Here is a 70,219-nt window from a genome sequence, read left to right on the forward strand (position 1 = left end):
GGCTGAGATGACAGAGAGTTGTTTATATGTGAATCAGCGACTGAAAACAGAATGATTTTCATTTCGGTTCGTTCTGAGCAAAAAACATTATATTTCCGTTCCCCTTCCAGTGTTCCAAGGCCTCTCCCCTCTACATGGGAACCAGTTAGAACGTTAGAGAAAAATGGTTAATAACGTTCCTTGTCTTTTACATGTTGATTTATGTCAGGTGGCACAATGGCATAAGCCCGTTTCTGCACAACAGCTGCTTAAATCAAAATACATTAGATATCAAGGCTAAATGTTAAAAACACTGTGCCTGAATTCAGGTGTGGGGCGAGATCTGAAAGTACAGTAGGCAATTAGCCTAGCCTATATTTGATCAAAAACGTTTTTGCTTTCCAATCACACAAAGTATCACACTGTTTGCTGTTAACACAAAAAGATAAGTATATGTTTTGCCTTTTTTCTGACAGGACAGTGAAGAGAGAGGCAGGAAGCGGGTGGGAGAGAGATAGGGAGGGATCGGGAAATTACCCGGGTGGGACTCGAACCCAGGTCCCTGTGAGCACTTGGACCCAGATGTGATGGGCGCTGTAGCCAGTTGCACCAGAGCAACACCCAAAAATGATTATCTTAAAGCATAAAATAAATACTTTGAAAGTTATGGCAATGCCGTTTATCACAGATAAGAACAAAAACCTGACACTATTATTCATATTAGTTATTTCATAATTCATTTCATAATTCATTAAGAGCCTTTCAATTGGATCATTAGGCCTATAAACACAATGACCCAACTGGATCAGAACTTTTCGATACGCTGAATATTAGTACATTTTTACATTGGGTTTGTTAAAAATGAATATCGTCTGATGATTTATTGTATATCGATGTTTGAAATCCTCAAATATCGAATTCAGTATCGGCCTTTAAAATCCCATATTGGTTTGGTTCTACTCACAAGCATGATTAAAAGATGTAATTCTAATAGATGTAAAATGTTTCAGCTCCAGTCCGATTTGATTGAATATTTGGCATGGTAGATTTTTTTGCCGGTTTGGTTGTGCTCAAAGGCAATAATCCCTAATTATGCAAATTTGGAAATCGACAGATTGAGATGTACAAATATATAAGTACAAAGTGTGATTATCACACAGACTGTTATTTCACTGAGATTTAGATAAGGGTGAATAATATAACCCATGGTATATGATTGAGGGGCCCTGTAGGGGTTAAGCGAAATGTCAGAAGACTACACTGCAAAACAGGCTTAATCACATCCACTTATCGAGTGATACCACTGATTCTGACAGCAATTAAGCTATCGTCAACTAAAATACTGTTAACCTGCATTTTAAATCTGTTTTCATCATTTTATGCTATATTAAAAGCATGCAAAGATGAAAGAAAATCAACCAGCAACACTGATTTGAGTATAGAACAAAATCTGTGGTCCAAACATAAAATAATGTTTTAAATATGACCGATAGACCGACACATTCTTATTTATCATTATTTTTACTGTAATTAATCAACGTTATTGCTCGACAAGCAGATGTGAAGAGGTCTGTTTTCCGGTGTAGCCTTCTGACGTTCTGCATAACCCCTATTAAGACATATCGCATAACATAACACAGGCCCTTTCCGTAATCCATTCCTGCTCACAAGTTTGCCTGTTTAGAACTTTAAACCATTTTTGAATTTCTGGTGAGTGATTCCATATGTAGCCTTATTAGGGTTTTAATGGGCTAAATGTTTGGAATAAACATCATTTACAGAGGAATTCCATGCTCCCTTGAAAAAAAAGCGTTTTGAGTAGTCAAAACACAAAAATACAGTAATTTATTTTGATACATAAAATGGCTACAGTATGTTGTAACTTATTTTGACACATTTCAAATTAATGTGTTTGTTTTTTTTGTTTTTTTTTTAAACAAAAAAACATTCTGATGTATTTTTGCCCATCCCTGACGAGACCTCCATATTTGTATAGTGTCTTTCACACAACGTTTCAGTAAATTAGGCTTGGAAAAGTTGAGAAGATAGTGTTGGACATGAAAATCCATTTCATAAACTCACAGTAGGCCTTGCCTATTACACAGTAGAGACTCTTGATTCATAAAATCTGACTAATTTCATCCTATAAGGGGTCTGGGAAACACTATGTGGGCAGACGACTTTCCAGCCTATGGATTTTTGAATAATATTCAAATAAAGGTTAATTGGAGCAATAAATATCCAATAAAATTGAAAATGGCATATTCACTTCAGAACAAATGAAATATAATCCGTTAAAAATGTTGTTTATTTTCAACTATAATCACTGGTGAGAATGCACTTCACCAATTATTATTGTGGAAGTAAACTACCCAAGTTTCCATGATTACAGTGCATGCGGCACGTAGCTCACTTTATCCCCCCCACTACTTGACCTCTCCAGCTGATACACATGCAGAATCCCTCTTCAGTAAGCAGCTGCCCATTCTCACCAAACTCTTATCAACAAATTCAACTATGTTTATGACACATTCACATGTATGCCTATTTACCTTACGAATGCCACCACTGACGTAGTTTTCTGCTCCTATCCCTATACTACATACCTTATGGGTACGCTGTACACACACTAAGCCGCTCTACAACCAAAAGTTTGAATGCCATTTCCATTTTTATTTACTATTAATTTGTATGTACCATGTACAGTACCATCTTTTTATGTGTCAGGGAATTATATGATGTCACTATGCCACATGTATGCTAAACATGTGTTGTTCTTGTAGGTGTAAATGAACTCCACCGGCTGCTCCCTATTCTCTCTTCTCCATCGTTCCCCTTATTCCCACTGCCCTCTCCCCCTCTCCCTCTCTACCTCCCTCAGCCCCAAGATGGATCCTCCCTGGATAGAGGATGTGCTCAAAGTTTCCTCCTGTTAAAGACAGATTTTCCTTGGCACTGTCACCTTAGAGCTCTCTCTTGTGAGTCGAGGCTCTGAGCTCTGTGAAGCGCCTTGAGAGAATGTCAACGGTCGCTGTCATCGTAACAATAAAATTGATTTGCGTTGACTAAAGTGGCAGGTATGCCTCAGTCAGGACGGCTGCTTGTGACGTGACGTGTCTCTACTGCAGGGATCAGCTGCGAGCTGGTATGCCCACCACCAGTCTCCTCAGAGACCCAAAGATCCATGCCAAGAAACACAACACAGAGAAGATCAGCTTCCATCCCACCACACTTTAGTCATGTTTATCCTCCAGTCAAGAGCAATATTCCTCCCATTCACATTTGTTTATTTTCCCCCCACCTTTTCTATAGGCAGTGCATTACCTCCTAATAAGCATGTAATGAGTTACACCTTGGGTATTACTCTGACCTTAGACAACCCTATCTACGCACAGATAGCGAAGTGATCAAATAGCCTTTAAGAGCTAAGGGAATCTCACCATAAGTCTATAATGCATGAAACTCCTTAGCCTGTTTGTATTGACTTTATTGGAAGCTCAGCCGCAATATTACTTTAACTTAATTTAATCTGAGCCACTTCTACATATTTAATGAGGACCAACTCGTAGGCCAAAATCCTTTGAAATATTGTACACGATCCCAGAAGAAATAGCCATCAGCATGCAATAATAAAGCAAAAAAAGGTACACAATGTGCGCAGGCTGCAATTTGTTTTCACCGTCCTTCACAGTACAGATTCAAAAGGACACTTGGCGTGCAGTCCTTCATATGCATACATGGAAAAAGCGTTGGCGCTAAGAGCCAGTAGACGTGTTATTTTAACCTTGGAGAAACATGAGCATGAATAAATGTAAACAGGATGTAAAGGAGCTTATGGAGAAGGGAGTGATGACGAGCCCAGTGCGAGCGCCGTCCCAGTTTATTTGTTCATACCACTCCCGCTCGCTAATCCACTTATCACCCAGCCAAGACTACAGCCCCAGCCTCTCGCCTTACACTGCTCTTGGAAGTTTAAGACGTCTTCCAGAGATACAAGATAAAGAGAAAAGCGTGGGGGGGGGGGCGGTCATACGTGGTGGTCAGACATGAGAGAGGTGGATGTGGGATGGATGTGTGTACCATGAGACTATTGTGTAGATGGAACGTTTTGAGAACATTGCTGAAATCTGAGAGGCTACTTTTCTTTAGGTTGGAGCGCCAGATCAAGGGTGTCAAACTCATGTTCACTCGGGGCCTATCAGCGTTGATGTTACTCTCAAAGGGCCAGTTGTAACTGAAGGACTATGTAAACGTAACAAAATATCATTATTGAACAATTGCCTCTGCATTCTATTATTATTGATTGCGAACAAAATAACTGGCTTTGAAAGTAGAATTACCTGTTGTCCAGTTTATTAATTATCATTATAATTATCATTATTTTTAAAGAGTTTGGTTTCAAAATATATCATCAATGTGTATGCATTTTCATAAATGTGAAATATACTGTACGCGTACCCACTCATACTGCTCTGTGTTATTATAACATGCTATTAATTAATCTGATAAAAAAAATCCTCATTGCTGATGTCAATGAAGCGTTTTGAAGCGTTTTCATTTTTTCCGTCAAATACACCAATGTTTAAGTGAATATCAAAGTGTAGGCTTCTCTGAATAACTCTTGCGGGCCACATGAAATGACGTGGCCTTGAGTTTGACACATGTGCCCTAGATCATCTTCCAGGAGAGAGGCTGTTGGAGAACAGTCTGGGGAGGGTGGGGGGGAGAGGCAGTGGAGTGGGCTTGAGTCTTATTAGTCACTAGCTGAAGGACCCATTCATGCTCTTATAGAAGAAGTATGTATGTTTGAACTGAACTCTTGCTTGAAGTGGAGAGCAACTCAATTTGTGAGCCGGCTCTAAGTGAGGTGATAAATCTTAAACACACATACAAACCGATGTCTTACACTATCAGGATGAACGAGGAATCCGAATTGCAAACGCTGTAGGAAGATACATAGAAATCATAAATATGTATCTACACTGCCCCTGTGTGTTCATGTGGGGGAACTACATTGTCTTTTGGGCTCAGTGTGGAACTATAGGTTGAAACTCTGTCCTTTCTTCATTGGGGTCAGGATCTGTAAATGCTTGAGTCTTCACTGAACTGCCAATGACTACACTTAGGGAATACTTTTGCTGACGCGTTTTCATTTAAGTGACTAAGACAATGTGGCTGTTGTTGGCTGCAGCTCTGGATTTCTATCAGTTCAGTGAGAGGCAAGTCGAAAGTAGTAATGGAAAACTGAGCACAGATGTGCATGACGTTTACAGGGAGAGGATCGTATGGCTCTAATTTCGCAAGGCTTAATGTTTTTAATTCAGCCTTACACCACCCTGAGCTGTTCATGATGTGAACTATGAGCTAACCCAATCATTTTCAATTAGGCTGATTAGATGCTGTTCTGGTCTAATAGCAAGCGCTACAAAACAGTAGTGAATGCAAGTAGATGGGAGCATGCTAAGCAAACAACAACATACAGAAACGGTACTGTTATTAACAGAGAATGGAGGCGCAATATGTTTGGGAATGACAGCATATTAGCCTTGGCTAACCGAGCCTAATTACAGCCAGTAGCCTCACTCAGAAAGTCTTAAATCCACTTTGATTAGTCTGTCCAGGCTTGAAAGGGGAGTGACAGACGGATATCAGTATTTCTCGCAAATTCTAATTGCAGGCTTCCCTACCCTATTGTAGTGTGCATACTGTGCTATTTCCTGTGTCATACTTGTCTTTTTCTTCTGGAGGAAGTTAATTATGCAAATAAGGATGTTGTGAACTTTCTTTTCCCAAGACAAAGTAAAAAAAACCCCGAAAAACTCATCATCGACTCGATTGTCGCAAGCACTGACCTTCCCTGACAGCTGACCGGTCAGTGAGGTCAAGATCCACTTGAGTCACACTTGCATGTATGACTGTGCAGTTACACATTTTCTGTGAGTCAGAAGAAACAGCGGTTTGTTTTTAGAGAAGTCCCAAGAGGGCTGCATGCAAATATAAATACTCCCAATTTATTTCAAAACTTTCCTTTTTACAGACTGGTACAACCAATTCCAATCCACATCATTTAATTTTTCCAGAAAAATACAGTATTGCATTGGATCCAGCACATGGCACTGGGAGTTATAAATCTCAACTGAGTATTCATGAAGTGGTGTCGTAAAAAAAAACAAAAAAAAAGACTACAGAGATGATCTGACTGCTCTGAGGTCATCCAAGTGTCACAGACAGGAGTCAAAGCCACCAAACCACTGCGTGCTCAATATAGCCTCCATTACATTGAGGGCCTAGGTCTACACCACACAACAGGCGCTTGACATAACCCTCATCACAATGGGGTGGTTTGGAGCATCTGATAGGGTTGCAACCAGCATAACGGTCTTATGGACGTGCCTGTGAATGCAGGAGACAGTTCTCCAGCTGATTAAGTTGCCTGAGCCAGTGACTAGACTAATTCTCTACGGTCTTTGCATTTTCAGTACACAGAGACGACCACTGGGTGTCACTCAAGGGACGGGGGTCCACTCCCATTCCCCTTCACACAGATCTACTGCGCACGAAAAAAGAAACACTTCCAGTTCAGGCCGGTCGGTACTGCTGAACAAATGAAACAGTCACACTCTTGCATGTCGGTTCAGTTTCTAAAAAAGCTGACCTTTGTTACCAAGTTCCCTTTTCTTGGTGCATGCGAAATGTGCGCTCCTCTTTTCTGTCGGCTAGCTTTAGTGGCTCCCCTCCACAGCGGCCTTCCTCTGGTGAGTTGGAGCGAGGGGGGGCTATCTGTGCTGCTGATCTCGCCCTTTCCGCCCGAAGCCCGTCCTCTTCTGAGGGGTCTGCGAATTGGAGACGGGGGGATCGATGATGGGATGCCGGGACAGGAGCTCGTGGAAGACATTGTTCATCTGCTGACACACCTCCTGTGCGTGCGTGCGTGTGTGTGTGTGTGTGTGTGTAGAGGGGAAGAGACAGAGGGGGGGGGGGGGGGGGGTGTTGGAGGATGAGAGTGAGTGAAAAAGAGAAAGAAAGAGAGGGTAAGAGGGGAAAAACGTGATAATCCATAACTGGCAATTATGTCTTTGAAATATTACTGTGTTTTTCCAAAACACACGTATGCAAAACAAAACTCTTACTTTGTCCACCTTAATGACTGTGTTGTCGAGACTGCCTGGCAGCTCCTCTCCAGAGGACTTTCGGCCCTGTGCTCTTAAGGCGAGAGACAAAGAGACCAATGTCACACACAAGACCGTGACCATACAAGATCAGGGGCCTCGCCCTGTCCCCACAACCCACAACAGCTTCACACAAACACAAATGAAAGACCAGCTTGTTTCAGCACAGAGGAACAGAGTGAGCCACATCATGTGACAAAAAATGCTTAAACCGCGCTCTCTCTCTCTCTCTCTCTCTCTCTCTCTCTCTCTCTCTCTCTCTCTCTCTCTCTCTCTCTCTCTCTCTCTCTCTCTCTCTCTCTCTCTCTCTCTCTCTCTCTCTCTCTCTCTCTCTCTCTCTCTCTCTCTCTCTCTCTCTCTCTCTCTCTCTCTCTCTCTCTCTCTCTCTCTCTCTCTTTTTTTTTGAAAGTTTTCAACTGCAGTGGTTGCAAAAAATGCAACAGGCGCTGAAAAAATAATGTCCGAGGCCGAGATAAGTGGCCATGTTTACAAACACGTACTGTAAATGCTTCCGAAAGGCATCTGGGGACTTGGCTGGCCGGACGATGATGTGGGACTTTGGCAGCGGCAGGGAGGCCTTTCCGTGGGCGCCACTGACCCCGAGTGACCCGGCTCGCTCGCGGCTGGCCTTGAGTCTGCACGGAGAGCAGAGGGGGGGTTGGGGGGACAAGAGGGAGGGACAGTGAGGTGGGAAGCACACACACACACACAGTGTGGAACAGACGACTGGCACTGTGAGGAGTTGTGCAGTGCAGTGCATTACCGTGGGCTCTGGTCCACATCGTCAAGGTCTCCAGTGCTGTTTCTCTTATCAGATGCTCTTTTAGTAGCCTCCAGACTGCTACTTAGATAGATGGGGGAGGGGGGGAGGAGATACAGAGAGAGAGAGAAACTGTTGAGTAAGACAGTCAAGAGTTTGATAAGGATAAGGATATGACATACAAATCCACTCAAAAAATTGACCTGAGACTCAAGTAAAAGGTAGTTTGAGAGAGGGAGAGAGAGAGAGGGAAAGAAAGAAAGAAAGAAAAAAAAGAAAGAAAGAGAGAGAGAAAGAGAGAGAAAGAAAGAGAGAGAGAGCAGATCTGAAGAGGAAGTTCCTGTGTTACCTTGTGACACTGATGTACTTGTGTGGTATGAGCCCCTTGATGCCGTTGGACTCTCCCTTCCACCACTCGTCTGAGGGCTTGCTGTGGAGGACGAGGTGCTCTCCCTTTCTGAAGGACAGCTCCGTGGGGGAGCGGGCAGTGTAGTCGAAAAGTGCAACCGCCTCCAGCTCTAACAAACAAACAAACAGTCAGTGAATAGAGTGTGTGGATATCTTCCCACAGAGCAGAACCGAAGGACAATCTCTTATTATTTAAGACTAAAGGGCCGTTCACACCAAGAACGATAACTATAACGATAACGATAACTATAACCATATCGATAAAAGCGTCCACACTGGCCAACGATAAGAAAAGTCTCTCCTCATGTTAATGAATGTGATGGCTAAAATATTTTGGGTTCTGATTGGCTGTTAGCTTTTTATCGATCTCAAAATCGCTCTGAAAATGATCAGCAACGATATCGTTCTTCATGTCGTTATCGTTATAGTTTATGTGTGAACGTTGTCATTCATATTAACGAGAGTGCTATTTGTTTATAGTTATCGTTGTTGTTGTGAACGGCCCTTAAGTGTGCTCCGCCTTACCCTCTTTCATTGAGGAGGTGTCGAGGTCTCCTTCTGCCTCGTCAACAATTGGTTCACTAAGAGGAGGACACACACACACACACACACACACACACACACTTTACTGCATACCATTTGTCACTTATCTTCTCCTTACAGATAATTTCTTGATGACAAACCCTCCATCATCTTACTAGCATGTTACTGTTATGTTTGTTCACTCGGGTCAGTGATTATTCATAACTTCTTTCCATAAAGCGTGGGATGCTAACAGGAGGTTAACAGGAACACACAGAGACATACGCAGTGTTTTGAGGTGTGAACTGTGCCTACACATGAGCTCAGTGTTTATGGGATGTGGGTGGATGGTGGTGTTGCTAGTGGAGATAGATGGAGATAGACGGGAGAGAGATGTCCCACCAGTCGTCCTGTTCCAGGGTCATGCACTTCTCGTAGGCCGGGCCCGTGAGCTCGGCCGGCCCGGGGAAGATGCTCTCGTGCTGGACGACGATGCTCTTGACCAGCGCGTTGATCTGCTGCAGGGCCGAGGCGTCGCCGGCCTCCGGGCCGCGGATCAGGCTGGGCCCGAAGCACACGGCCAGGTTGTAGGGCTGCATCATGTTCTCGTCGCTGTACTGGGACACACTGCAGGGGGAGGCAGGAGCACGCGCACACACACACACACACACACTTGAGACTGAGACACGGAGCAGGCTGCCGATGGCCCCATCCTCCCCCATCATGAACAAGTGTCTGAGTGTTACCATGCCAGCAATACAGTTTTTTCCCACACCACAAAAGGAGAACTACAGGGTCAAACCATCTGACTCATCAGAGAAGACAGAGCCAAGGCCTGGCAGAGCCTTCACACTTAAACCTTTAAATGACACCTGTTGGAAAGAGACAGCTATGGGACCTACTGTACGCTATAGAACCTACAGCCTGAGCTTGGCTCAGATGCTTGTGTAACACATCGTCTATTTTTACAGCGTGTGTACATCGAGTGTTTAACCACAAGTTGAGGGGTGTGGTGCAGGCATGTATTTGATGCTCACTGAGTGACACGTACAGAAACAGAGTGAAAGACAGGAAGTGCTGGCATACTACTCACTGATTGAGGAATGCAAAGAGGTATCTCATGACGACGATGACAGGCTCGGGGTAGGAAGATATGACCGCCTTGATCTGCTCACATTTCTCCGACTCATTCTCAATTACTTCATAGAGGAGGAGAGATCAAACAGTGATTTAGCACGCCACATCAAAACGACACCGACATTATCCATCAAACAGAATTTGAAAGAATTCTGAGAAAAAAAACTGACAAGATTAAGGAATAGTGAAAGAGCTATTCTTCTTGAAAGCAGCACTGACATGTGAATTTAGCTCTGTTGTTTTTTAATGTCTCAACTAAAATGAAAACCTTTAGCTAATCCATAGGAATGAAACCGAGAGAGTCAAGTGACAGATGAACCAGTAAGGCCTTATACGGAGGTGAAGAGTAAAGGTGTGTGTGTGTGTCTGAGAGAAAGAGAAACAGAGAGAGAGAGAGAGAGAGAGAGAGAGAGAGAGAGAGAGAGTGTGCGTGTCTGTGTGTCTGTGTGTGTGTGTTGGACGAGCCTTACAGCCACACTCCATCAGCTGGCTAAAGCTCTCCTCAGGGAACAGAGGCTGCTCCAGAGTTCTGAAGTACAGCTTCAACACGCCGGCCACAGAGTCGATGTCTGATACGCCATCTGCCAGCGGGTCATCACCTACACACACACACGCACACCCACACACGCACACACACACACAGGCACACCCACACAGGCACACCCACACCCACACACACAGTCACACTCATACACATACACACACGCACAGGCACACCCATACACGCACACGCAGTTAAACACACACACACACACGCACACACACACACACACACACACACACACACACACACACACACACACACACACACACACACACACACACACACACACACACACACACACACACACACACACACACACACACAGCAGAGAAAGAGGTAAGGAGTGTGAATAAACACTAACAAGATAACTGCACTGACAATGAGATAGAGTGATGAAGACTTAATGTCCATACCATTCTCAAAGGCATCTCTCAACGAGTTGATCTCCAGCTGCAGACCAGGCACACGGAATATGCCCTCGTGATGTAAACCTGACACAGGACGTGGGGGGGGGGGGGGGGGGGGGGCAGGAGGGGGTAGTGGTGGTGGAGTGTGGATGTATACAGGGGGAGACAGACAAGGTAAAAAGCAGAAGCACAGGCACTGAGATTAGCCAGACACATGACACAACAGAGGAGAGGAAGAGATCAGAGGAGCGAGCTAAAGGACAAACAAACAAAACGTCGAGAGGAAGTACAAGCAGGAAGGAGAGGCAAAAAGATGCAGAGAACTATCTAGCAGGATAAGTGGCACAGGGGCACTTCCTTTTTCTGACTAAAACGTTTTGTTTTTTTTTCCGGGGGGGTTGTCATGGTTGATTTACCGTTCAGGTTGATGAAACGAATGCAGCTCTTCACCACAATAGGGATGTCCTGCTTGGAGGCCTAGGGTACAGATGCAAAATAGCAAGCCGCAATTATGTTAGGACACATACAGTAGGACTAAGACAGACCAATGCTGGATGTGTTCCTGAGAAGCTTTCACACATGTCTGTGTGATACAAACATTACATATGTTATACTAAATCTTCCAACCACTAAAGATGATTCTCCAAAGATATTTCCACTCATTTGGTCTGCTGCATGGCATGCAATGGTGTACCTGGATGAAGGTGAGCAGGTTTCCGGTGAAGAGCTTCTGGTCCACCTGAGCTCCTGAATGACTCCTTCGATTGCTTCGCTGGTTTCTCAGAGACCTTCTAGTGCGTATGCTGACAGATAAAACACAGACACAGGTGTGACTGACATGAGGAAATGGCTCAACTGTGGTCCAACAGTGCTAACTTTACCCGCCACCTGCTTGTCAAAATGGTTTAACTCCTCCCCCCGTGTTAAATATTGGAACCATCTGAAATACCTAATTGGGCAGTGAATCTTAAATGTTGTTGCTTTGGGACCCACAACTCCCCATGTTCATTAAGGCGTGACCGATATATTATTTTTTAGAGTTCAAGCCAACGAATACGATGAGCTATGGTGAAGTGCATGTTAAAACGTGCAAAGTGCCTCAAGGTCTACATGATTGGAACATGCTCATGTTCGCTCACCATTACATTTGTGAAGTCTTCAACTCCTGAGTCACCTTTCAAAGTACTGGACAGGTTTGCCTTTGACAGGGGTGCTTTGTTTCCATGTGGCATTTTCTCTCATGTGTCAGAAATTCAGGGAACGCTGCACACTAGGGTTTCTGTCCCATTTTGTCTCAATGTAAGTGAATCCATATCCTACTTCAAATATTCAGGGTTGTAGCCTACTTCCATTTACCGCTAAAATTATGTCTAAAATGACCAGTCACATACACACGGCCTATATCCATGGCAATGACTGATATAGAAATAAAGTCTATGAAAATATTTTAGATCTGATAAGGTAGCATTTTTTTTTTAACCCACCCAGAACAGTTAAAACCGCCAGCTAAAAACACTGTAATAAGGAAATGACATTACTTGAGCAAGCAAAAAATCTAATATTTTGTATATTATTGTTTTGGATTAGTACTACAAATACAAAAACAAAATGAGTTTGTCTTTTGCTAACAAACCTGGCATCGTTCCCACCATTAGCCTTGGCTGTTGAAAGAGAGAGAGGAAACAGTGGGAAGAGAAATGATTAGTTTGGCATAAACAGTAACAGAAACTTTAACAGTGAGGTCCAAAAAGCGGAACTGTGGTTTAAAGCTACTGGATACTCAAAAATAGGGTTCCAGGAGTTCTTAGTGATTTGTGAAATGAGAAATGCTGTGGTGCAGTACGACAGAGCTAGGTCTCGGTACAGTGCCCCAGAGAGCCAGACAAATGGACAGGGTCAGTGAAGTAGTGTGCTAGGATCACCGCTGTGATGGTACCTTTCTGTAAGGCCTCCTGTAGAAGGTCATGCTTGGCTTGGAGTTTGGAGATCATGGAGGTGAAATGGAGTTGGTCCTTCACTTTCTAAAACAGGAGATGCATTTTTACCATTAGGCTGTCTCTTGAATTCACAGTTAACTTCTTCAATCAACCAGATACATCTGTTCATATCGGCATGAATGTCCAAGGTGAAAGTGAAACGAAAGTGTGAAAGTGAGAAATAGTCCTACTCTTGTCTCAGTCCAATTTAAGATCTCAGATCTCAAAATACTGTGCTTTTCTACTCAACCTATTATAATCTTGGCTTATTTTCTCGTACTTTGAGAGAGACAAGCGAGATCGCAATAAGAGCTGGTTTCTATTTCTTGTGAGACAAAGAAACAATATTTGAGACAAGACATTTGCCCTTGGGATGTACTGTGTGTTACTAACAGCTAGAATAGGAGGGTGAGTCATGTAGGAGGCCTTCATTTGGGTGAAGTGTGTGGGCGGTACCTGATTGTTACAGCTGATTTTCAAAAGTTATGAATGTTCTTGATCTCAGCTACTTTGTGATCACTGATCAGAGAAGAATACTTTGTTTATCACTTCCCTTGCAATTTAGGAGAACTAGGCTAAGATAAACCGCTTAAATTATGAATGGTAAGGTCAGTGTCCCTGTTTTAAGATTACAAAGATAAAAACATGACATATTTTGGAGGCATTTACGCATCTGAACTGAAAATTTGGTCACCTTAAGCTATAATCAGTTCAGTTTAGCCAGGAAGCAGGAAATGACATTCAACAAACAAACACAAACTGTGGACCAGCTGCCAGCATCTACACTCTGCACAGTCTGATCTAAAAGATCTAGAGCAGGTAGCTGTGAAACATTTCATGCGCTTCACCTTCATCCATCTCCTCCAGAGCATTTCCTGCTTAGACCTGTTGCAAATTTACAGCAATATCTATCTATCTATTTTTGTTTCCTCTGAACAACAGAGGCATGTTCACTGGTAATAAATCAGTCAATGAGTGCCTGAACCTCGTCCTCATCCTTGTCTCAGCAGCATGCATACAGATCCCATATGCATGTATCACAGCAGATTTCATTTGGCAAGACCAAACATAAACTACTTAAAATTTCGGTGGTGTCCCAATTAGAAGTATAACAAGAGATGTCTTATCATTTCTATGACTGACACATTCAATTATCATTCTGAAGCACAGTGCATTAGAGGTAAAGAACAGCGCATTTATTGAAGGAACAGTCATCTATACAGAAGAAAACTTCGTCCACTCACTGCGAAGTAGGCACCCTCGGTTTCCTGCAGACTCGCTCTGCGTTTGGCTAAACTGGGCTCCTGACTCTGGTCCTGGGCAGCACCCAAGTCCTCGTCACCAATAAAGGTGAGCATGATCGAGCGAGCGTCCTGTAGTGTCTTGCTGATCTGGCCAACACAGAGAAAGGGGAAAATGTAAAAAAAAAAAAAACCCAAACACAAAACAAAACCAAAAAAACATGTATGTTGTGGTTACATAAAACTGAAAGACAATAGGTTACGTGCACGAGAGGCTTTCTGTGGGTTTGTTTGTTTCCGGTAGCCTACTGTATAGTGTATATACAGTATATGATGAGTTCAAATTGTGTCATCTTAAAAGTAGATGATGTCAGAGAAAACAGTAAGAGATTCACTGTTGAATCTGCATTGTAGTAGTATTTATTGTTAGCCCAAAATCTCCTTTGCAATGTAGACGTCTTGAATGTTATTGCTCATTTTGTAAGTGTCTTTGGATAAACACATGTGTTGTATGAATAAATGCAAATATAAATGTAAATGTGAGGGACGGTGCATGTAGTTTGCATGCGAGTACCCCTTCTGTGTCCTTGAAAGTGTCCAGTCTGGACTCCAGCTGTCTCCAACGAGTTTCCAGCTCATCCTGCATGTCACAATCTGCACAGACGTCACACACCTGGACAGAGGAACACAAAGTCAAATCAGCTACACACACACACTGTGAGTGTGAGTGTGTGTTGTGTGCGGGAATGAGAGATTGAGGTGTAGTACTGTAGGGGGTTGAACTTTTGTATGTCTGTATGTTTTATATTACTTTTATTATGTCCTGCCAGGGACTGCAGATGTAAATTAGCCCTAGGCTAACTCTGGTACAATGCATGAAATGGCAACATTTATGTTTGAAATTGTACATGGTCCCTAATAAAAACTAAATAAAAAAAACACACACACACACACACACACACACACACACACACACACACACACACACACACACACACACACACACACACACACACACACACACACACACACACACACACACACACACACACACACACACACACACACACACACACACACACACACACACACACACACACAGACAGACAGACAGACAGACAGACAGACAGACAGAAAATACAAACACAGATATCAGCCATAACATCCACTTGCAGCTCAGCCACAACAAAACACAAGCAGACTAAAGACAGGTGTGAAGACAGCAGGACAAAAGAGATGGTTAAAGATGGTTAAAAAAAAAAATCCCCAAGAGAAAGCGAAATCCAAACTGCACGAGAACACAAGAACACTGTGTGAGACAGAGACAGAGACAGAGACAGAGACAGAGACAGAGACAGAAACAGAGGTAGACACAGATAGGACAGAGGCAGTCTCACCGGGTCTCCCTCATGGGGCAGGTACTTGAAGCTGAGGGGCAGGCAGAAGGTGCTGTCGTGGGCCTGCAGCAGCATGTCCCGGTCCTTGACCTGGTCCAGGGTGGCCACCGCGCCACTCAGCTGCTGCAGCTGGCTGCCCAGGCTCTGCTGCACGCGGGTCTGGCCCGACACGAAGCTCCGCAGCACCCGCGCCACCCATGGGTGGTAACCCACATCGCTCGACTGACAACACACACACACACACACACACACACACACACACACACACACACACACACACACACAGCACACACACAGCACACACACAGCACACACAGCACACACAGCACACTTCAGCATTTCTTTTTTTTTTTTCCAACTGTCAACGGACCAAACTGATGGAGCACGACGTAAAAATGGGGCACGTACTGTACCTTTTATGGTAAGGTATGAACTGAAATTGTATGTGCGTTTTAATAGTACAAAGTGAACAGATGGAGAAAAGGCATCGTTTTGTACTGTAGGCCCTACTTCTACAGGAAAGCAGGGTATCAGTCGAGGGGCACTCACATCGATGAGATTAGAGATGTCTTGGAGGTAATAATTGTTCATTGAGGAGTTGGCAGCAGCGAGATTCAGCAGGTAGTCATTGCGGGCTTTAGTGCACTTGAACTGTATTTCCTGAACTTTCCCCTGTCTCTGCACACAAAGCACACAAACACACACACATCAGGATTTGTACAGTCATACCATTCTGTGGCATTCTGTAAAACACCCACGCAAACGTATTGGTACAATGTCACATGCTGAGCTGAAAGAGGTGGTTGCAGCACTCTCAGTTGGAAAAAAAAAAAAAAAACGAAAACAATTCACACACCCTGCAACCTTATCGCCCACTGAAAAGTTACATCCAAAAAGCTACTATCTAGTCTTCTCTAGGCCATGTGTGTCTCAACAGGCCCCTGTGTGACAAAGATAGGAGCCAGGATAAGTGATGTGGTGCTGTACTTTCTCAATCAGCTTCTCCACTTTTCTGGCAACCCCCTTCTGCTTCTCCTCCAGCTTCTCTGCCTCCTTCAGTTTCCCCTCTGCAGACAGAAACTCTGTGTGGTACTGGTGGTAGGTCTTCAACGTCTGCAATTCAACCAACACAACAAAAGCAGAAATAGCGTTATGTGCGCTGCGAGTTGACACGTAGGCCGGCCAGGCGGCCGGCCGGCCGTCGCACGACGCAGCGGAAAGCGGGATCTTACGGTCTGCATCTCCGTGGTGACCTTGAGGAGTTCCTCTTGCACCATACTGCAGGCCTCTCTCGTCTGGAGACAAAATACCAGAAAAAGAGAAAATAAGAGACGATTTTGAGGGACTAATGAGAGATTAGGAGAGAAATACACGTTGAACTCTGAAGCGTCGCCTTGGGGGGAGTACACAGGGAACACCAGGAACCCAAAATGGCACCCTACTGAGTGCTGACTGTAGGGCGGAGTTGAGTTGCTGTTTGTGGTTGTGGTGGTGGTGGTTGTGGTGGAGGTGGAGGTGGGGGAGGCGTGCGTGTCCGTACCCGTTTGGCTAAGCGCTGCGTGTGCTCCAGGCACAGGGACAGGTTCTGGGGCAGACTGGTGCTGCACATGTCGCCAATGATGCTGTGGTCACGGCTCTCCTGCCGGGTCTGACCGAGGAGCACCAGCCAACACTGCAGAACCGACTGACCACTCTGCTCCTTCCTGAGAGCGAGAGAGAGAGAGAGAGAGAGAGAGAGAGAGAGAGAGAGAGAGAGAGAGAGAGAGAGCGAGAGTAGAGGGGGGGGAGAGCAAGACAAAGTGAAACGAGCAGAAGTAAGAGAAAGAGAGCAAGAGAGTGTGAGAGAGAGAGAGAAAACAGAGAGAGAAAAAATAGGTAGTAGGTAAGTAACGTGAGCAGAAGTTGGAGAACAACCAGTTAACAGAAATAGAGAAAACAGAAACCGCGAGAGAAGTAGAGCAACTCTCAAGGTCTCACAGCTCACTTAGCAGATAAATATAGAGGCCAAGCCGCGCACAAAGGGCCCAATTCACAGCAAACTAATTCAACTAGCCATTTTGATAACGGACGCCTTGAACTGCACGCTCTGCGCTGTACCTCTTTATCCTGGAGCTGTAGCGGTCGGCCAGCTTGTCCAGGGAGCGCGCGTACTCGGCCTCGATCTCACCCCGCCGACGCAGGTAGTCGCTCAGGTCCTGCAGCACCTGAGTCTTCTGCTCCAGCTGCTGGTCAAATACCCTCAGCTGCTCCACCAGCTGAGAACGCACCTCTGAGAAAGAGAGAGGGAGAGAGAGAGAGAGAGACAGAGAGAAGAGGGAGAGAGAGAGGGAGAGAGAGAGCGCGAGAGGGACAGAGAGAGAGAGGGAGAGTGCGAGAGGGAGAGAGGGAGAGAGGGAGAGAGAGAGAGACATAACAAAATAGAGGGGGAGAAAGAGACTGATCCAGATAAAGGTTCATTTTCTTTCACATTTACTATAAGTTGAATTTTTGTGGTAATGCTTGGAGTGGTGGAAGTCACGGGGATGACCAATAGCTACTTAGAAAGCTGATGAAAGCAAAGTTTCCATTTTGGAAAGGAAAATGAAAGTAGATCATGGAACTAAAATGACTTAAAATCACAGCAAAAGCTACTATAGTGTTTGTGTTCCAAATGATAACACTCATGGACACGTCCCAGAGAAACCACTCCAGTCCACAACCAGAAACAGAAATTCATTCTTTAGAGTGATTTATCTGTATGGGCTTTGGAGTTAGAATAGTTGACAGCGCAGCAGTGAACGAAAGTGATTTGAAGTCAGAGATCACGTTTTAAGATGAGAGCTCTATTAATACAAGATGACAAGATCAACTGTAAATCACGTGGCAGAAGCCTTTCTGTTGACAAGGGGAGCCGAGTATATTTAAAGAGACGGAGGGGTGTTACATTCTATTTTAGTTTACATCGTGGAGACACATTAAACAACCAAATGAATGAGACCAGAGCACAGATGAATGAGAGAGGAGACCCCATGAAAAGCGTGACAGACACAGACACCGTACCTTTGATTTGGGCGTCGTAGTCCTGTGCGCCCACTTTGTCTCTCTTCAGTTTCACGTGCGAAGCCATGGGTCCAGTGACGGGCTCGAACTCTGGTTTGAAGAGGTGACAGTTCAGAGATATACACTCAGCCATTCCTCCGAGCGTCTGCAGCTCAGACCCACTTCCTATGCCTTCTTGTGAATGGGCATATACGACAACATGCATAACCGGGCTATTGTCCTGCACCAACTCCAGACTGGGGCTTCATTCCTGGGGTCTATTTATGTAGGTATTGCCCCTGCACGCTGCACTCTAGTTGCAAAAGCTGCCGCTGGAACAACCTCGAGCAGACTGGAGGAATTTGCAGCATGCCAACTGTGTTTTACTGGCTCTAAATTTAACTCCACACTCAGGGATCACACAACTCAAACCCCCAATTTGAAGCCATCAAGTATCTTCTTAAAATCAGGGGAGGTTTTCCCGTCAACAGCGGAAGCAGGGAGGGAGGGGGGTGTTTGAGTGTGAAGTCGGGCTCGTTCGCGCAGGGTGCAGTGTACCATGTCAGCCACGATGAGCAAAGCTGCAGAATTTCAGCGTGCCAGGCTAATTATAGCGCCCGCGCATGCATGGGTAGAAACAACAGAAGTGTGTGTGTGTGTGTGGGGGGGGGGGGGTTGTCCTCAGAACTGCAGGTGCTGCAGACGGGCACGGCTGCAGGAGGCCTCCGCACACTTCCAGTGAAAGTCAAAGTCAAAGCCAAAGCCAGGTCACTAGGGCTGAGGCCTAGCCAGCCTACTGTACACTGTATGCGCACAGTGGGTTATTAAGGCAAAAACCACAGCACAAGGGGAGCGCTGTGGCGCAGCAGGCTACAGCGCTCATACCACATACGGGTCCGAGTGCCCACGGGGACCCAGGTTTGAGTCCGGCCTGCGGTCATTTCCCAGTCCCACCCCATCTCTCTCTCCCACTTACTTCCTGTCTCACCCTTCACTGTCCTCTACAAATAAAGGCAAAAAAGCCCAAAAAAATATACTTAAAAAAAAAAAACACAGCACAAGCGGTGGCTCTGTGTACAGCCTTGGACTCTCTCGCAGTGACCTTCTACTCAAAACCCCGATGAGATCAATATTGAATGAGGCCTGCTGTCAGCGCGGCAGTGTCTTAGCCATCAGCAGTATTTTTGGCTTCTGCATGATGTCCTCTCTGGCTCAGCACCTCAAGGCGAGGAGCGCTACACTTTTAAAGTGAAAAGGGAAGGTGACCAAGCTTCCGGCGCTCGGAGGCAGGGTGGGGTGCAACCGTGAACAAATCAGGACCTGGCCGGCGTGTACACACACACACACAAACTCATACTCATACTTGTGGTGTGTCAGCTTTACTGCCCTTTCGCTCAGTCATCCCCCCGGCCCTTCTCTCCACTACTTCCCCTTTTGACAACCAAGTGCAAAAAAGACCCATTTGATGAACAAAAAAGAAAGTATGAGAGTAGAACAATACGCCACACTATTGTGGCTTCAAATAAAGAGGTTCTGAGATGAATGCTGAGGCCAGCCTGCGGGCAGCATCTCTGCCTATAATCCCCCCCCCTCACCCCCTGCCCACTTCATGCCAGCTCTGTGATTCCTGCCAGCCAGCCAGCAGCAGCACAGCCTTCCTGCTGATGTGCGTTATCTCCCTCACGACTGGGTCACCATAGCATCAGTGTACCATAAAAGCACATCATAACTCATCCAGGCTTTAAGTGGGATTTTACTGCCATCTGGACAGAATGGTTTAATAGGCACACAGTCTCGTGGGGCACATACAGTACTGTACGCTCTCCATAGCATACATGTCTAAATGCCAAATAAAAAATTCTATGAGGTGACTACTACTACTCATCTCAATACCACTGAAATAAAATAATCCTTTTACAGTAGGCTACAGTTAAATACACCCCCCCACCACCCAGACAGTAGTGTACATCCACTGTATACTGTATATCTCCACAGAAACATCAATATGGAGCATAAATGAACTGACAAATGATACATTAAAACTTACCAGTACTAAGATGTCAAAACTTCCTCTTGTCTCTCAATGGTAATCCCTCAGGTAAGGCCTACTCATCCCGGACGACACAGTCGATGCTCAAAGAATGCCAAAACACATGTGCACGCCAGGAGAAAGGGCTTTCCTGCTCTATTTTTGCCTGCTTCGCCCTCTGATCGTTGCGCTCAGCTACTGCCGGCTCCTGAGAGAACCGAGAGTGTTAGGTCACACCTCCCCTCCCTCTCTTACTCCCTCCCTCCCTCCCTCTCTCGATCTCTCTCTCTCTATCTCTCGACTGTCCCTGCAGCATGAGACTGCCAGAGACAGGCAGCACTACACTAATATCTGGTTCTCCTCCACTCTACTTGGCCGGTGTGCCGCTACACGGCTAATCTCCTTCTAAAGCCACATCACTGATATAGTATCTCATACACATTCGCACAACATGTAGTCACTAAGCAGATCTTGTCAGGGGAAATGACATCATGCTAAAAGTATGTAGTTTTACACTCACTGAGGTCCCTGGGAATTGAGTCCATAAAACATTATGACTAATAGCAAAGTGCCCCATCATGTCATGGCACACACCCCCTCACTAATATCTCCTCTAATGTGTATTCTGCATAGCATTAACATTATACATCATAATTGCTGTTTCGTTGCCAGGACCAGCCGCGCCACACATATCATATGGGAGTCTCTCACTTATACATTGTAGCAGACTGTAGCCAAAGACATCAGGATACTTAACACATAACGCACAAGGTATGGTGTAATGATGAGTCATGTGCTTAGTCACTGTCTATCAGAGTGTAGCCGGTGGAACTAGTAAGTGCAGGCCTTCTTTCGTTTTTTCTCTCTCTCTCTATTTCATCACCAATTAGACCAGGAATAGGGATCCAATGAGCCAGCTGAGTTACAGGATGCATAGACACCTGGCTCTTCTTTTTCTTCTACGACTATTTTCCCCCCTCTTCTTGAGGTCAGCCTCGCTATTGGTTGAGACAGGGTAGTTTGCGAGACTACTCAAAAGTGGGTTTCCTTGAACCATGCACTCCAGACTGACACCGGTTTGCATTGCTGTCATAGACCAACCAAATCAACACAACTTAAAACTTCATTAAAGATTGCAATTAAAACGTTTTCTAAACCTGTGTGTTTGAGCCTTTCTGAAGAGAGAGAGAGAGCTCTCCTTGCTCCAAATTAAAGTAGTACTCAATCTAACTTAGGGGGGGTTACGACACACCACGGTACAATTCAAGTGTGTCATTGTCTACGCCACTTTTTGAATTGGTGTAGCAGCTGACATTTCAGGGAGATGAGATTAAACATCTTCCAAACTCCCCCGTGTCATTCTCCGTGACGGTGCGAGACGACTACTCCGTGCTGCGCGCAGCTGGTGGCGAAAGGGGAAGTGTGGAGCTACAGCGAGAGCGCCGTGCAACGCAGAAAAAGCACACCAGCAACGTGCTGCACAGCAGCCTGCACGGCCAAATGTGTGACAACAACTGAGCTCTGACTAATCTATAGGCCAACAAGCACCACACCAATGGAAACAATACACATTTAAAAAAAAAAAAAAAAAAAAGCTACAGTAGGCGTCATTTTGTTCACATATGAAGGAATGCGAAGACTTGGGAAAAAAAGCTGCAATAGTTGGACTGCGATTGAAGCAGCAAAGGTTTACCATTGATTGTGAAAACAGTAAGAGCCTAAGCATTCTACTGTATGGTGGCTCTTGTCCTGTTGAGGCACTTCTGTGACACTCACCCCTCACCCGTCTCAACCTCCCTCCTTCCTGTGCTGACTTCCTTCCTGCGCAAGACCACTTGAGATTACTGCCATTCAAGGTGAAAAGACATGTAAATTAATGCTACACCATTGTTGTCAGCTTCAGTCTCTGAAATATGCAATTATTACAGGTATACTGGACATGGCTAAGTTCTAAGCCCCTGAGTTTTGTTTATGATCTTCTCCCTTCCCCTTTCGTTGACAGATTTCAGAATCAATCCATTTGTATTGTTTTTTTTTTTACTTTTAGAGGGATATATATTCATCTTCTTCTACATTAACTAACTTGCCTAAATCTTCAGGAAGAGGCTATGTACATATCAAACATATTTTCTTAGGAGATGCCCCCTAGGCCATACACTGTATAGAAAGTCATCATACCCTTTTCAAAAAGTTACTTTTTTTGTCTTACAGCCTGAAATCAAAACCCATCTTAAAAACAATATTTTCCAGTTTTATTTACAAATTTAGCTGTACAACATCAAAACAATGAAAAAAAAAGTCAACAGTTCTGAAAATTAATAAAAAATTAAAAAGTAGAATAACAGGGTTGGAAGTCATCTTACCCCCGATGTAATACTTTGTAGAGCTTCATTTTGCTTTCATTACAGCCATCAATCTGTTCGGATATGTCTCTATTATAGCTTTGCACACCTAGATTGGGGAATATTTGCCCCATCATCCATGCAGAATTGTTAGAATTCAGTCAAATTCTGTAGGGAATGGTGATGGACTGCTCTCTTCAAGTCAATCCACAGATTTTCTATAGGATTTAAGTCAGGGAAAAACATCCCCACAACATAATGTTGCCCCCACCATGCTTTACACTATAGGTATGGTGTGTTTGGGTGTGCATACTGTGTTTGGTAAGTGCCTGGAGCTCAGTCCAATAAGTTCAATCTTAAGGCGTATTCACACCTGCCTTGTTCAGTTTGATTAAAACAAACTCAAGTTTGTTGCTTGGTTCGGACCTGTTTGACTGAAAAAGTTCAATCTTAGTCTCATCTGACCAAAAAACATTTTCCACATGGTAGCAGAATATTCCAGATGTGTTTTTGCACTGAACTCCAACCGCTATGTTTGGCGAAAACCAAACACAGTACACCACCCAAAACACACCATACTGGGCAATTGGTCAGGATAGAAGGGAAAATGGATGCTGCCAAGTACACCCAAATTCTTGAGGAAAACCTGTGTCCCTCTGTTAGACAGCTGAAGATGGGCAGGCCATTCACCTTCCAACAAGACAATGATCCTAAACATACTGCCAAAAGAACAAAGCAGTGGCTTAAGGATAGGACGGAGAATATCCTTGAGTCAGAGCCCTGACTTAAATCCTATAGAATCTGTGGATTGACTTGAAGAGAGCAGTCCATCGCCGTTCCTTACAGAATTCGACTGCATTTTAACAATTCTGCACGGAAGATAGGGCAAATATTCCCCAATCTAGGTGTGCAAAGCTACAATAGACATATCCTTTAATATTCTTGAATTTCCCCTTGGGGATCAATAAAGTATCTATCTACTGTATCTATCTATCTATCTATCTATCTATCTATCTATCCAAACAGATTGATGGCTGTAATGAAAGCAAAAGGAAGCTCTACAAAGTATTAAGTCAGGGGTATGATGACTTTTCCAACCCTGTTATTCTAGTTTTTATTTTTTCTAATTAATTTTCAGAACTGTTTACTCTTTTCATTATTTTTATGTTGTACAGCTAAATTTGTAAATAAAACTGAAAAAAGTTTTTTTTTTAAAAAAATGGGTTTTGATTTCAGGCTGTAAGACAAAAAAGCAACTATTTTTTATATTAAAAGGGTATGATGACTCTCTATAGGCACTGTATAAAGAATAGGTTGCATGCACTAAAAGCTTACACATGTACTACTTTTTCTTGCACATGAAATGCTGGAGCACACACTATTTTGCACATAAACCATTCTGCCTAGCACATCCCCATCGAAAGCTCTCTCTCTCTCTCTCTCTTTGCACATCCACCACTTTTGATTTGCACATCCACGTAAAATGCACACACACACACACACACACACACACACACACACACACACACACCTTATACTTTGCATATACACCACTTCCACGTAAAATGTATTGCATGAAAATGTATACATTGCATGAAATGTATACAAAACTATGAATTAAGAGACGTGGAATAAGGGTACTGGGAATTAAAAAAAGTAAAGCTGTTTGCTTACATGTGTTATATTTTAGGCTCTGTATTTTGTCAGCTTTTGCCATGATGACAGCAATTACAATCTTGGCATTCCATCAACCACCTTAACATTAGACTCTGGGAATGGTTTCAGACAGTGCTGAAGTGGTACGGAAACATTTTTTGTTTACTAAACAACACCTAGAAGAGAAGGTGTTTCAAAACTTTTGACCAGTAGTATGAGGGTAGACCTACTTAACTAGGGACGGGCAGAAAGTGTGTTTAGACATGACATAACAAACCTTGCCATGGATTGTGACACAGAACATGGCAAATAGGAGCCCAACAGTGCAACCTTGTGGTGAAGAAATGAGGTGATCGAGAAAGGTCCAGCCTGAGGTAAGTATGCAATGTCATCATCTACTGCAGGTGGTATGGCAAAGAATTAAAAATACCTGTATTGACATCAAATAATGTAGGCCTACTCTGCAACACTACACTAAAAGCTCTCCTTAATCTCAGAAGATGTTAACAAGACCAGCCATGGTTCAAGAGGTTACAACATGATCCACCTGCAAACCAGTTTAATTTTAATCTTGAATGCAAACTGATTGCAAGATTAAGTTAGCCTATACGCACTAATAGGCCTACCTCCATATGGTCAATTGTGATCACACAGATTATTACTGCTAGCTGTATTCATTTGGAGCAATTTATGTAATGCACATGGACTTGGCAGGCGGATTTGTCATTTGCCATACACTGCTGGTTAAGACCACTAAATTTAATCTTGCACATTTTATTAGTAGGCTACTAGCCTACCTGTGTGGTCATGTTTTCCACTCGGTGAGGAGTGGTGAACCCAGACAGGTTTGAAACGAGGCCCGGGCCGGGCCGTGCTCACAAGACAAAACTGCAAAACAAACTCAACAAGATACAAAATTGCCACTGTGGAAATATGTGCTTGTATGCCTTACCTGTCACGTTTATGGTCAAATCTAATGGCACTTGCGTGCCTGTGGAAAAACCAACTCAGCATGTTATTCCAGTCAACCTGCCTCTGCCATCTGAAATGACTTTGTTGACACTACAACAACCTCCTTGCCCCTGAAACTCACCTTTTACAAAAGGAGTCACTGAATAATGACAACTAAGTATTGTTCTTCTGGATTTTTGCTTAACACATCATCGTGACCATTTGACCCTCAAACATTGACGTCTGAGGTCCCAAAGACATGCTCTTGGATAGACCATGATTGATTGATGGTGGTGAAGTAGGCCTATAGTTAGAAAATATTTCTGTAGGATATTTCATCAACGCTATTTCCTGCAGGTATAGGCAGGCATAGCCTACATTTAACGTACTTGAACTCTGGTCAGTCAGGTTAGTTAGGCCTTATGAACATTAATTGAAAAACGAAAATCGTCTGCTTCCACGTGACACGATCCAGCCTGGTGTTGTTTAGCCTGTAAAATTGCAGACCGCGTCTATCCAATCACATTACCGTATGTTAATTTCGTGGACAGGTGCGAAACCTGACTAGGAAATGCAAAGCTCTCGTTTTTCACTTCTATCTCATAACAAAAGAAGTTAGAAGCAGGACATGGTTACAGTGATTGGAAAGACTAAAATCTAGTCGGGTAGAAAAACCGTCAATGTTGTTATAAAAGCACAGAGCATAGGGATAGGCTGTCTTATTTACTGGGCATGCTGATACCTATCCTACCGGCTGACTACAGGAAGTGTACAGTAAGTTATCTTTTGTAGACGAGAGAACTTGGATTGTCGTTTGGGTCCCCCAATTACACGTAAGATCTAGAGTAACGCTGACTTATTGATATATCGGTAGTTTTTTTGGAGAACGATATGGTTACAAGTTGTTGTGCCAGCCAGAACGCAGCGGTGGCATATGGAATAAAGGCAACGATGTAGATGTTAGATAACACAAGTTAAGAGTTCTTTGTCCTCGCAATGGAAATAAATACATTGAGAGTAGAGTCAAGTCTGTGGATAGGAGATAAGCGATACCGGGCAGCTCTCAGTGGCTGGTACTTCAGCTGGACTGAGCTGGACAAGAAGAACAGGGAAAAGAAAACAGGTAAGCCTTTCATTACATTACTGACACCATCTTACATTGGAGAGCTGGCCAAGCTACCTCGTCTAAATTGTAGGCTACAGTAGGCAACATTGGCAATCTTCTTAGAGACAGTTGTAGCCTATTGGCCTACATGTATTTGTCCATTTGTGTTTTATTATTTTATCTGTGCATTATTTATGACAATTATTTATTTCTTTATGTTTATCTTGGAAGAGATCCTACAAACATGCACAGCTGTGTTTACCCTCTGACTTTTGTGATCAGATTATTAGGCTGCTAAAAACTATCCATAGGTCTAGAAAAAGTATGATTTTGTGTGGATGTGGTTCTTCAGTTTCAGTGCGAGTGGCAGAGGTGATTGGAGTTGAAGATGGGCGAGTGGAGATTCAGCCCCAGAAGAAAGTGGAAGACACGGAGCGGGACTTCACCTGTAAGACGTGAAATAGACTCTTCACATGTAACCAGTTCTCATGTTAAATTTCTAATTTGGGGAATAATAAAGCTATGTTTATTCACAGTGTATTTTTAAGTAGGCCTTACAAATCCACATTACAAATCCAAGTGCTTTGGTCACATATCATCCTCTTCTGTGTCCTCAGTATTTTATGTGAAGCGCAGCGGTCGTGGAAGCGGACAGGGAGTGCTGTGGAGTTTGGGCAGGACCCAGTTCAGCTGTCCCAGCCGAGACCTCCGAGACCAGTGGGTCACACAAGTTCGGACGGCCCTCAAAACCCACAGTAAGCAATAGTGTCCAATCCAGTAGCACCTACCTGTCCATCTGTTTATCCGTGTGCGTGTGTGTGCGTGTGTACATGCAAGCAGAATATTGACAGTTTAATAATTGTTTACATTGTAGTGTATGTTGTGTATGGTGTCTTAAGCTGCTGGGACCTTGAATTTCCCCTCCCATCTATCTGTCTAATAATAACCAATGTGTCTGCTGTTGTGTGTCCTTTTTCTAGGTCCCTCTCGCCCTCACAGACTGCTGGTGTTCATTAATCCATTTGGAGGGAAGAAGAGAGGGAAACAGATCTACCACTCCTTGGTGGCTCCCCTCTTCGAGCTGGCTGGCATCAGCTCTCATGTTGTGGGTGAGGTGTAGGATCAGTCACTCCTGTCACGATGCCTCTCTTATCATCTTACAGAGCTTTCCCTCGTCACTGCCCTCTGGTCCAAAACTCTCAGACCGTTCACCCAATACCCCGCCTTTGTGTTTGCATAACCTTGTGAGACCTGAGAACTCCATGCCATGGAGCAGTGGGACATTTAATTGAATCAATTCAGGGAAACATCAACTTAGAAAATGCAAGTGTAGTCATGAACTCTAGCCTACAGTAGTTTCCCGCATATAAGCCGCATTGTGTATAAGCCGCAGGACAGTGTTTTATGCATTTTCAAATAAACAAAACCATATTGATACCATATTAACTGTCCCCGTGTATTAACCTCATAGCTGAAGAAATTTTGCAAAATCCATGTATAAGCCGCGGCTAATAGTCGGGAAATTACGGTACTGATGTGGTTTATTGTTATATGATGTTGAGATGGAAACTTACTGTTGAGTAATTTCAGGGATACATCAATTTTGAGAGTGAAGGTGTACAGTTGACATGAACTCTAGCCTGCTGTTATAGTTTATTGTTATATGATGTTGATATGTAATAGAAACTTTATTGAATAATTTCAGGGATACATCAACTTAGAGAATGAATGTGGACAGTAGTCATGAACTCTAGCCTATTGTTACAGTTTATTGTTATATGATGTTGAGATGGAGGAGTATGATCTGTTTGTTGTTGTGTAAAAGAAGCCCTTCTCTGTGTGTTGCTGTGCAGTTACAGAACGGGCCAACCAGGCGAGAGACCATATCCTGAAGAAAGACCTCACAGGCTTTGATGGGTGAGTCGTACAGTGATCACTTTGCTGGAGAGAAAAACCAGAGGCAGCCCAGTGACAACCTCAACAATAGTATCGGTGTCCTGACCACGGTCACCGGAGATGTGGCCGCCGGGTTATTGTCTGACTTGACCAGTTTAAAGTTTGCCGAACCGTAACCGTAGCAATGCCTCTAAATACCCAGCAATTAGCGTCATCTCAAAATCAGAAGCCCCTCTGAATTCAGCCGAGTGAAAGCCGTGTAAGGAGATCTGGACTCGGCCCACCTTTGTTGCCCGCGCAGCGTATGCGTTGTGTGAATGCCCTGTGATCCGTTTGCGCTGACTCTGAGTCCGCCTTTGTTTTCCTCAGGGTGGTGTGTGTGGGCGGAGATGGAATGTTCAGCGAGCTGCTGCATGGCGTGATTGGGCGAACTCAGCAGGAGGCGGGCCTCTCTGAGCATGACCCCAGCGGAGTCCTTCAGCCTTGTGACCTGCACATCGGGATCATTCCAGCAGGTCAGACCATCTCCTTAATGCTGCTCTTGAAAAAGAAACCATGATTTTCTTAATGAGTCACAGGGGACTTACAAGCTAACTACACAAGGGAAAGTGCAAGGGTCTAGTGTTCAGAAGGTGTGACTGCACAATCTTTTGTGTACCTCGGTTTACTTCCTTTAGGCAAATGTTGTCCAAACAAGTGGCTATTACATTACATGAAAAGCTTTGCCTGTATCGCAGCTGAAAGTGCATTTATCTCTTGGAAACATGTCAAGACATCATCTGCAGAGCCGCAAACCATAGTAATTACCTCTGACAGTATCTGTTCCCATTCCGCTCCAGGTTCCACAGACTGTGTGTGTTTCGCCACAGTTGGCGTGAATGACCCTGTTACCTCGGCTCTCCATATCATCATTGGTAAAAAGAAATCCTTTATCTATTACCTTTGTAATCTACAGAATGCAGTTTGTTTTCAAGTTAAAAAACATTGTTTCGTACTGTACGACCTGTTTGTCGTACGAAACAATGTTTTTAAACTTGAAAACGAGTGTTTTTACACAACAACAAACCATGATGAATGGCCAGGCTCTGTTGCTGACGCAATCTGTGTTGTGTGTGTCGGTGTTCAGGAGACTCTCAGCCCCTGGATGTGTGTGCTGTGCATCACAAGGCCTCCCTGGTGCGCTACTCCGTGTCCCTGGTGGGCTACGGCTTTTACGGGGACGTGCTAGCGGAGAGCGAGAGACATCGTTGGATGGGCCCGCTTCGATACGACTACTCAGGTGAGGAGGAAATGAGCGAGAGGGAGGCACACCTGTGGCATAGCGAGTGTAGGTTCCTCTGATACGGCTGCCCAGCCTGAGTCATAAATGGGTTCAGCCAGACCGAACGTGATCAGGATCGGATGATAAGGGCACAATGAGTAGACGTGGCCTACATGCACATTAACCCACATTGGCTGCCGACCATAGAATCTTGTGTTGTCGAAGTTTATTCAAAAGCAGTGCTGAATAACACAAAGGGCTTGGGATAAAGCGTCATCTTGACCTATTACTGTGGATAAGGGGCCATTGGAAGATAACCGATACCTCTTCTTTCCTCCTCTTGTGTGCTTTATCCCATTTTGGGTCACATCTCTCCCTCTATCCCTCCCTCTCTCTCTCCCTCTATCCCTCCCTCTCTCTCTCTCTCTCTCTCTCTCTCTCTCTCTGCCCACAGGGGCCATGGTGTACCTGTGTAACCGGAGCTATCAGGGCACTGTGCAGTTCCTGCTTGCTGATCCTGGCCTCTCCAGCCCAAGGGACAAAACCCGCTGTCTCTCCGGGTAAAGACTCCGCTCAGCTTCTCTCTTTGACTTAGTCACCCAATGCTGCAGTTTTGAAAAATCAGCTTTTGAAATATATATTTTTATGTGATAAAGAATGTACAGCTATTTATCCCTTATACATAAAGCCTCTTGACCTACGTCTCTATTCATATGACTTTAAAATGATTTTCAAGGCAGCGCTCTAAAAATCCTGCAATATAGAGGGCATAACTTCAGGCATACAGTTAGAGCCATTTTTCTGTCGGCCTCTTCCTCGTGTTTGTCTGTAATGGCCTGACATGGCACTGGTGGGAGCACGGAGAGAGAGAGAGAGGGAAATGCTCCAGATCTGAAAGTTCCCGATTGGACTTCCCCTGTTAGCCGCGTCCCGAAGGAGCTCGGGGGTTGTTAGCTGGCATCATTAGTGTGCCAGCGCTGTGGCATAGCTTGCCCCCTGGAGTCGCCTTACTTTCCCTCCATTGGCCTCTCCTCTAACGCGAGATGCTCATGTTGCCGGGGGCCTTGAGGAGAGCTATCGCCATCGCCATGCCCCGCAAGGCCACCCGATAGCGAAGAAACGAGAGCAGCTCAGCTCGCTGGCGTCTGTTGTGCCGATGTAATCCACACACGCCGAGTGAGCAGGTGAACGCGATAGCTTACAGTGAGGCCTTGTCGGTGCGGTGTACCTTACGGCCTTACGGGGACGGGTTTGGCCCACTCTCCGCCTTCTGTCAGTTTCAGACTGTACACGACATCCATCCAGTCCCATTTCAAAGCTACAGTACTGTATTCCAAACGGCATAATGCAAAATGCATCCATCTCTGCTAGTACCTGCCATTCCAAAAGGCCAATTGATCAAGTTTCTAAGCGTGATTCATGAAGTGTGTCCGTGTGGATGTCTGAAGTCTCGGGCGGGAGGATGACGTGTGTGTGTGTTTGTGTGTGTGTGGTGTGTGTTTCAGGTGCCGTGTGTGTTCAGAGAGCACAGAGAGGCTCTTCCCGCTCTCAGACAGCTGCTCCCTGTACAGTGACAAGCTCAGCCAGTACAGTGACCAATCAGAAGGTAGGATGGGCTCCTGCGCCGCCTCCCATGCATCCCATGTTCAAGCGTACACTACAGCACGGGCGGACTGGGACAAAAAATCGGCCCTGGCATTTTGGACCAGACCGGCCCACCTTATTCGCTATAACGCAAACATTTTCAGTCTTTTGAATGTGTACAACTGTGGGTTGGTGCTCTACGATGTGCTTGGGCCAGCCCAATGTCAATCGGGCCATCAACTGATCAACTGTCTGGCTTATGGGCCGGTCAGAAACAATAACATATAGATTTAAAAAAAAAAAAAAAAAAGTGTTGGACTCGGGACTATCGGCCCAAATAGCACCGCGGCCCACCGGGAAAGTGCCCAGTATGCCAGATGGCCAGTCCACCCCTGCACTACACTATATAGGCGCTTGGCTTGTTCCCATTGAAAACACTGAGGGGTGCTTTTCTCCTTTGCATCAGCAGTGTTGTACAGTAGATATCAGCTTTAATCAATCCTCTTCAGTCCCAAAAAACTGTCCACGGCAGTTTGTACATTCTTTAAGAGTGAAAATGTACTTGGAGAACAGTTTGTGCACAGATATCTGATTTACGTACCTGATATCTGATTTGCCCGTCCTGGTTTACGTCTGCAGGTGAGTGGATGACCGTGTCCGGCCGCTTCAAGTGCATCTCCCTCACGTGCATGTCCAGCTCCTGTCCCAAGAGTCCTCTGGGCCTCTCGCCGTCAGCACACCTGGCTGACGGGACAGGTGACCTTATCCTGGTGCGGGACACGCACGCTCTGGGCTTCCTCACCTATCTACACCGCCACACCACCTCACAGGACCAGGTAGAGCAATTATGCTTGCATAATACAATACAGTACAGTACATTCAAAAGCTTCTCAATATACAGTTGTGATGCATATAGGAATCCAGCTAGTTAACTAGTTAAATTACAAAGACACTCTAAATTCCAACACTCTAATTTAACTCTTCTAATCATTGTTATGTTTTGCAAAAACAAATACAGTATATTAAGCTACTAAGTATTTAAGGTGATCCAGACCAGTTTTTTGTATTATTGTGATCGATGAATGGACAGCTAACACTGGAGTTTGTTCTTAGTTTGACCTGCCTTTCGTGGAAGTGCACCGGGTCAAGGCCGTGAAGTTCACTCTCCCCCTGGATGAAGACTCTGAAGAGGCCGAAGAGTACGAGAAGCCGGAGCAGAGCGCGGAGGTGGAGCTGGAGCATCCGGACACGCCGTGTGTGCACGAGTCCAGCAAGAGCGGCTCCCAGCAGCACCTGGCCTGCACCGCCAAGGAGCGCGGGTCGCCGGGCAAGGGGAAGAAGAGCGACTTCCTCTGCGGCCTCTGCTGCAGCAGCAAGCCTCGGGCCGTGTCGGTGTGGAACTGCGACGGAGAGATTCTGCCGCACACGGAGATCTCATGCAGGTAAGAGAAATGAGACATCTGGTGCCGTTACGTCACACCATCCAACAAATATTTGGAGCTTCCTGGTCTCACCCAAGCACCACAAACACACATCTTTGTTTGGTGTGCACTGCGGTGTACAGTATATACCCTCTCCTGTGTTCCTACTAAAACATCTCAAATTCTCATGTTTGGCAAAGCTTCAGTTCACAAGAGTATCAGGAAATGGCTACGTGGCTCAGATTCACTGTGCTAACAGAGCTTTGTGCTTTTTTTTTTTTTTGTTATCAACTGTTTATTGAGTTTCATAAACAGGGCAGGGGGGGGGGCTTTGTGCTTTGATGGAAACACGTGAAAATGGAGCTCATTATTGTGTCGTTTATTGGTTCCTTCCCGTGTGCGCAGGGTGCACGGGCAGCTGGTGAGACTGTATGCGCGGGGCATCGAGGACGAGGCCAGGGCAATGGGCCTGTGCGAAGACAGCAGAGACTGCAAGGGCAAATGTATGCTACACAGTCGATGACGTTCCCCGTTTCTGTGACCTACATGGGCCAATCCACTGATGAACCAGGCTGAATATGTGATGGTGAAGGTACAACAGATGGCCAATTCACTCCTTCAATTTCAGAGTGTTTCTCTCCCGTCACAGTAATGGCACCAGATTTCTGTTAGCATCTTAAAATGTTACATTTTTACAGACTGCATTAATCTTATACTGTATGTGTTGCTACATTCTTCAATGTTGTGTAGATATTCTATTTAGCTGTGTCATGGTTTGATCCACTGGTAGGTCTAATGCACATTGTACCCTTACCAGTACCACAGCGTTATTGTGTGTCAATAGAACTTTTACATGGCTTATATATTAAAGTGTCTTTCTTATCTTGTTTTAAATTATACACCACAAGTTGGTATGAGGTAGCAAAAGCTTTTTTTATTTTTAATTCAGCAGAAAGTATATAGGAAAAAATGTACATGGTTTTGACAGTGCAGCATGAAAGAAAATAATAAAAACTGTCAAACTGCACTCAGTGCAATTACGCTCAACAAGGCCTTATTGCATGTTCACCGATGTCATTACCTGATTGTATTCATGCACACACACACACACACACACACGCACATTCACACCTACACCACAACTTCTCTACAACCAACAATGGCGCCGCCCGTGGACCCAAAGTTGCAGGGCGAGGCGCCTCCGGGGGGTGAGGTGGAGAGGAGAGAGGCGAGGCCCAAAGCTAGCCCTCATACCTGGGAGGTGAGAGTGGTAACAGACAGATCACTGACCCAGCCTAGAACCGGACGGTCGAGCACGCCACATTCCCCCCCCTCCTCCAAGACTGAGCGAGTCTATGGAATGTGCTTCAACCACATTGCTATTGGTTTGAACGCCATGTAAAAGAAAACATGCATTCTAAATGTAAACATGCATTCTACATAGTGATTGGTTTGAATTCATATTTTGGTCTAGACAGGAGATTTTTTGATGAAAGACTGGAATAAGAGTGAAAGGGCTTAGCAAGAGAGATAGTTGGTCTTACCTTGTTTGTTCCTGGCTACCTATTGTTTGACCTGGGTTTACCGGTCTCATTTCCTGTGAGGTGAGTGCGTGTGTGTATTTGGCCACCTCAGCTTTACTCTCACGCATGTGCAAACATCCACCCATAACGTACTGTAAATGGACTTGCACACCGCGTCACAAAACACGTCTTAGGGAGCTAAAACTCAAACACACCTTGATAACAATGAGCCAAACGCATTCCACATAATGCTCTCTATTATGACGTAAACAAATGCTGTATGGTGTAAACAAAAGCAACGCCCTTTCTCTATAAAGAAAAAGGGAAGTTAAGTCACCTTTTCTCTTACAGCTTTTGACTTACTGGGATGTAACCACAGTTCAAGCAGACTACAGAAACAATTCGTAGTGGACCACAAAAAAACACCCCCTAATGCATATGAACAAAAATGAGAGAATTTTAAGTCCTGTTTTGTTTTGCTTGACTACACCCATCAAAAATAAAAGAAGGCAAGTGCAAGTAACTTGAGCTCCAATACAGTCAATCGTGTAATGAACATCATTTTAAAAAAGATGGACAAAAAACGAATGGGAGAATGTAACATCAAATGTAACATCAAATGTAACAAAATATTGAAATAAATACCTGTATGACCAGCTCCCTTCGGAGCAACAGTATGAAAGTAAGAGGACAGGACTTAATGCTTAAAAGAGAAACAGCAATTAAGAACATTGGTAAAGTGCCCAAAATCACTTTGGTTACATCATCAAAGCTTGGCTGAATTAAACAATTAAGCAAACAAAAGCATTACAAAATGATCTTTGACCATGCCAATTAAGACTATTACCATGGCAGATACCATTATCAAAAATATTTCTCCTCTTGCATGCAAATGTAAGTAATTATTGAAAAAATAGTTGGATGTCAGAGTCTACAATTCTACATTCATTTCACTGGTGTACTCCGCGGTCATGACTATATAAAAATGTATTGTTTTCTGGCACTATGACTGAAGGCGACAGCACATGGCGAGTCTACATTCTGTGCTGCTATGGTTCTACTGGCACTACTGAATGAGAAGCGCACTACTGAATGGTAATGGCACTACTGAATAATAATAATAATAATAATAATAATAATAATGGCACTACTGCATGATAATGGCACTAAAGCAAGAGAATGCCGCCACTGAATGTAGAAGTGTAGAGGTGGCTCTGGCCCCTTAAGTTCAATTGGAATGAGATTTTGCAGATTGATTTCAGTCCTTGGCCAGGAGGCCGTCATACAGCATGGGGGTTGACCCACTTGTAAGTTCCTTCGTAGCGGAATCCCACTCGCTTCATCAAATCGTCTGCTTCTGTGGGCCCCCGACTAAAAGAGAGGGGGAATATGAGAGAAAGACAGAGAGGGGAGAGGGGGGTGGGCGTGGGGGGAGAGCGAGAGGGAGAGAGAGAGAGAGACATCAAAAGGAGAGACAAAAATATCACCAGAGTGAAGCAACCTCCCACACACTTCCTCTCGAATACTTATCATGTTTTCAAAACACACCAAAAACTCAGTTATGAGCAGGACTATCTCCATCCCCAGACAGCCTACCCTCCACCCCTTCAGACAGCTGTGGGAGTGAGATGTGGTTCTGAGTGATGGCTGGTGAGGTGACTCCTACCTTCCGTAGGTGTATGGTATGGGCGGCGTCTTCTCTTTGCTGATGTGGTGGAGCAGAGGAGTGAAGATTCTCCAGGCCTCCCGCAGCTCATCACTGGAACACAACACATGATGCTCTTACACTCCAACACTGAGCCAACCCCACAGGACCAGTCACACCACACACATGCTCTCTCTCTCTTACTCACACTCACACACTCACAATTGAAATACAAGCACACACACAGACCTGCGCACAAAATGCATCTGACTCCCGCAGAAGACATCCAGGATGAGCCGCTCATACGCATCGGGAAGCTTCACATCCTGCAGAGGGAGAGATCCAACCAGAAGCCCATAGTCCATATGCTGCACATTACCCTGCAGGCCACTGTATTTACTCTGAGATCAGGTCAAATCTCTCTCCATTAAAGCAACACTAACGCACTACTTATCCTCTGTCGCAGCAAATAACGACAAGGTAAAGTATGTTGCATGATTTTAAGAAAGTATGATGGTTTGCGACGTCGAAGCAAGTCAAATTTGTAGATTCTCAGTAGTTTCTCATTTCACCGAACTACAGATACGCTACCCAATCTGGTAAAGTCACATAGTGCGGTCATAGCTGATAGAGGGCCGCAAAGTGAAAGCAGAAGTGCCGTTCACCCTGTTACGAGTTGATGAACCGCTGAAATGATTTTGGAAACATTATTTTAAGGTACAAACAACTCTTTAGTGCTGCTTTAAACAGAGCCCCTTAATCCAATTATGTAATGCTACCCTCTGCCTTTTAACCTTTCCTATAGAATTTGTGCCCATCATGAGCGTGTTGCTATGGCAGTGGAGCATATACTCAGAGAAAGTGAATGTTTAGAGATGCAGTGAAATCTTGGTGAAATTGGCAGGAGTGGAATGTAGAAAACTTGACTTTCCAACATGGTCATTATCCTGCTACAGTAATTATATATTCACAAATATACAGACAACTTATGATGTCCACCAAACTCTAAGATTCACGCTCTCTTGTGGCCATAATCACCAGAGTGTCTGTATAAACTGGTGGAGTAATAACTGCATGGCTGGGTTTCCACTCGGCCCATTCCCATATTCTAAGTGCAACTCAGTGCCTCCGGTCGGGATTTCTTATTTCAACAGTTGAAATATGCATTAAAAAGTTGGATGTTCCAGAGATCTGCCAAGAGGATAACACACACACACACACACACACACACACAGTCAATCAGGCCCATCAACCACCTCTCCATAAGGACCAGGTGCGTGTGGTGGTTATTCACTGTGTAGTGCACTATATATAGCATAGTGAATGAATGGATGCTCTAAACACAGGGAGAGTTTGTGAATCACACCTTGCAATCTATTGCACAACCCAAGATATGGCCTAGCTTATGTCAACCCTCGATATAGATTTATGCTTATAGTATGTCATCGCGCTCAGCTACAGACAACGAGTGGCAGACAGAGTGCAATGTCACTTATTATAAGCTACTAGAGATAGCGGAGTCATATCGTGGCAGATTTCATAAGATGATGAATCATTCCACAAAATGGTTTGTCTTCTCTATCAGGAAGTATTTAGGCTGATGTGATTTTAATCTGTAAAAATGTGCAGCCATGCTTAAATTCTGCTTGCTGCACATGAATCATACTCTAATAAATACTATAATATCATATAAAGTATTCATTATTATTGAATGCTTACCTGGAATTATGTTTTTCCCTATCATCGTATCCGACAGATCAGATCATTAAATCAGACATACTGTACCTAAGGGCACGCAATTGGGCAACAAGGTTTTCTACAGAAATGGCATGTTTGGACGGGCACTGCACCATTTCCTTTAACCACACTACAGTACAGTATGTGTCACTCAGGTGGCTCCTTTCTCTTTCCCTCTCTGTTTATGTTGATAGCCAACATGAAAATCCTCTGAGGGCAAGTCAAATCAGTTTTGCTGTAATAGGCCAGTAGGACTTATACACAGTCAGCATGTTTTTGGCCCGTATTAGGTTCTTGTTTCTTGAAAGAGTGTTCTGCAAACAGGCATAACTCCTCATGTGCTGTTGAGATTCATTCTCACGAATCAGTGTACACTTTCTTTGGGATTTGGTAGCCTTGTAGCCTATGTGCAGACAAAGCATCTTTGTTCTGTCTTTGACACAATTACATTAAGTGTTTCGTATATTTATACATAAATCCATCCTCACTGTAATGTAGGCTCTGGGTTGCTGTTGAATGTGTCTTATAAGTTCACATGGCCTTGCATAACTGTTTCATTCACTGCAAATAAAATATCATACAATGTTGATATAATCCAAAGTGTTCAAAATACGTTATTCACTTTGAGTAATCTATTAGCCTGGGTGTTCCCATGCTGCCTTGCACGCAATTTCATTCACGCTGCTAAGGCAGTCTGGAAACTACCGCTCCAATTTTTGCCTGAGATAGGGGACCATTCATAGAACAGGGGGGAAAGCGAGACGATGGTGAGCTATGCACAGACGCATTTGATAGACATCCGTGGCACCCAATGAACGGATCTGGGCATTTTTTCAAATACGAGAAAATGAACGTTTGGTTGCCAGACCACGTCTCATTTGAGAAGTGGTAGGCGCTAGCCAGGCTAGTAATCTATTGGAATACGTTACAAAATAGGTAATGTATTCTGTAACCTGTAGTGAAATACATTTTAAAAGTAACCGTAACAACGCTGACTATTCCATTGGGTGGCCTTTAGGGCCCGGCTGAGCCACTCACCCTGTATCTGCTGCGGTAGGTGAGGTCCAGCTCAGTCTCCTCGGGGCTGAAGTAGACGCCGGGCTTCTTGCTCATCATCTTGGCGTAGATGGCCTCGTCGGGCTGCACGCGCACCACCAGCTCATTGCGCTGGCACTGGGCGTTGAAGATGTCGCCGGGCACATCGGTGAACTGCAGCCGTACCTCTGCCTTGCGCTCGTTCAGGGCCTTGCCACAGCGCAGCACGAATGGGACCCCTGTGGAGATCCAGGGGAGTATCGTTAATTCTATCTGAATACGTTCTGTCCTAAGGGCTCCACATGGCCTGGTGCTATGAACAATACGTGTACATTTGTCAATCTAATCTAAATCACACAGAGTTTCAAAAAGACGTTTTTGACCAGTCTTGCTTTTAGAAGAAAACAGGCTGTAACAGTTAAGGTCACCATCACAGCAGAACATGTGGTCACACCATGGCAGCAGGAGGGGATAAAACATAGTGCGCCGCGCCATGTTGTTTAGTCTTGTTTTGCTGGCAATGCAAATGCATTCTTTGGTTTTAGCTGCAGCAAGAACGAGGAAAAGCAACCAGGGGAGAGAGTTAGCACAGAAGTGCTCTTTGTTAAGAACGGACAGTGTGAGAATTCATGTGGAAAACAGCCTGGGCTGCATGCATATCTGTCTATCTAGGTGAAATGTCAAACACTCCATTCAAACAATGACAATAAATAGTGGACTTGCAGGTTGTCATGATGTTGCAAGCCGAGCGGATTCACCTTTTTCAGAATTGACTTTTCAACCCTGCAGGGAGATGAATGTGTCACCAACAGAGACCCCGGGGGCGAGATTGGGTTTTGAGGAGAGAAAAAGGCTAGTTACCGTCCCAACGCTCGTTGTGGACATACAGCACCGCTGTTGCAAAGGTGGGTGTGCAGGAGCCTTTTGGAACAGTTGGGTCGTCGAAGTAGCCCAGTTTGGCATCACCCGTCCCCTCTGGGTCCCCCACATACTGGCCCAGCACCACGTCAGACACACTCACTGGAGTGATGCTCTTCAGCACCTTCACCTGGACACACACACACACACACACACACACACACACACACACACACACACACACACACACACACACACACACACACACACACACACACACACACACACACACACACACACACACACACACACACACACACACACACACACACACACACACACACACACACACACACACACACACACACAGAGAGTACAGTAAATGTACAGACAGACAGACAAACAGACAGACAGACAGACAAACACACACCCATAATGCAGCACAACACAAACATAGAGACAGACAAAACATAAGACATCAACATGAGTAATTCCCTTGGGGGAAAAAACACAGAAAAAACAGTCCTGGGCATCTGAAGAAATCCACTAAACCCTGTGTGGAGTGAACCCTCCTGAGGACAGCAATGTTTGTACTTTTCATCGTTTACCTTAGCACTTCAACCGTGGCATCCCTAAGAAAACATGGCATTACGGACTAATCTCAACAGTTGTGAGTCTATCTCAGCTCATGCAGATCGTTTCCTTTGCAGGGCAACAATTCAGCTGCTGGAGGGCACCTACAGTACTATTTGAGCAGCAGGAGAAGAAAAGGCCATCTCCGGCCAAGGAGGCCAAAACATCAATCAATCCACAGCCTATTTGTTTACCATGCTGAGCAAAAGAAATTGTAAAACTAGACATTGAAGTGGCGGTGGTGCTGGCACGTCTGTCGACGGTGGGATGAATATCGGTGTCTTGTGGGCGCCGGGTCACGTTACCTTCTCGTCTCTCACGTCGTCCGAGCTGGTGGAGGCCGGCTTCTCCATGGCGACCAGGGAGAGCATCTGGAGCAGGTGGTTCTGCATGACGTCGCTGCGGTGCGAGGAGAGGTGTTATTGGACACTCCCGCTGAGAGCTAACAGCCCTCCTAGATACTGCTCATTAGCTACGACCGTCAAAACTACTTAATTAAAGCTGGAAAGCCACCAGGCTCATGACTCTGTTCCTTACCGAATGATGCCAAAGTCGTCAAAGTAGCCTCCTCTGCCCTGAGTGCCGAAGGGCTCCTTGAACGTTAGAACCACGCAGGCGACACTCTCTCGGTTCCAGATGGGCCCAAATATCCTGTTCCCGAACCTGTAGGCCAGAAGAACAGCATTCATGATAGAGTCAAACATATGGCCAAGGCTCTCAAAATGGATTGCAAATCACAAGAGCATATGGTGAAAGAGTGCTTTGATGGAGCACCAATGCCCGATTGGAAACTGGCTGAGTGAAATCAGACAGATTTACAGAGGCGGACATCCCCGGTTCAGAAAGTACCGTAAAAGTCCTGCCAAGTATTTGATCCAGCCATTTAGTAAACCAGCTCATCCTAATTAGCAGCCAGCTAGATCAGCTAATTCGTGACATCATCTGTGTTAAGTGCACAGGTAGAAAGACTATATGGCAGGACTTTTACTTCCTGGAACCGGAATGTCCACCTCTGCAGATTTATACAGTCCACGCTGCGGAGGACAGCCATGATCAGGGTGTTCTTTCTCAGACCTGTTAATAAGCTGCTTGGGACACTAGTAGCAGAGAGGGTTAAAGCGGAGAGAGAGACGCAAACGTTTGACCATTTCCGCATTCTGTTTTCGCAAAGGGGAGGGGGGGGGGGCGAAATCCCCCTTTAAGCAGACCTAGAAAGTGACGTTACATTTGAACTGAAAGGGACACTTCACCGATTAGCATTAAGCTTTGTATCTTTAGAAAACCATGTTTTTGAATGGTCGTGCATCATTCCCTCAGATTGCCTTGAGATGGGAGAAATACGGATTTCAATGAAATCCATGAATAGGACTTCCTACTTTCAATGATGTAAAATGATGATTCTTACAACATTGAAATCCACATTTCTCCCATCTCAAGGCAAACTGAGGGAATGATGCACGACCATTGAAAAACATGACTAAAGATACAAGGCATACTGCTAATCGGTAAAGTATCCCTTGAACTGCTTGCCGACATCGATATCCCACTATGACGTCTTTGTGACACGCCTCTTTAAGCAGACAGGAACTGTTCAAATTTTGCTTCCATAGAGATGCATTACATTATGTTGCTCTATCTTGTCAGTAATGAAGCTAGTAGTGAGAGCAGGAGCAGTACCTCAGCACCATCAGGTTCTGCACCATCTCCTTGCCAAGGTAGTGGTCAATGCGGTAGATCTGGTCCTCGGTGAAGAGGGACGCGAGGTGGACGGACAGCTCCTCAGAGGTCTGCAGGTCACGGCCGAAGGGCTTCTCCACGATCACCCTGTTCCAGCCCCTAAGAGGACATCATCATGGACGATCGATCAATCAATCAATCATCATATCTATCACCGCTTAGTTTTGGCAAACAGCAAAGCCACAGGCACATCATAATACAATGTCAGATCTTAACAGTGCTCTTAGTCCTTGTCTGGGTAGCCTGCCCTCAAGGGATACATGCCAACCAACTGCAACTTTGTTGTGAGGAGACACTATTCATGGGTTTAATCAGGTCCCTTTCCACCGGTGTATTAATCAAGCACTATGCAGTCTGTATTGATAATCAAGAAGCTTGATTTCATACACCTGTGGAAAAGGACCGGATGAAATCCATGAATAGATGTCTGTTCGGAGTAATCGTCCGCTGAAATAGAGTGTTGTATGGTGTGGTGAGTGGCAGCAGAAGACGACACAACTCACTTCCTGCTCATGCAGTGGTGCTTGATGTTCTTGGTGACGTCGTGGTAGACGGTGGGTGGCAGCGCCAGGTAAAAGAGGCGGTTGGCGTCAGAGCCGCTGGGCAGGCCGTCCATGTGAGCCCTCAGTTTTGAGAACGAGTCGCCGTCGTCATACTTCCCACTCAGGTACGTGTTCCTGCTGAAGAAGGCTTCAAGCCGCTTGTCTTCGCTATCAGCTACCTGCAGACACACAGAACTCCGATCAGAGTACTGAATATGATTCACTTCTCAAGATAATTAGAGAGAGCCTTTTGACACGACACGACACTGACACGGCAGAACAGGAAAACATAGTTTGTGCGTGTGATCATGTTTCACCTTCATGTACGGCAGGCAAGCAGAACGAATGGCTTCCACTGTCAAGTTGGAGCGGGCAAAACCCACAAAGTAAGTCTCTTCTGGGAGAAGTCCATCTCTAAAGAGCCACCTTCAAGATCGCAGAAACAAACAAACAGAGATAATGAACACATAAACACAAAACCGCATGCAAAAAAAGAAACGTGTATTCTTCCTTCATAACAATACTCACCACAGTGTGGGATAAATCTTCTTTCTGGCCAAATCCCCCTGAAACAAGATTTTAGTATATGAAATTCAAAGAACGAAAAAGGCTGTGTCACCACTGCTGTGGTCCTTTCAACTCATTAGTAATACACTCCCTGATTGTCCAGTTGTATACTGTAGGGGTCACTGTTCATGTAACAGCAAATGTAGTTCTCAATACAAAGTGTAATGACAAAACATCAGGTTTGTAGTTGTTGTTATTCTGATATATTTCATACTACACAATTAATAATAATGTAATTAATACAAAATCTACAGTCAAAATGAAGCATTAAGAGTAGCCTGAATCCTATTGGTTAATTTAGCATAGAAACAAGGTCTACATGCTGGGGCACCAGCAAGTGCTTTAAGACCACCAGTTCAATGTCCAAAGCTTAGTGACGTTGTAAAAGACATTGTGTGGTGTAGCTGTGGGCAACCATTACCACACAGAGCGACCCAGGCATGATCATCAGGTATTTTCTGCCCTCCTATGACGCAGCAAAACTAAACCATGTCTAACTGAATAACACACTACACCATGAGACAACATTTTCTTCCAGTTATTTGAGAATAAAACTGGCATGTCTCTCCACTAGGAAGTCAGTGAGCATTAGTTTTCACAGTACTGAACAATACTGTGTTATTCTCTAACAATGTGCCTTCTGCAACCTCTGACCAGCCCATGTTGTTTGTTTCACCCCAAATCCGAGGGTGAATGACCTCGAGTGACACCTAACAAAATCACTGATATCAAGTGACAAGGAAGACATAAACACAGCAGTGGAAGTCAGCTGGGCAAGTCAAGGCAAACTGTCGCATATTAGTTCTCCCTCAGGTGTAATGAGCCAACCACAGGCTCACATGCCAACCAACCCTCCCCAGTTGATATCACAGCAGGATGTAACTCCTGGTGAGGTTACACCCCACTGTGGAATGGAGTTAATTATTCTGCTTACCTACCTAGTCTTAATCACCTATATTCTGCCTTTACAACAAAAAAAAAACTAGTGGTGCACTGTACAAATCCCCAGTTTGGACTGTAAACTGCTGAATGCAAGCATGGAGGCAGACTCACTGAGGCACCCAAGATAATGAAAATGTGGGTGTCAGACTGGTGGAACTCGTGGTCGTCATACAGCTCTTTCCTAAGCTGTCCGAACACCTCCGAGCGAGAGAGTGGAAGCGAGGCCATCCCGTGGGTTCGCCTGAAGAAAGGGAACAGTTCAAAACGTGCAAATGGGTAAACAGTGACATTACATTACAACAGTGACATTTCCAAAGCTAAGACGGTAATTTCTTCGCATGCATTACAAGCATTCTGTCAAAACTGCCACACGTTTAAAATCTGACTCAACACATCCTCTCTAGGCAATGCTACTGTACCAATTACCATTGGAACCCATTAATTGCTATGTTGACACAAGATATCTGACAAACGTTTACCGATGTCAACGTCCAAGTTAGAATGTAGATCACATGTGAGACGTGTATGCAATTAGCTATCTGTAGTACCTATAGCTATGTTGAGTTACAAAGGTAGGATTACCATCCACATGTTGGCACGCGGATTTGAGAAACATGGCTATCCTAGCTAATGTTACTAGCTAACGTTACCATGCAACATGAATCCAACAGGACAGATAGTTTGCTAGCTCGCTGACAAGGCCTGTGTGCACACCATGTTAAGACAAAATGCATAGCTGTCTGACGTTCGACACAACTACGATTTAGCTACATATTACATAGCAGAATGCATGTGGCACTTACAGTTCAAGTGAGGCGTCCTGGTTTGCATAGATACGGAATTTGGGCACTGCACTCCAACCCGCACTGTCATCATGACATCACGGTGATTGTTTCCTTTCTGGGAGGTTTTGTTTTGCTTCGACGCATTCTTCCCATTGGTCATACTTCAACACATGCGTCGCACACAACTACAAACCCCGCCTACACGTGGCATGCTTCCCTACACAGGCTAAACTGTGTCAAATAATTTTACTCAGCAAAAATCAGTTATTTACCACATGCAGTTAACTGCCAACAACTAAACATACTCTTGTCGACTCTTTTCCATTTATCCAAGTGTAAGTTTGACCCTATTTTCGAAATGCCTTTCTATTAAACTAAGTTTTAGCATATGCTCAGCTGTGATTGTGAGTGTTTTGAATAGTAGTGCCATCTATTGTTACAGTGATGCTATTGGAGGCAACCTCATATTTTTCCCACTACTGTTAATGTTTAACAATGCAAGGTTGAGAAATATGAATCAGTGACACGTATGAATACAAATCTGTTCAACATCATGAATAAGAGCTACTCATACAAAATTACACATTGTATTTACTCATAATTAAATCACAACAGTACAGTAAGTTAAACAGTCTTATCACACACCCCATTACAGAGTTCTCCGAGAACAGAATGGTAAGCAAACTTCACCAAGTAGGCCTACCCCAAACCCCATTCTGGCACTGTCAATTCATTTATCATTTTCCCCACTGGGAGTGGTTCAGGACTTAAGAAGTTTCAGATGGGCCTTCAGTTTCAGATCATTCCAGTAAACATTTACACTCTTTTCTGTGAGACCCCTTGTTCCTTCCTTCTTCCTGGAAAGGCCTCATTCAGTCTGTTGCAATAGAATACTTTTACTTGAGGCCAACTGAAGCCAAACAAAATCGCAAGTATAAAACCTTGATCAGTATTCAGATAACCATTAATTTACATCCTAATCCCACAATTTCATCCTGCGGTCATGCAATGCTCATTGTATCCGTCATCTTTTCCACTCTTCTCTTTGCACGTGTACTTCAGTTCTGCATAGATATTATTTTCATAATGGGAAACAAATATGTGTCTGAAAGTTGAACAACATTTTTCAGTGAAGTTGCACTGAACACTTGTTCATTGTATTCACTGGTAGAACGGGTACTGCTGTGCTGTACCTTAGTATATGAATCTACAGAAACACGGTTTACTTCATTTACGTCAACAGAAAAGGGATCCCATTGGTTTATGGTCTGATGGGCAAAACACCATTCAATACAGTGCAATCACGCTTAATATTGTATCCCAAGTAGCAGAAAGAATTGGCATTATTATCATACCACTTAAATAAAAATGGCATTTATTCTTGGCAAGAGATATGGACATTCATCAAAAATGAACACTTGCCAAAACAACACAAGAAACTCTCAAAAATATTCATTTGTTGTAATCTCAGCATTTAAATAAAGTGATGAAGCTTTTTAAAAGCAGGAGTGTCAACAGCAGCACACAGATGCAAGAGACCACCTGTGATTTCTTCTTCGGAGAGAGAAAGAGATATGAGAAAGAGAGAGCAGGAGATGAGAAAGAGAGAGAGGAAGATAAGAAAGAGAGAGAACTAGAGGAGCCACGAGGGAGAGAGAGAGAATATATGAGAAAGATAGAAAGAAAGAAAGAAAAAAAGACAGAAAGACCGATATGAGAGAGAGTGGGTTGTAGTCCCCTTCCTCCACATTGTAGAAGTTACCCTGGCTTAACCCACAATCCCTGAGTCTCCATTGCCAGCACACTCTGTAAACGAGAGTGTGTTTTTCCAAGTCTCTCATAAGGTGCAGACACAGTCACAGTTCTTCAGGCTAAGGTGGTCCTCTCAGAGGAGAGATGGCCTTCCCTGTGCTCCTGCTCCTTCCGTGTGTGCGGTCCTGATGTGGCGCTGACCCTCAGGCTCGGAGTCCTAGGGGAGGGCTCCACCTGGCTCCTGGGGTGGACTGGAGTGGGGTGGGGCGGGGTAGGGCGAGAGGGAAGGCGGTCAGCTGAAGGACCAGTGCTGGTTCAGGTCAGCTGCTTGGCAGGGGCTCATCAGCACATGGCCGCTGCTGAGGTGGACGCACTTGCCCGAGGAGGGGTTCTTCAGAAGCTGCTCCTGAACGCAAGACAAAGCAGACACCAATAACTTTAAAAACAAGAAGAGTGGGGCTGGGCAGAAGAGAGCGAGACGTCTTGGAGGATGACACAGAATTCAAACATTTATTTGTCAATCGCACTATTAAATACAATTAGGCCCATGACTATTTGGACAAAGACACATTTTGAAATGAAGCAAAATCTAAATTTGATTGAAGTGCAGACTTCAAGGGGAGGTATCATATTATCCATTCAGGAATTACAGCTATTTTTATAAATGGACATTTCTGAGCCTCAAGTAATTGGACAGTTGCCTGACAAGAAGTTTCATAGCAATACTGTGGCCCATTTCCTCATTAATACATGACAAATTAAGGCCTCGAGTTCATTCCAAGCCTTCGCATTTGGTAGCTGTTCAATGGAACGCTCAACCAGAGCGGAACTAGAGAAGTGTTGATGCAAGTGAAGTGTAATTTGGCTGAAAAAATAAGATACATCTTTCAGGCAGGTATACTGTAGGCAGTGGCCAACACTGTGGTACATTCTTAAAAATAAGGATTGCATTGATCAGGTCAGCAACACCAAAAAGCCTGAAATACCACTGAAGACAACTAAGCGATGATGGCAGAAAAAAAACATTCACAAAATGCAACCAAGTGAAAGAAAGTGGAATAGCACTATGCCCAATATTCCAATATGTGGTTTGCGGTTCTGTATTTCTCACTGGTAGGTCACTAAAAGTATGCTCCTATGTTGTGACCATGATACCTGTACTGTTCCTAAACATGGAAGGCGCCAGGGTTGAGATCACTCATTGTTGTCTATCTCGTGTCAACAGCCATTAATTAGGGTAGACTGGATGTCTCCTGACTTTGCCACTGTTATTGTATGATTATCTAGCCTTTGCTGTTGAGTAATTAAACCTTTACTATTTCCCTGTCTAGTTAGAGCAGCGGATGGATCTTTAGGGTGAAGTCATGCGGTCTCTCCCTTGATGTGAATCACTGTAAATAAAACTCTGTTCCTGATTTTTCATACCATTTGTCTGACTGGGTCTTCAGTCATCTGTGGCATCAAAATTACCATAACAAGTCACTATTGAGGAGGACACTATATTGAGGAGGTTGGTAAAGTCTATAAACAAGAGATGCCTGGATGAGTACAAATACAGAGGGTTTATAACAAGATGCAAACAACTAGTATCACTCAAGAACAGGGAGGCCAGATTAGACTTTTCTAGAGCAAAAATGCCTGCCCAGTTCTCAACAAGTTTCTCTGGACAGATAAAACAAAGAATTCCAGAATGACGGGAAGACAAAAGTATGGAGAAGAAAAGGAACAGTTAAAAAATATCACTCCATGTGTTCATTATGGCAGAGAAGCATGGCTGCCAATGGGTCAGGGTCCCTGGTGTTTATTGATCATGTAACTGCTGACAGAAGTAGTTGGATGAATTCTGATGTGTCTAGGGCTACACTCCGCTTAGGTTAAACCAAATTCTGCTAAACTGACAGGACAGCAGTGCACGGCGCTGATAACGACCCAAAACACCACAAAAGCAAGCCAAGAGTGAAAAATATTCAAAATCAAAATACACTAAATATTCTTCAATGGCCAAGTTGATCATCGGACCTCAACCCAATTGAACATGCTTTTCACTCACTGAAGACAAACCTGCAGGTTGAAAGACCCACAATCATGCAGCGACTGAAGGAGCCTGCAATAAAAGCCTGGCAAAGCAGAACACAGGGGGAGCCAGCATTCGGTGAGGTCTATGGGTCCAAATGTAGTCAAGAGAGAGAGCAGTCACCCCACCTGGCGTTGAACCCAGGTCTCCAGGGTACCAAACCCGCAGCTGAACAACAACGCCAAAGAGCCAGCGCTGTTGGTATAGTGGTCGGCACGCATACTCAACGGTAGTGATGACCGTCACAGCTAGTAGTCCCCTCCACAATTATTGTCACCCCTGATAGTGGACTAAAAACAGGAAAGACTAGAAAAGCACTCTGAGAGTGTAGACCTCCGCCAAACGAAAACATGACCGCCTCCTGTATCTAGATGGTGATACAGATCACTCCCAAAATTGAATGGCTTCTTGGGTCACTTCAGACCTTTCCTAGCCTGGCTAGTGCCTACCACTTCTCAAATGAGACGTGGTCTGGCAACCAGACGTTCATTTTCTCGTATTTGAAAAAATGCCCAGATCCGTTCATTGGGCGCCACCGATGTCTATCAAATGCGTCTATGCATTAGTTCATCATAGTCTTGCTTTCCCCCCTGTTCTGTGATTGGTCCCCTATCTCAGGCAAAAATTAGGGCGGTAGTTTCCAGACTGCCTTAGCAGTGTGAATGAAATCATCACGCAAGGCAGGATGGAAACACCCAGGCTAGACCTCTCCTGAAATCGAAATCCATCCATAACTTTTTTAAAGATCTTGCTAACAAACAGACAAACAGACAAACAAACCCTGTTGAAAACATAACCTCCTTGGCAAAGGTAAATGTCCCTTTTAATTGGTTTTTAACTAACTGTGTACCGTCCATGTGATACAAAGAGGGGATACAAGGGGCATAAATATGAAATGTTCATCTTCCACTTCTGGTTAGACGCAAACTGCATTCCGTTGTCGTTGTGCTTGTACTTGTACTTGTAGATCAATCTAATCTAATCTAATTTAATCTTCAGATCCATTCTGGTGGTGTACAGAGGCAAAATGACAAAACCATTGGGTCACTGTCCAAATACTTATGGACCTGACTGTATTGAGACCAAATGGCGGTCTCTATACGGTCTACTATAAAAACGTACAGTAAGATATGGGGTGTTTGACATTCTTGACTGTGGTCTTACCTCTGTAAATATCCACTGTTGCTCCAGTGACACCTGAGTGCCCCTGCCTTTAAGCTGGCACAGCTCGATGGTCACGCCATCAGCCTTGGCGTGCAGGCAAAGCTGTTTGCCAATGTTGTGTCGTAGCTCTTGGTGAGAGCTGTATTCAAAGTACTGGAAAGACAGCAAAGAAAAAACACCTTTCTTTTATAGCTTTGCACAATGGGAAATTGATACATTTAAATATTCTATTCCAAGTTACTATTTCATCTTGGCCTCATTATACTCTACAGGAATGTGATGCTAGCAAAGGTTACCTGGTTTCCCCCCATGTTGTGACAGACATACATGATCACGGCCTTTCCTCCTTGGTTATTTTCTCCCACATCCAGGCAGCTCTGAGACCCCGAGTTTTTGAGCTGTTAAATAACAAATGAGGACAGATGAGCAAAATAAAGGGGATGCTTGCTGGCTCCCTATATGTTATGGTCATGGTGATGTTCTTAGTGGTTTATCTGTCCAGGTGCAGGATTTAGCAACTACCGTTCCAATTTCCACAGAACTGATGAACCCGTACAGTACGTGTCGTAGCAGATCCCACTGACGGGCCAATCGTAGCGTTTTGCTTTTGTGACTGTTGCGCCATATGGCATACAGACTGGTGTTCAAAGGAAATTTGTTTCTTTTCTGATGGGCTCACCTTTAAAAAGTGCCCTTGGAGTTCATGAAAAAGCGCGGATAAATTCGTTATTCAGTATTGGTGCGATACTGTAAGTGACCGTACATGAGCATGCAAGACCAGCTTTATTTAGGACCCTGGGGCTGAAGTCTTTGGTCTGACTTCAAGTGGAGACTCCAGTAACATGTGTTCTTCCAGCATAGTAATGAAGCAAGGTTTTGTTCACAATGTGTCTGTGGACATGCGCCAACGCTTCGTCAAAAATCAAGTATATTGCAGGCTATGGATGACCTAGAGAGCAAAGGAGAACACACTCACAGCTCCAAATTTGACAGGGGTGAGATCAGGTACAAAGGCTTCTGGGTAGACGTTTTCCAGGTACCAGGAGAAGTTCTTGCACTGCAGAGATTCTCGGAGTTTCAAACGATCAGATATGTCACCAAACTGATTCTGTTGAGACAAATCCAATTTAAACCCATTAACATGGATAAATCCATTTTGACAGTCAGTTTCAGAAGAGCATGACACCTTGAAGTACATGCTTCCCATGGAGTCCCACAGTAAATCAAAGAGATACTTAAAAACATACGACTTCCGGTTATGACACGCAACTGAGTAGACGTGTGGGGCTAGGCTCCGGCGGAATTAATATTTCTACCATTTACATCTAACTCGAGCGATTTGTGACCCAAAAACACACAAGACCTTACGGTGACTGCACACACCCACCTCTCTGGCCATTTTGGCAGCGTTCTGGTTTCGGCGGTAGTAAATCTGCTTGTAGTCGTCCATCCAGACCTCAGCGAGGCGCACCTGGTTGCGTGTGATGACCTCGGTGCCCTTGGGGAAGGTGTGAGGACTCTTGGTGCGGAAGACATGACCCACAACCGAGCACGGGATGATCTCTAGAGTTCCTCCACACTGCCACACCTAAGCCCAACACACACGGAGGATTCAATATGCAAATTACTGAACTTTACCAAAACGACTATCCACACACACACACACACACACACACACACACGTGCACGCACGCACACGCACACACGCACACGCACACGCACAAGTATGATAAGTTAAAGTAAAATTTAATGTAAAATTGTGAAAACTGTGGAGATGCAAAACTAACCCGGAAGGACATCTCCACATTCTCACCCCCCCAGATCTCCATCTTGTCATCATAGGTGCCAATCTTCTCAAAGTAGGCCTTGGAGATGGAGAACAGACCACCAGCAAAAGTTGGAGTTCTTCAAGAAAGAAAAAAGGTGATATATGTTACACATAGGATGTCCTCTGTGTTTGATGATTTTACATCCAGATTGTACAAATACCTATTTAAAGCATGATCAGAACTACAGCACCACAAGTATTAATACCCACAAGGTATTCATTTCAAAGCGTACGGCGGTGACACTACACAGAAACTGAGAAGGACCAGAGCAAACAAAAATGTATTTTATGACATATCACAAATAACACACTTTTACCACAAGAAGCTTAGCAGAGAGTGTGAAAAATACTCACTTCACTGGGTAGGTTTCATCTTTGCGCTTCTGCTTCGCGTAGTCAGGGATGGCCTCCCAGCCGAACGTCAGGCTCCAGTCAAAATTGCCACGGTTGTGTGCGCGAGACGTGGGCTGGGGCTTGTGGAACTGGAAGTTGTTGAGGTCGATGGTCACTATCTCTGGGCTGACCACGGCAGTGGGCTCTTCCACGATACGGGCCAGCAGGGGCTCCAACCAGCCGTGGAAGCACTCGCCTGGAAGGCAAGGCCAAATCGCAGCTCATGACATGTTTCACAGACCACAACAGACATTGCATTCCCTCCTCCACCAAGTAAAGGTCTAGAATATATATATATAAAAAACCCACTCCTATCAGGAATGCTAATGATGCTATACTTCCATATATTTCATTCATATTTCCGTTGGGGGCTAGGCCCATCATGCAAAGGCTACCACACCTGTTCAAATTACCAGCACTCTAGACAGGTCTGTTCACTTCAGTGCAACAAGTGTAACAAGTTCCAAATAAGCTCACATACCAGTACACCTACCCGACATACCCAAACATTCCAACAATTTCAAGAAACAAGAAAGGAGCCTCATCAAAGGGACGTACATATGAGGAAGCAAAAATGGGGAAGTGAAGGTCTCACAAACCTCATTCTCCCAAACCCAATGAAGATAAGCACCATGATCTATCTAAAAACTAACTAGTGTGGTGTCTGAAGTCATGTGCTAAAAATATAATAACCGTGGGCATGATATCACCGTAACTGGCAAGGACATTCACACTACTTCCATAACAATTCATTAATTACCTGTGATGCTTTGTCACGGTGGAGGTAGAGACTGAGTGACCTTTACGTCTGGCTGACTCAGAACACCTACTTCCCTTTTCTACTATCGGATGCGTCCTCACACAAGCATATTGGCTTATCAGTCATATATCTCTCTCTACTAATGGTTATAACTAAAGTGCTGACTCAAATTCTGTCCTGAAATGGGGCCTTTCAAGCTTGTATTGAATTCACTGTATTTCACTTATATTGAGGTCTCTTTCTCAGCCAGTTTCTCAGTCAGTTCTGAAGGGAATGCCTTTTGTCTGTTTGTCAATCCACATTCTTTCCTATTGTTTAACAGATAGTTGCCAGAATATGAGGAAGTCTAACCTCTACCCTGGAAGTCCAGAGTTCTCGCGAGAGCACAATGTGCATTTGCTTAGTGAGTCACTCTTGCAGTTAGTAATGATGCTCATTATAGCCATGTCATTGAGGCCAAGCTGCACCAATCACATCAGTGTATCTGATATAGGTGGGCCAGTAGCACGCTCAACAGACAACAGTAAAAATGGGTGGTAGTGTGGATTTCCAAGCTACATTTCCTCTGCAACAACATAACTTGGTAATTTCCCTATAACAGGTCAAATTAACTAAATTAAATACAAATGCAGATTTAATTAATTAAATTATCATCATCTCCTTACTGTATGTAGAGTTTTTACCAGCAGTTCACCAGTAGTACACACTTCACAAAAAAAAAAACCTTAATCATTGTAAGACCCCAGCGGTGCTTCAGCTAGTTCCAGGGCTGTTTGGATACGTACAGTGGGCGTCCAGGAAGGTGAGCACGTCCCCGCGGGCCTGGCTGGCCCCCAGCAGTCGGGCAGTGATCAGGCCCTTTCTCTCCGGTTGCCGTAGCACCCGCACGATCTTCAGCACTTTGACATACTCATCCAGCCGCTCCTTCAGGTGTTCTGACAGAGACAGGGGAGGAACATGAGGGTCTCTTCTGATTGGCACAACAAACACTGTTCCCAGAGTTCAGAGACTTGCTCTAACAAGCCGAGATGACGCAGTATACAGTAGCATCAACCACCCCACCCACACCAAGCTTGTTAGCTGGTATGAGGACAGGGACTGAATACAGAGGTAAGCAAATGAGCACTTTAATGTGAGTATACAGGAAACAACTTCCTACTCACAGTTAATTGATCAAAAGCTAGTAACAATAACAATAACATTACCAGTAGTTTCCTCCTAAAAACAGTACATACAGTATCAGATGGTAGAGTGGCAACACACTTAATTGATTAGTTGTCTTGGTTGAATACTTTTGCCAGAAAAAAACCTTACTACTATTCAAATATCTTCTGGTTTCCTTACTCCTCTTTAGAAGGCAGTAAAGAGAATTAGCTTTGGGTGTGAGCAAAATAAGGCATGAGTAGAGAATGTCACCATGAGCTTTAGGAGACAACACTCATATTTTCACTAGGGGTCCAATGGTGCACAAAAATACAATGCGGTGTGAACCTCAGTCTTGTCGGTTCACTTAATTTTCGGTACAGTAAGCCTGTAGGTACTGATAACCTAAAATTCAAGACATTTTTTTGATGCACAGTGGGAATAGTATTTTTCAAAGGTGTCACATTCTTGAATTTCCCCTTGGAGATCAATAAAGTATCTAAATGTTTTTTTTTTTATATTAATTGGCTGAACTGGCATAATAAACCGCTCACAAAAAGTAAGGAAGCTTGACTTAGGCCCATTATATCTCCCCTTTAGTAATACCAACCAGTAAAGTGTTTCATATTATCATTTTTATTGTTGATTTGTCACCTTTACAATGAGGTATAGCTTGTAAGCATAGGGCAATCATGAAATGAGCAATACAGCCAAATGTCTGAGTAGTGCCAACCAAAAATGTGCCAAAATGGCCAGTAATATAGGGTTCTGCTGCCAGACATCTCGTTTTGGGCTTCAAGTGCTACCAGGTGAGTTTAGATACCGGGCTGAGATTCTAGAGCCAGTGGCAATTCCATATCTCCAGAATATGGGACCAAATGCCATCCTCCAGGATGACAACGCTCGCCCCCATAGAGCTGGGATCTTCAGAGAGTACCTCCAGAATTTGGGAGTGGAGAGGATAGAATGGCCTGCCGTGACGCAAGTCCAGACCTCAACCCAATTGAACACTTGTGGGATCAGCTTGGGCGTGCTGTTCGTGCCAGAGTCACCACCAGAACCAGGTTGGCTGACTTAACAGATCCTTATCGAGGAATGGAATGCCATCCCACAGCAGAATGTAGCCAGGTTGGTGACCAGCATGAGAAGAAGGTGCCAAGCTGTTGTGGCTGCATATGGATCCTCTACACGCTACTGAGGACCCTGACACTATAAAATGAACGAATGTATGCCTAACGTGTTTTGTTTTCCTCATTTCTGTGGGAGAGTGCAATCGTCAATGCTTGAAGTAACAAAGGTGAATTCCAACAGCATAACAGGCCATTTTGGCACATTTTTCGTTGCCACTACTTACACGTTTGCTTGTGTTGCTCATTCCATGGGAGCCCAATGCTTACAAGCTGTACCTCATTGTAAAGGTGACTAATAAACGATGAAAATGACATAAAACACTTTAGTGATTGGTATTATTAAAGTGGAGATATAATGGGCCAAAGTCAAGTTTCCTTACTTTTTGTGAGCGGTTTATGCTTGTGTGGGAACTCGAATTTGAAACATTGTCCACAAGCAAAAAAATTGTGATTAGTGTTGAAGACTGCATTTGGTACACTCTGTGTGCATCTGTATTGAACCTAACATCCTGTACCTAAACCGTTCGGTACAAATGCGCGTACCTTTACACTCCTAATTTTCACCAAACAACTAATTGATTAATTAAAAAAAATGAACAAACAACCAAAAGGATCACAACACTTGTCATATCAATCATTTCTAGAAAGCCTGCATAATGCTTAATGTACACCGCAATGCACACCAAACTTTACAGTGGCATAAGGACTGTCACATTATGTTTACTTTTACTGGTATCCAGATCTTTCATACATCTAGTTTTGTGCATCACTCTTTTGCACTAAGAAAAGGAAGTTATCTATAGTGCTTCATACTTCATTACTGTAGGTGATGCACACATAAAATAAGAGGAACATGCTGTATACTGTAAGGTGAACGATCAGCACAGAGCTGCCTCCACTGCATTAGCCAACACAGAGGTCTGCACCCAAGCAACTAACACACAAAAACTAAAACTAAAACTGGACTTAGTCAGCTAAGTCGGTCAGACTTAGTTCAAACTCTCCACAACATCTAATTATGGCGGAGATCATAAAACGCTATGGGTCACCACAAAGTATGCAACAGTGACAAAATGCGAGCTTTCTTTTCTGACCAAGATTATTTATGCAAACCATCAGATTATTTCTGTTGGTCTGTTGGTTTAGAGTTTACATATCACGTTTCTGCGCATCTGAAAGCAAACATGACAAGACCTGAGCGAGAGATAACCAGACCACAAAAACCCTTTGCTTCATGTTCATATGCTACCCATGTACTGCCCGCAGTCACATGCATTTAGTGGCCTGTAATGGGTGAGTAGGGGCCATCAAAAATAACTGGACAGCAACTGAACCATAAAAACGAACCGTGTGCGGTAGGCAGAGAGAACCTTATACTCAGGTTTCACTTGGAAAAAGCAGACAAACGAGCGCAGTGGACAGCGCAAAGATCTGAGGAACCGAAACCCTCCAAGACCAAGCTGTCTGGGGGCAAAGGTTCAGCTCTGCAGTCTACACCATACCAATACTACACACATGCATTGGTAGAAGAGGGAGATGTTGTAGGAACCGTTCTCTGCTTGAGACGCTTAACAGATCTAGTGTGTGATAACCATTTACAGACTGCAATCAGGAAGAGCCAGAACACATTACAAAACACACCTCGGGTCGGGAAACAGAAACTGAAGTGTTTACTCCCCTGTCAAAGGTCAGGTAGCTGCCTTCTGCCCCTTTATGACCGCACAGGTGTGATAAGAGCCGCCCGAGCCCACGGTACACTACCTGCTACGCTGGCGTCGTCTACCATGATGATTTCTTCGAGCAGGGCAGCCGGGGTGGAATGCAGCACGCTGTAGACGGTCCGCAGCAGGGTGGACCAGGCCTCGTTGTGGAAGACGATGATCACGCTGGTGGTGGGGAGAGGGGGACAGCGGCGGAACTTGCGCTCCACACACCTGGGGGTGGGGGGGAAGGGGGGGTAGGGACATGGAAGGGGTGAGGTGTCAAAGAGAGGAAGAGAAAAGCCATGAGAGTCTGTGGCTGAACAGCTGAACAAACATTCATATGAAACAAAATTATCAGGTACATTAACCAGATTAAGACCAGCACTAGAACCAGAAGCAGAACTAAAAAGGTCTAGAACTAGAAGCAGAACTAAAAAGGTCCAAGCTTAAACAGGTTCATTTCAGCTGACTCACTGAAAAAATCACTCAAGGTGTTTTTGAAAGTTATCCTTATTGGAAAAAAAAACTGAATGAGAACAGCAAATAGCCCTATCTGTTTACACATTTGGGCATATCTCACAGTTTAATAGCCAGGCCCTAAAGTAAATGAAATACTGCACACTTCAGCAAACAAACTCCTCTTTCAAAACCCTCTTTCAAAAGCCAATCAGTCAGTGGCAATCTAGGTGGCATTGTTACCAGAGACTAATGATTGTTATTATTCTAATGGATGTCTAAGTTGAGGGGAGAAGGAGAGAAGGCCATTGTTTGATCTGGCTACTCCTGTCCGCTCGGAGGGCAAACAAAGGGCCGCTGTTCTTCTTACTCGGGTGGTCGGGTGTCCTCCCCCAGGCTGCGGGAGAGGGAGATGCGGTCGCTGGCGTACTGGTTGAAGCAGTGCCTGGTCATGCCCTCCTCCTTCTCCTTCTCCTGCTCCGGGCTCAGCCGGTCGTTGGGGAACGCGCCGCCGGAAGCGCCCGGCGCCTTGGCGTCCTGCGGCGGCCTCTCCAGCGGCGGGCGCAGGTCGGCCTGGCTGTAGAAGCCCGGCGGGCACTGCTGGTTGAAGGTGGGCGCGGGCTCGGCCGGCGGCGGCTGCGGCGCGCCGATCTGGAAGCCCAGGTTGTTGACGGCGCCCATGACCATGCCCACCACGCGCTGCTTGCGCTCCACCAGGTCCTGGAACCAGGGGTCCTGCGGCGAGGGCCCGCCGGTCACGTCCCGCTGCAGCACCACCAGCACCACCAGGAACAGCGTGCCGCCCAGCAGAACCAGCTTCAGCGGGGACAAGCGCCGGCGGAACATCAGACGCATGGTTCCTCAGAGGCCTGCTGCGGCACCTACAAGACTGAAGAGACACACACACACACACACACACACAGTCACATCACACACACACAGAGACACACAGACACGCACACACATCAGCTACAGTAGGCCTAACCGCAAACCCAAAACTGGGGTAAACTGTAACTCTGTACAGCAGCAGCCAACCACCCACACATACACGTCCTTTCACTTCTACTGTAATTGAGGGACAGGAACTGAAACATTTGGTCCTCTTCAGTACTGAATCGGTCGATGAAAACTAAAAGGCTCTCTGCACCTACTCAGGCCGGAGTTTGCGTCCGAGTACTCCCACGTGTAGCTAGCGACGTGAACTCCACAAACTGTGTCCCTGTAGCAGACACTGACGGTCTAGCCTTCTCTCCTGGTGCTTCACTCATACGGAGCCGGTCCGCATAGCAAACAGGCCGCACCTCAGGGCAAACAATTCTTAGCGCACCTGACGGCAACACACACACACACACCCTGCCCTCCTCCCCCTGCTCCCACGACCTGCCCCCCAGGCACACACACGTGGCAACAGGTGGCTCGGCTGGCTCCGCTGCTCTGTGTTGTGTGTTGTGTAGTCAGCTTGAGGAGAAAGTCCCATAGAGATTACACTGCAGTGCCGCCATACTGCTTTGCATGGACACGTCAACAACACACAGTTAAGCACACACACACACACACACACACACACTCTCTCACACACACACTCTCACACACACACACACTACCTTGACAACACTGCTGCTACTCTTTCACACTGACTGCACTTGGTCATAAAAAACACGCAATATATTCATCCAGTGTAAAAGCCCGAGACAGTAATGAAGTCATTGTCGAGTGGGAATGACTCATCCGTTCAGAGGCTTGACGCTCAACCACTTACTCAAGAGGACACTTCAAAAGGCAAAGCTGTTCGCTTATGCTGACAGGTAATGGGGGAATCACATCACACATTCAGATTTCCTTTAGGTCTTCATCAACAAGTTGACTCGGAATTAATGGCTGATGTAGTCCTGAGGAGAGCTGGACAGAGCCCATTGGTTCAGTGACAGTGCAGCTCAGAGGGGAGGGGAGGGGAGGGGAGGGGGCGGACAGCCTACAGGGACTGCTTATCTGCACAAAGCTAGAGGGAGCAGGAGCATCTTTTCTGAACAGAGGCATGTACTGTAGGCCTGGTTTACTCTCAAAAGGCTGAATCTCCATATCAGTCAAATCTCCACGGGAACAGTTAGCCAATACTGTGATGTCTGTTCCCCCTCTTCAGTGTTGAAACCAATCGTGCAGTGGAAACAGGTTTGCCCACACAGTCTGTGTAATGGGTTCAGAATGTGTAGGCTAGGTAGGAAGAACAACAGCTAAAACAATTTGAATGACAGTCACTGTTACTTTAGTATCCCCAGTGTGACACATTTTAATACCAAACAAGTATGTCCGCGTAATTATAGCAGGAGGGTTGTTGTTGCAAATGTAGGCTATGTTGTTAAAGGTTAATTAAATGATACGTGAATGTGATGAATGTAGGCTACACATATTTGACGTGAATGAGCCAATTCAGTTACTTGAATTTAACTACAGTAGAACGAAAACAAACGGTGAACAACTAGGCTGCTCTCCAGTGAACAGCCTCTCGCACTTTCACACTTCCTTGCCAGACGACAATCAAGTAGGCTATGTCAAACGAACGACAGCGTGCGACACTAAAGCAGGAAACAGAGCACTTCATCAGGAAGCTTAACATCATGTATTATTTCCAATTACAGCAAATAAATGGAACATTTCCAAATGTAGTAATTGCCAATTAACTGGGATCCCAAGTCTGCTTGTTTTACTGACAAGGAATTACTTGTTGATAGGCGACCAGATTTTAAGAGTTTCGCCCACCGACACAGGCTGATACCAGACGATAAGAACCTTTTTTAATTTGGTTATTAAGTAATCTGCGTCCAATTTCTTTCGTTTAACAGTTCTACACTGGCAGAAGACATGCCTAATAATGTTCATGTCAGAGCATCTATTATAGTTATCTTACAATTCTTAACTTACCTGAAAAGCGATCACTCACAATTTGCACAACCCCTGAAAATCCTCACAACCTTTTCGCGACGCTGGTAATTATTTAATAACACAAAGAAGTCAGACGGATGTCCTGCCTGACTTCACGTTTCTTGAACAAGTATAGCCTATTGAGTTTACCCAGGGCGAGGAGAGTACGCGGCCAGCAGCGCAGCCCTCCCGGCTTCCCTTTGAACACGCAACAGGTGCCATTCGCTGAAATGATTAACCAGCTTCTGCAGGGTCCTAGAGTCGTTGTGTTCCATGTCGAAGGTAAGGAATCCAAGTAGCCTATGTGAACCTAAGATCATCAAGCGCAAGACTCGATCACTTTCTGCACAAGGTGACCGCCAACACCATGCAGTTAAGACACCAAAGTGGTGGACTTAATATCTGGTTTAAAATATCTGAATTATAGCCAATAGCAGGGACACTTCAGTGGGAACTTAATTAAAGTTCAGAAGAGGATGCACAAGTTAACATAAGCATCGCCTCAACAGATTTGAATAATTGATGGGAAAGTAATTAAATACTTGGCTATCTCCAGTATCGCCGTCTTGTAACCTTATACAGATTTATTCAGAAATGGAGTCAGGCGCGCCAAGGGGAAATGTCCCGGTGGGTCTATCAGATTACTGTCAGCGGGTGAAATCGTGATTGCAAACTATTGATTGACAAGGGTCTGCAGCGACTGGACACGAGCTCGGGATGGACTTTACAGCCCAACTTAACAGACTTATGAAGTGTCTGTTTATGAAATATTCAGTTCTCCACTCATTTGGATAACTGGCTCCGGCTACCATATGGCAGGTATCGAATTGCCCAAGAAGCACTGGAGCGTTTCTCTGTACCACTCCACTTGTTTGTTTAATAGGCCTTGTGTTATCTAGAAGATAACAAGCCTCTCGTGCATTAGTCGCACAAAAGGCTTGTAGTAAACTCTGTTGTTGGCGTAGTCCTCCTTCGATTTCAAACCAAAAATTGACTGAACAATGAAAACCTGAGCTGTGGTACATTTTCAGTGACCTATCTATGTGTATGCACTAGTCACTGCATTTTCCCCAGGTCCAGTTTGAATGTTATTGTCTTCTTTTCATGTCATAATAATGGGGGTTTAGGCTATTTGATGTTTCTTTTTCATGTTAATTCTTGAAATTGAATAATGAATAATATTAATCACTGCATCACTGAGCCTGTCTGTGTACCAAAAAGTGTTTCTGAAGGCAGCGTTTATGAATGGGATTTAATGGATTTTATTCTTTCAACACAAAAGTTGTTCTTTAATGTATAAAGCACTCCTCATGCTTCGCCCCTGCGCCATTAAAACAACAACAACAGAAAACAGAACAATCCTCACTGGCTAATTGTGTGGTGGAATCACCTGCAACCGCATGAAGCAATGGGGACTATTTCATACATTCATATGAAATTGTGGGAGGATAAAAAAAAAAAACCTTGCTCCAGCGCCAGTTTAGTGAAACAGTCATTAATGGGTACAGACAATAGACACTTTTGAAGGCATACTGTTGCCACACTGCTGTGAAGTCTATTGGAGACAGTGGTTATCAGGAAGTGACAATCAGTGGCACTGACTACGACACACCTATGGCCGAGACTGGAGGCGGAGAATTCCAACGTGACCAATTCGAAGTCCAGACTGTGTTGGTATATAGAAAGTATTCTACGATCATCTCACTTCTGGTGGAATGCACCATTATCATGTACAGTACAATAAAACTGCGCAACCAATGGATACAGGTGGGAAAGAGAGGAATGGGCACACATATCCAAAACACTGGATATCAAAAAAGAAAAAGAAAAAAAAATCACACATGCTTGCAGTAGTTCATTTGGCAAGAAAGTCATTTTCATGGCATACTGTACCTCACAGTGAAGAGTTAACCCTCTCTACATTAAGCACAGTATTAGCACTCATCCATCCTTCAATATTGATCAGTCACACACAGAGACATAACACACACACACACGTGCGCGCACACACACACATACACATACACACACACACACACAAACACGCACTCACGCACACAGACTCACACAAACAAACAAAATACAATTTTACTTTTTTTTAGTAGCACAATCTGCAGTCCTGTGGAATTCAATACCACAGTTTGTCCTTCACATCAGTTGTACGAAAAAATACTTCTTCAAAGGAGAAAAAAGTCTATAACTGATCACACACTTCAATAATAAAAGGTTGCTTTTGGTCTCTAAGGCTGTCCGCTTATTTCAAGATTTCTTTTGTACTCCTTCACATCACACGTAGAACAAACAGAGCAAAGTTGTGCCTATCAAAGAACGTGGCATTTGCTGTCAAGGCTGACAAATAAGATGGCAAAACCAAACAGACAAAAAAGGAGAAAACCGCGACACAACTGACATTTGTTCCAAGTTGCTTTACAAAATCAAACACGTTGATGTATGCACTTAGTGTTCCTCATCAGACATTTCTTCTTTGGTCGTATTCATCCATGTTTCAAGAGTTCATGTCATCCTTGCATATATTACTATTCATTGTCGTTTGTTTATTTTTTGTTTTTTTTATATACTTAACATCCCATCTGGGCAAAATAAATAGTGTATCCAGACATCTGCACAGTCAATTCCTTCTAAGGCAACTGGTCATCAGTCTCCTTCTTCAAGTGGCTACAAAGTATGTGTACCTAGAGGTTGAGAAGAGTCCTTCTCCTCCATGGCGCATGTCAACACAAGTAACACAGAGAAACACCCATCCACACACGAACACAAGATCGCCTCAGGCCAAGTGGGTTCGCTCGCCACTGCACGTCCTCCACAGTGGACCACCGGTTGGGGTCTCGGGCCCCACAGCCGACCCTTGTCTGTTGACGGCCCTCGGGTTGGTTGTGTCCTCACAGGGGGTGGGGATTGTCTGGGCCTGCTGCTAACTGTCAGGGCCGCTGTTGAGGAAATAGGTGGTCATATCCCCCTTGCCCTTGACCTTGACCATTCCACGGTGTTCCAGCGTGTAGCCTCTACTGGCCAGCACGTTCTGCAAGTCTGCGGTGACCTGTGGACAAGAAGAAATGCTCACTGTTAAAATTACCATACAGTACAGAGGGCAAGGATGCTTCTAAAATGGTGGGATAATCAAGCTTTTATATTCCTCAGTCACCAACAGCCACATCTTCCACATCCCTCATGATTAGGTATTATGATTTGGGTATTCTGTCTGATTGGTATGATGTAGTAACACTTCAGGTGCAGAAGATGGCAGCACTGGCAAAACATAAAAGGTGGATGCGGCCTAGAAATGACCGTGTTACATTTTCTTTTCACAACCTTTATTCTCTAACATAATATCTATTCATAGAAGTACACTCACAGTGCTTGTCTGGAGGAGACTTGAGTTATATACGTTTGTCCGAACAAATGAGTGACATGATGATGATCATCAAAGCCATTTCGTGTTGGCGTAGGCACCTACCTGAATCCGATCTGGGACTCCTGTGCTGTCCATACGACTGGCTACATTCACTGTGTTCCCCCAGATGTCGTACTGAGGTTTACGGGCACCTATCACCCCAGCCACAACCGGCCCAATATTCAGACCTGCGGGGTAGCATAAGAGCACACAGCTGACACCAACATCTAAAAATCGAATACTAAAAACCTAATAATACCATGATACACGAATACCCTCATCTCTGCATCAGCCATTTAGACTAACAACCATTTACACTAACAACTTGACCTCTAAATGAATCATGTAAAAGTCATGTGATATGCTCCACAAATCCATAATCTCATTATTCAGCTGAACGTGCACACGTTTATGCCACTGACCTATCTTCATCTGGAAGTTGTTGAAGGAGTGCTCGTTGATGTGCGCCATCTGCTTGCGTAGCCGCATGGCGAAGTCAGCCAGGGCGAGGATGTGCGAGCGGCCCTCCCGGTCATACGTGGAGTCGTTGAGGCCGGACGCTGCCATGTAGGTGCTGCCGATGGTCTTGATCTTCTCCAGCTGCCTGAACTTGTCCTCGCTGATGATCTGCAGGGGACAGAGGAGCATAATGATGTTTCATGTCCTCGGGTCAGTGTAGAGAGAACCACTGCTACTGGACCGTGGAGTGTTCTGTTCCGTCCCCCCGGAGTGGTCTGGTTAGCATGCATGAGGTGGAAGCTCAGGGGAGAAGCTGTTCTTCAAATATAGACAGACTTACACTAGGAGTGTGGAATACCTAAGAGGTGAGTGCATTATTCCAATGACCAAGCAGCACAGTCCTACTATGTATGTGACACCATAATCAAAACAACTTTATCAAAGTAAGGTTGTGGTGAGATGTTTCATATCAGGACAATGTTCTCCACAGGAACCACTGGCTCCTCTGACTCTAGATAGGGTTCTCTCTCCCTGCCTCACCTCATCGAAGTCGGCGATGATCTCGTTGAGCAGCCTCAGGCACTCCACGCCCTCGTTGTTGGCCTCCAGCTCCACGTAGAACTCGGAGAAGTTGCTGATGGAGGCGAACATGACGGCGACGCACTCGCACGACTGGTAGTAGAGCTCGTCGTTGCGCCGCTCCCGTTGCAGGAAGTGCGCCGCCACGTCCTTGGGCAGGATGTTGTGCAGGAGGCGACGGTTGTAGGCCTGCAGCTCCTCCATCTCCTCCTTCTCCTCCGTGGCCTGAGGGGGGGGGGGGGGGGCATGAATGATGTAGCAGAGGCGCAAACATAAACATATTCCACCATATTGGATGGGGTTACCAACAGGACTCTACTGTACATAAAGGGCTGGTGCATGATTCAGGCAAAATTCACTGTTCAAATTTGCCTTCAGCCGCAAATCAAACAACACCACTCCCTTCAGTGCTCGTCAAGTCGCACGCTGATTGGCTGGAATTGTGTATGACTCTGTTTGGGCCCCTAAGGTGTGCTTCCCATTCACAGAGCCAGGACAGGACAGCCCGTGAACATTCAGAGTTCAGAGAAATTTAGACAGCTAGAGGATGCCAAAGAACAACTGGCTATTTTTTTTTTTTTTGGGGGGGGGGGGGGGTTCTTTGAAAACATCTACAAAACTGACAACAAAGGACATCGAGAAGCAAGTTGCTGAATTTGGCAAAAAGTGGACTGAAATCGCGGACTGGGCCTTTAATGTTACACTCACTGGCTATTTACAAAGATTTTCGAGCGCAGTGATAGTGATGATGCACTGGCGATAGCATTCACAGACCCATGCCCTTCAGAACTCTCTGACTGAGCACGAGGGTAATTAAGAGTGACGGCATGCCCTACTTTGTAGTTTATTTTCTTTTTCTACAGCACTCTCTCTCTCTCTCTCTCTCTCTCTCTGCAGGACTGCTGAACTGTCTGCCTGTGCTCAGACGACCAGGGCTACTCTACGAGATTGCTCTTGGCTAAAGGATGTAGGGACAGCCATCCATCACCTAACTGTACAGCAGGCTAGTCTAGACAGTAGGAAGGGGGGAGAGAGAGCCACGACTGCAGAGTCAGTGTCACTGTCAACTGCATGGGGTGGGCTCAGCTGTCTGAAACCCGTCTTGGTCTGATCTGAGGTCAGCGGGCTTCCAGCGTGACTAAGGCGACTGAAGCTTTTTTGGAGAGGGGCGAGGTGTTTGTTTGGGTTTGACGACCGGGACTCCTCGACTGCGGCGCGTGACCTACCTGAAGCTTCCACAGGAAGTCCAGACGTGCGGTGGACTCCACCTGCTGGGCATGTAGGTACAGTGCCAGCACGAACACCGTCAGGATTACAGGGGTGATCACCCGCAGGGGCACTTTGGTCATTGTCCTATCACTGTAATGAGAGAGAGAGAGAGAAAAATCATTAGAGGCGGTAATCGTGTCAGTGCCACTGAACAATGACTGAACGGATGTGTAATCTTTATTATGGATGGTGTCATTTAACCACAGCACAGTATTTTAAATCTGGAGCTTAAACTCACCAACTCTCTGTTCCATTTAAACTGGTCCTAAAAAAAAAAATAAAGAAACCTCCATTTAACTTCCATATGTTATCCCAGAACGCATAAAGGAAATGTTAACAGTTTACACTGTGATAAACAAAAACTTTCACTTACCACATAAGAGTACCATTCAAAGCCCCCTCGGACCTGAAACAACAGAGCGAAACATTTGAGACATGCAAGAACACACCGGCTTCCTCTGGTTGTTATCTGGAGCCCAAGCTCCCATTTAGGAAACGATTATCACCTCCAAGGTTACGCGACTAACATAAACACGAGTGAATGACCCCTTGTCAGGGCGATAAGACTCAGGCACCGTGTCTGGGCGTGAGCAGTGAGTAAAGGCCAGATATCAATAGCTAGCGTAGCATAGCACCGCAGAGAGCTAAACGCTGAGGGGGCACTCACAGGGTGTTGGCGGTGAGCAGCACGTCTGCGTTGTCAAACAGCGCCACCTGTGGCCACTCCACCAGCAGGATGAAGAGGAGCTGGATGAAGAGCATGAGAGCCAGCTTGCCGATGCTGCTGATGTGCAGGAACATGGAACTGGCCAGCAGGCTCAGGAGCACACTGTAGGTAAAGTACTGCAAGAGGACCACAGATGCTCAACAGCCATGTAAATGCGTATACATATAAGTACTATACATACATACTGTATATACTATACTATACCATATGTCCATACTATACATATATGTACAATACATACATATATACTATACCATATATACATACTATACATATATGTACTATACATACATATGTGACCCTGTAAAGCGGAACCAGTCGTTTCGGTAAAATTTAGTAAATTAAGTTATTGTGCTCACGTGAACGGCCATAAACTAAGCTTTCCAACGATATGTATATCGAGGGTATTACACAAACTATCGCTAAGATAACCACATCTAAAGTTGACATGGTTCTCCTGTCACGATATGCCAGAAGAGGAGAAATCACCTGTTCAAGCGACTCGTGCACAACGGGAATGACAGCAAATGTGTTGAATCTTCGCCGGGTTTAACAGTCAAAACTTAGGTTTTTCAGTGAAATGCGTTCACGATATGAAACTGTAGACTGTATAGAGCCGAATTATGCGAAAACGTGAAATTCAACATTTTAACCCGGAAGTTTGTTATTGTTGATTTTCTCAAAATAACGATGTGCGCAAAACGACTGATTTCGCTGTGAATGGTCACATATATACTATACTATAGCCTACCATATATACATACTATACATAAATGTACTGTATACACACATGCAGATGCCAATACAGTACATGCATCACTTCACCTACACACAAAGATACATACAGACACACACAGAAATTATCTTAAAACAATGTAGATTTTACGGCATGCCTGTATTTCTGCTTGACTTTCAAATAAGATTCATCCACTCACACATGCACATCTTACCTCTGGGAAGGGGCAGGGGTAGTCTTGTCCAGGGCACAGGGCCAGCTTATCGTGGGCAGTGAGCGAGAGGTCATGAAGGAGGCACAGATTAATGGAGCTCTCCGAGACATTGGCCTCTCGAGACACACAGCCCTCCAGGTCCTCTTTATCACAGGTAAACTGCCGGGACAGGAGATGAGTGCTCAGCATGGAAGAGTCACAATCCACACGTGCACACGCACACACACAGACACACACACACACACACACACACACACACACGTACACCACACACACACACACACACACACACACACACACACACACACACACACACACACACACGTGTACACACACACACACGTGTACACACACACACACACACACACACAACCATACACACACACACACGTGAAGACACACACACACACACACACACGCAAAGACACACACACACACGTGTACACACACACACACACACACACGCACATGCACACACACACGCACATGCACAAACACGGTTAGTGATTGAGCACATCGTGCAAATAATTAGGAGCGAGTTAGGGAGGGAGGCAGGGCCCACCATGTTTACGAAGGCTGAGATAAACACCAGGACGATGGTGAGGACTCCCACGAGGGTGCTGTTGGTGCGCGACTCAACTATTCTCTTCGACACAGTCTGCAAGGCTACAGGAAAGAGCTGCAGTAATGAGAGACGGAGGGAGGGAGAGAGACATACAGCCAGAGAGAGAGAGAGAGAGAGAGAGAGAGAGAGAGAGCAAGACGGAGAGAAATTACTTTGATGTATTTTCTACACATATCCAACGTCTTAAGATGACTCAATGGTAAATGAATCAGAGCCCAAACAGTTGCTTGGCTACAGCTGAACAGAGGCTGCGTTGACCTACCTTAACACAGGAGTAGATGGAGCAGATGAAGAGGATGTGGGCGAGGATGACAAAGATACTGATGAAGATCCCCAACATGAGGGGTGTGCTGCAGGGAAAAAGCAAAGCTCTGGTTAAGACGTGTTTTTCAGTGAGACTGATTATTCTCATCTGCCATTATCGATATGTTCAGCTCGCTACTAAAACACATTCACCTTTTTGTTTTGCTACCTTAATGTAGAAAATATAACACAATACGCTCATCTGCTCTTGGTGCTGTCTCTGGATGAGTATTTGCAATTATGTGTTTGTGTGTGAGTGTGTGAGTGTGTGTGTGTGTGTGTGTGTATGTGTGTGTGTGTGTGTGTGTGTGTGTGTGTGTGTGTGTGTGTGTGTGTGTGTGTCTGTGTCTGCGTGTGTGTCTGTGTGTCTGTGTTTCTGTGTGTGTGTGTGTGTGTGTGTCTGTGTGTGTCTGTGTGTGTGTGTGAACTCACTGAGGGAAGATGATGATCTGAATGCAACAGATGAAGCAGAAAACCACAAGAGTGCAGGCTACGTATCCTCCAAATCGATCATCCACTTTTTTGGAGTACTGAGGGACACAGATGAAATAGAGATAAAATGCTCTGAGACTTAAAATGAGCAGCTTGCAGTGACATGTTTCAGCCACTGGGTGGCTACAGTCAGCGCCTGAAAACTCTGAGGTCGAGTCTTAGCCCCGTTACCTAGCAGCGGAGGAGGAGGAAGTGGAGCAGTGTGTACCTTTTTCTCCAGGGTGGACGTCTGGAAGGTGAGCAGGAACTTCTTCACGTGGTCCTTGCGGAGCTGGTCGATGGACCGGGCGTCAATGGCGCGTCCCAGAAACTCGTCCACCTCGTCCTCGGGGTTCAGGGTCTCCTGAGTGCACCGGCTATCGGCGCCGACCGTGGGAAGAGCGAGAGAAAGTGGGGATGAAGAAAGGGGAGAGAGATGGAGGACAAAACCTCAGATGGCCTACTTCACAAAAGGGCCGGGGACAGACAGTGCACCCTCATTATAATAATAAAAAAGGACCCTGTGGCCGCCACGCATCTATACTTAGTCTGGGGAGTACATGAGAATTGCGTGGTGGTAACTCAATAATAGCTTGGTGGACAGTGCAGACAGAAAGGGCCTGGATTGGAGCCCTTTTTTTGTGTGTGTGTGTGTGAAAGCAATACTCACTTGTCTTTGCTGGAGGCCTCGTCGATGCCCTGGGAACAGACGACAGGACAAGGGAAGATTAGCACCCAGACAAGGGACGGCACTCAGACACACACACACACACACACACACACACACAGCCCATCTGCAGCTGCTAAGCCCTCGCGGATACAGTGATGTTTTAATTAAGGCTCCAAGGCTTCAAATTACACATCCTACCTCCTCCCCCTGGACACACACACTCCTCCGGGAGATAGGAAGGAGTGAAAGAAGAGAGAGAGGATGGGTTTGGGGGGGGGGGGGGGGGGGGTGAGAAAGAGTGAGGACCAGACAGAAAAAACAGGGTGATAGAGAGAGTAAAAGAGATAGGAAGGGAGGGAGAATGAGAGGGATGCTCTGTGCAAGCAGATCTGCGAGACAGTGTGTAAATGTGTGGCTGAGCCTTTCAAACGCCACCCCTTTGCCACCGGAGCACAACAACTGTGAATGGAACCAATGGAGGGCATCATATTCGGCTCGGGAGCCCAAATCCGGACTAATGAAGGGCAAATCAGAGGGCCATGTCACAGCCACCTTCCAGTCCAGTGCACTTTCCATTTCATCACTGATCAATAGTCTACGCGGTGAATATAAAATATCTCCATCA

General features: G+C 45.0%; 5 protein-coding genes across 7 annotated transcripts in view; 1 reads left to right on the forward strand and 4 right to left on the reverse strand.

The window, feature by feature from the left end:
* Positions 1–5,964: 5,964 nt before the first annotated feature.
* On the reverse strand, positions 5,965–25,858 carry arhgap4a (Rho GTPase activating protein 4a). The gene is made up of 25 exons (XM_062541256.1): positions 25,679–25,858; positions 20,606–20,795; positions 18,580–18,669; positions 17,638–17,809; positions 17,081–17,243; positions 16,773–16,835; positions 16,528–16,653; positions 16,090–16,218; positions 15,541–15,762; positions 14,718–14,816; positions 14,147–14,293; positions 12,863–12,947; positions 12,560–12,587; positions 11,621–11,729; positions 11,343–11,403; positions 10,933–11,010; positions 10,446–10,574; positions 9,932–10,037; positions 9,241–9,465; positions 8,842–8,897; positions 8,258–8,426; positions 7,912–7,989; positions 7,649–7,783; positions 7,110–7,182; positions 5,965–6,896 (listed from the first exon to the last, which is right to left on the reverse strand). The coding sequence occupies exons 3-25, from the start codon at positions 18,644–18,646 to the stop codon at positions 6,756–6,758; spliced, it is 2,661 nt and encodes an 886-aa protein (XP_062397240.1). The 5' UTR covers positions 18,647–18,669; positions 20,606–20,795; positions 25,679–25,858; the 3' UTR covers positions 5,965–6,755.
* Positions 25,859–26,098: 240 nt separating this feature from the next.
* On the forward strand, positions 26,099–33,830 carry zgc:158263 (ceramide kinase family protein). Its single transcript, XM_062541257.1, has 13 exons — positions 26,099–26,659; positions 26,994–27,089; positions 27,259–27,396; positions 27,622–27,750; positions 28,495–28,558; positions 28,907–29,052; positions 29,377–29,451; positions 29,664–29,816; positions 30,253–30,358; positions 31,304–31,404; positions 32,022–32,218; positions 32,496–32,824; positions 33,209–33,830. The coding sequence occupies exons 1-13, from the start codon at positions 26,533–26,535 to the stop codon at positions 33,324–33,326; spliced, it is 1,779 nt and encodes a 592-aa protein (XP_062397241.1). The 5' UTR covers positions 26,099–26,532; the 3' UTR covers positions 33,327–33,830.
* On the reverse strand, positions 33,716–44,922 carry LOC134087642 (glucose-6-phosphate 1-dehydrogenase-like). Of its 2 annotated transcripts, XM_062541259.1 has the most exons (14): positions 44,826–44,922; positions 44,134–44,263; positions 43,042–43,079; positions 42,831–42,939; positions 42,475–42,692; positions 41,912–42,070; positions 40,772–40,897; positions 40,540–40,633; positions 39,605–39,791; positions 38,747–38,982; positions 36,221–36,297; positions 35,993–36,085; positions 35,632–35,697; positions 33,716–34,057 (listed from the first exon to the last, which is right to left on the reverse strand). In XM_062541259.1, the coding sequence occupies exons 2-14, from the start codon at positions 44,248–44,250 to the stop codon at positions 34,045–34,047; spliced, it is 1,533 nt and encodes a 510-aa protein (XP_062397243.1). In that variant the 5' UTR covers positions 44,251–44,263; positions 44,826–44,922; the 3' UTR covers positions 33,716–34,044. The 2 variants fall into 2 exon arrangements, with proteins under 2 accessions (XP_062397243.1, XP_062397242.1); XM_062541258.1 differs by having other exon boundaries at positions 33,716–35,697.
* A 456-nt stretch (positions 44,923–45,378) lies between these two features.
* Positions 45,379–60,340, reverse strand: galnt6 (UDP-N-acetyl-alpha-D-galactosamine:polypeptide N-acetylgalactosaminyltransferase 6 (GalNAc-T6)). Of its 2 annotated transcripts, none has more exons than XM_062541261.1 (11): positions 60,149–60,340; positions 57,581–58,099; positions 56,813–56,985; positions 53,564–53,713; positions 51,980–52,214; positions 51,585–51,702; positions 51,185–51,385; positions 50,774–50,905; positions 50,094–50,195; positions 49,798–49,950; positions 45,379–46,965 (listed from the first exon to the last, which is right to left on the reverse strand). In XM_062541261.1, the coding sequence occupies exons 2-11, from the start codon at positions 58,063–58,065 to the stop codon at positions 46,852–46,854; spliced, it is 1,863 nt and encodes a 620-aa protein (XP_062397245.1). In that variant the 5' UTR covers positions 58,066–58,099; positions 60,149–60,340; the 3' UTR covers positions 45,379–46,851. The 2 variants fall into 2 exon arrangements, with proteins under 2 accessions (XP_062397245.1, XP_062397244.1); XM_062541260.1 differs by having other exon boundaries at positions 60,130–60,340.
* Positions 60,341–61,367: 1,027 nt separating this feature from the next.
* Positions 61,368–70,219, reverse strand: part of adcy6b (adenylate cyclase 6b) — a 46,276-nt gene continuing 37,424 nt past the window's right edge. Inside the window, exons 11-24 of the mRNA XM_062541263.1 lie at positions 69,595–69,623; positions 69,154–69,301; positions 68,886–68,983; positions 68,413–68,500; positions 68,088–68,204; positions 67,526–67,684; positions 66,516–66,691; positions 66,222–66,254; positions 66,087–66,113; positions 65,806–65,938; positions 64,541–64,804; positions 63,964–64,168; positions 63,605–63,729; positions 61,368–63,187 (exon numbers count right to left, since the gene is read on the reverse strand). Of these exons, the coding sequence (XP_062397247.1) occupies positions 63,062–63,187; positions 63,605–63,729; positions 63,964–64,168; positions 64,541–64,804; positions 65,806–65,938; positions 66,087–66,113; positions 66,222–66,254; positions 66,516–66,691; positions 67,526–67,684; positions 68,088–68,204; positions 68,413–68,500; positions 68,886–68,983; positions 69,154–69,301; positions 69,595–69,623 (1,728 nt within the window). The 3' untranslated portion in view covers positions 61,368–63,061. The remainder of the gene's footprint in view (positions 63,188–63,604; positions 63,730–63,963; positions 64,169–64,540; positions 64,805–65,805; positions 65,939–66,086; positions 66,114–66,221; positions 66,255–66,515; positions 66,692–67,525; positions 67,685–68,087; positions 68,205–68,412; positions 68,501–68,885; positions 68,984–69,153; positions 69,302–69,594; positions 69,624–70,219) is intronic.

The sequence above is a fragment of the Sardina pilchardus genome, chromosome 7, assembly GCF_963854185.1.
Source record: "Sardina pilchardus chromosome 7, fSarPil1.1, whole genome shotgun sequence".
Classification (NCBI taxonomy): Eukaryota; Metazoa; Chordata; class Actinopteri; order Clupeiformes; family Clupeidae; genus Sardina; species Sardina pilchardus.

What these genes read in the sequence shown, in the direction of transcription:
- zgc:158263 (XM_062541257.1), top strand. Translation starts at nt 26,533, where the DNA reads ATGGAAATAAATACATTGAGAGTAGAGTCAAGTCTGTGGATAGGAGAT. An exon ending in GAACAGGGAAAAGAAAACAG is followed by an intron (nt 26,660 to 26,993) that starts GTAAGCCTTTCA and finishes GTGGTTCTTCAG; the next exon opens with TTTCAGTGCGAGTGGCAGAG. An exon ending in CATCGGGATCATTCCAGCAG is followed by an intron (nt 29,053 to 29,376) that starts GTCAGACCATCT and finishes ATTCCGCTCCAG; the next exon opens with GTTCCACAGACTGTGTGTGT.
- galnt6 (XM_062541261.1), bottom strand. Translation starts at nt 58,065, where the DNA reads ATGCGTCTGATGTTCCGCCGGCGCTTGTCCCCGCTGAAGCTGGTTCTG. An exon ending in CACCTTCCTGGACGCCCACT is followed by an intron (nt 52,215 to 53,563) that starts GTACGTATCCAA and finishes CTTGCCTTCCAG; the next exon opens with GCGAGTGCTTCCACGGCTGG. An exon ending in CTGCCAAAATGGCCAGAGAG is followed by an intron (nt 50,906 to 51,184) that starts GTGGGTGTGTGC and finishes TTGTCTCAACAG; the next exon opens with AATCAGTTTGGTGACATATC.
- arhgap4a (XM_062541256.1), bottom strand. Translation starts at nt 18,646, where the DNA reads ATGGCTTCGCACGTGAAACTGAAGAGAGACAAAGTGGGCGCACAGGAC. An exon ending in TCGTTTCATCAACCTGAACG is followed by an intron (nt 11,011 to 11,342) that starts GTAAATCAACCA and finishes GTCCTGTGTCAG; the next exon opens with GTTTACATCACGAGGGCATA. An exon ending in ACCCTGGAACAGGACGACTG is followed by an intron (nt 8,898 to 9,240) that starts GTGGGACATCTC and finishes TCCTCCTCTTAG; the next exon opens with TGAACCAATTGTTGACGAGG.
- LOC134087642 (XM_062541258.1), bottom strand. Translation starts at nt 44,250, where the DNA reads ATGGCCTCGCTTCCACTCTCTCGCTCGGAGGTGTTCGGACAGCTTAGG. An exon ending in TCATTATCTTGGGTGCCTCA is followed by an intron (nt 43,080 to 44,133) that starts GTGAGTCTGCCT and finishes ATCTTGTTTCAG; the next exon opens with GGGGATTTGGCCAGAAAGAA. An exon ending in CTTGCCTGCCGTACATGAAG is followed by an intron (nt 42,693 to 42,830) that starts GTGAAACATGAT and finishes GTGTGTCTGCAG; the next exon opens with GTAGCTGATAGCGAAGACAA.